The sequence below is a fragment of the Pristiophorus japonicus genome, unplaced genomic scaffold, assembly GCF_044704955.1.
Source record: "Pristiophorus japonicus isolate sPriJap1 unplaced genomic scaffold, sPriJap1.hap1 HAP1_SCAFFOLD_113, whole genome shotgun sequence".
NCBI lineage: Eukaryota > Metazoa > Chordata > Chondrichthyes > Pristiophoridae > Pristiophorus > Pristiophorus japonicus.
The window spans coordinates 246,478-318,566 of record NW_027250788.1 but is presented as its reverse complement, the minus strand read 5'-3'; the positions used below and the strand labels follow the sequence as shown (position 1 = coordinate 318,566).

At 46.8% G+C, this 72,089-nt stretch overlaps 1 non-coding gene across 1 annotated transcript; it reads right to left on the bottom strand.

Moving 5' to 3' along the window:
- Positions 1 to 56,801: 56,801 nt before the first annotated feature.
- On the bottom strand, positions 56,802 to 56,874 carry trnak-cuu (transfer RNA lysine (anticodon CUU)). The gene has a single exon. It is a non-coding gene; the product is annotated as a tRNA-Lys (tRNA).
- Between the last annotated feature and the right edge of the window lie 15,215 nt (positions 56,875 to 72,089).

Below are 72,089 nucleotides of genomic sequence, written 5' to 3'. Positions count from 1 at the left end.
TATTGAACAAATACTTCCGTTCTGTCTTCACGAATGAATGCACAAATAACTTTCCGAATGTACTAGGGGACAATGGATCTGGTGAGGAGGAACTGAAGGATATCCTTATTAGGCAGGACATTGTTTTAGGGAAATTGATGGTTTTGAAGGCCGATAAATACCGGGAGCCTGATAGTCTGCAAACAGAGTACATAAGGAAGTGGCCCTAGAAATAGTGCATGCATTGGTGATCATTTTCCAACAGTCTATCGATTCTGGATCAGTTCCTATGGACTAGAGGGTAGCTAACGTAACACCACTTTTTAAAAAAAGTAGGGAAAGAGAAAACGGGTAATTATATAGAAGTTAGACTGACATCAGTAGTGGGGAAAATGTTGGAATCAATCGGTACGGATGAAATAGCAGCACATTTGGAAAGCAATGACAAGATCGGACCAAGTCACCATGGATTTATGAAGGGGAAATCATGCTGGACGAATCTTCAGGCATTTGTGGGGGATGCAACTAGCAGAGTGGACAAGGGAGAACCAGTGGATGTGGTGTATATGACTTTCAAAAGGCTTTTGACAAGGTCCCGCACGAGAGATTGGTGTGCAAAATCAAAGTGCATGGTATTGGGTGTAGTGTACAGACGTGGATAGAGAACTGGTTGGCAGACAGGAAGCAGAGAGTCGGGATAAACGGGTCCTTTTCGGAATGGCAGGCAGTGACTAGTGCAGTGCCGCAGCGCTCAGTGCTGTGACCCCAACTCTTTATAATACACATTCAAGGTTTAGATGAAGGAATTGAGTGCATTATCTCCAAGTTTGCTGATGACACTAAACTGCGTGGCGGTGTGAGCTATGAGCAGGAAGTTAAAGGGCTGCAGGGTGACTTGGGCAGGTACGAAGAGTGGACAAATGCATGGCAGATGCAGTATAATGTGCAATTGATGGAAAAACACGAAAGGCAGAATATTATCTGAATTTCGGCAGATTAAGAAAAGGAGAGATGCAACGAGAATTTGGTATCATGTTTCAGCAGTCATTGAAAGTTGACATGCAGGTACAGCAGGCAGTGAAGAAGGCAAATTGCATGCTGGCCTTGAGAGCACAGGGATTTGTGGATAGGAACAGGGAGGTCTTTTACAGTTGCACAGGGCCTTGGTGATGCCTCACCTGGAGTATTGTGTTCAGTTTGGTCTCCTAATCTGAGGAAGGACGTTCTTGCTATTGAGGGAGTGCAGCGAAGGTTCACCAGACTGATTCCAGGGATGGCTGGACTGTCATGTGAGGAGAGACTGGATCAACTGCGCCTTGATTCACTGGAGTTTAGAAGGATGAGAGATGATCTCACAGAAACCGATAGGATTCTGAGGGAACTGGAAAGGTTAGATGTGGGAAGAATGTCCCCGATGTTAGGGAAGTCCAGAACCAGGGGACTGTGTCTTAGGACATGAGGTTTGCCATTTAGCACTGAGAAGAGGAGAAACTTCTTCACTCAGAGAGTTCTTAACCTATGGAATTCCCTGCCGCAGAGAGTTGTTGATGCCACTTCATTGGATATATTCAAGAGGTAGTTAGATATGGCGCTTACAGCTAAGGGTATCAAGTGGTCTGGAGAGAAAGCAGGAAAGGTGTACTGAGGGAATGTTCAGCCATGATCTTATTGAATGACGGTGCACTCCCGAATTGCAGATTGGCCTACTCCTGCACCTATTTTCTCTGTTTATATATTTCTATGTTCACCTGCCCCCAATGTGGAAAGGGAGGTACTTACTGGAGCTTTCTGCTGAAACACACACCGAGCAGTTCAGAAGAGAGTCGCCCTGTTCACTTCTACTGTTCGTGCAAGTTTTAATGACATCCAGGTCTGAACTGTACCTGAGCTGTGGATACTATTCTGTATATTTTTCAACTAACGTAAAGAGTGATGGGCTTTTTAAAGTGCTTACTTCCAATACTGTAAACTACCAAGTATGTCGTCAATACAACCGAAATAAGATTAATTCTTCTTGCCGGTCGTTGCAATTAGATTACTCTGTGAAACGGCTGAGCCATCACGATCTGTTCAGTAGTGCTACCTGCGTCCAGCAGATGGGGATGTCCGACAATTTAATTCCAACTGAGAAGCGTGCAACTGTCCCCGAGAAAAGTATGTGTGAGGAGAGCTCAGGGTTAGATTCTGAGCATACTGCTCCCCACAGGGACATCACACACTGCACCCTCCCTGGGGCAGCTCTGGGTCAGACACTGAACATACTGCACCGTACAGGGACATCACACACAGCACCCTCCCCTGGGCAGCTCTGTGTCAGACTCACCACTTACGCATCCCACAGGGACATTTCACACTGCCCCCTCCCTGGGGCAGCTCTGGATCAGACACTGAACATACTGCACCGACAGGGACATCACACACTGCCTCTCGGTGGGTCAGCTCTGGGTCAGACTCACCACTTACTGCATCCCTGAGGGACATTTCACACTGCCTCCTCCCTAGGGCAGCCCAGGGTCTGACACTGAGGATATGCACCCCACAGCGTCGGCACACATTGCCCGCTCCTTGGGGCAGTTCAGTTTCCGGCACTGCACCCCACAAGTACATCACACATTGCCTCTCCCTGCGGCAGCTGAGGAGTAGACACTGCACCCAGAGTGTCATCACACATTAAGCCCTCCCAGGTGCAGCTCAGGGTCAGACTCTCGCTTTATCTCACCCCACAGGGACATCACGCACTGCCCACTCCTGGGGCAGCTCATGGTCAGACACTGAAAAGACTGCACCATAGAGGGACATCATACACCGCCCGCTTCCCGGCCAGCTCACGGTCAGACACTGCACACCACAGTGATATCACACACTGCCCCCTCCCTGGGACAGCCCAGTGTCAGACTCACGGCTTACTGCACCTCACAGGGACATCACACACGGCACGCTCTCTCGGGCAGCTCAAGGCCAGACACTGAAAACACTGCATCCCACAGTGACATCACACACTTTCCCCTCCGTGGGGCATCTCAGATTCAGAAACTGCACCGCAAAGGGACATCTCACACTGCCCCCTCCTTGGGGCAGCTTAGGAACATGACCTGAACAAACTGCACCTCACAAGGAGATCACAACTTGCATCCAGCTGTAAGAATACAGGCTTTGGTGAGTATTTTGAGGGATTAGGCATTGCAAGTATAAAATGAACCAAGGACATTCATTGAAAAGCTTGCTTCTGCAAAGACAAAGACACTGCTTTGGATTTTCTGCTGACGCAAGGCTCTGGATCTGCCACCATTCATTATGGTGTTACGTCACACATTATCACTGTGAAACAAACGCACTGGGAAATAATACCGAGGAGCTCAGATCTGTCTTAGTTTATCGCTCATGTCGCTTCTCTGAAGGTAGAATCACACAGAGCACTTGCAAACTGTTGAAAATAATAAATTATAAATAGTTTTTTCAAATTGTAATGCACTTAGTTAGGACTCATTACTATCAAAATCCTGTATTGCGTCGTCAGCATGGAAACTTAAAAACATAACAGAAAAAGCTTGTATTGAGGTTGAAGATGAGTTCTGCCAAAACCAGTGCGTGGAGACAGAGGCTCCCAGGCTCAAGACTGGGTAGATGTGGATGTATATGAGTGTTAGAGCGAAAAACTTTAATTAGAGGTAAAGTAATTCGGTGTAATTAAAATAAAGTAAGGAAGACTGAGAGTAAGATTTAAATTGCGTTCATGGTAAAATAGCTGTGTTCGGCAGAAACACTGAGGTCAGAGAAATTCGCTTAGGAGATAAGAACACTCACAAGATTTATGTCGACAGCTCTCAGATATAATGTGAGGAGGCCACGATGTTCCAGCCTCAGAAGATAACAGGGAAAATGCTACTATTAAGTAGATGGTAGCCATATGTCTGCCAAGAACATTAGCCTGAGAATAAGCCTGGGAAGACGTTCGCAGAGAATTAACACATAACCTGCAAAGGCTTTTCCTCAGCAACAGTCGTCAGAACTGAATGTACCAATGGAATAAGTAGAATTTACTCTATCCAATAAAATGAATTGCACTGTACCAGCCAATGATATTGCTGTAACCTGTGTTAACCAATGGAACACTTCCCCACGTAGTTCCACCATTTTAGAAAAATACAAACATGGAAACATAGAAAATAGGTGCAGGAGTAGGCCATTCGGCCCTTCTAGCCTGCACCGCCATTCAATGAGTTCATGGCTGAACATGCAACTTCAGTACCCCATTCCTGCTTTCTCACCATACCCCTTGATTCCCCTAGTAGTAAGGACTTCATCTAACTCCTTTTTGAATATATTTAGTGAATTGGCCTCAACAACTTTCTGTGGTAGAGAATTCCACAGGTTCACCACTCTCTGGGTGAAGAAATTCCTCCTCATCTCGGTCCTAAATGGCTTACCTCTTATGCTTCGACTGTGTCCCCTGGTTCTGGAGTACCCAACATTGGGAACATTCTTTCTGCATCTAACCTGTCTAACCCCGTCAGAATTTTAAATGTTTCTATGAGGTCCCCTCTCATTCTTCTGAACTCCAGTGAATACAAGCCCAGTTGATCCAATCTTTCTTCATAGGTCAGTCCCGCCATCCCGGGAATCAGTCTGGTGAACCTTCGCTGCACTCCCTCAATAGCAAGAATGTCCTTTCTCAGGTTAGGAGACCAAAACTGTACACAATACTGCAGGTGTGGCCTCACCAAGGCCCTGTACAACTGTAGCAACAACTCCCTGCCCCTGTACTCAAATCCCCTCGCTATGAAGGTCAACATGCCATTTGGTTTCTTACACGCCTGCTGTACCTGCATGCCAACCTTCAATTACTGACAGGGAGGTCATGCTGCAACTGTACAGGGTATTGGCGAGGCCGCACCAGGAGTACTGCGTGCAGTTCTGGTCACCTTACTTAAGGTAGGATATGCTAGCTTTGGAAGGGGTACAGAGACGATTCACGAGGCTGATCCCAGAGATAAGGGGGTTAACTTATGATGATAGATTGAGTAGACTATGTTTTTACTCGTTGGAGTTCAGAAGGATGAGGGGTGATCTGAGAGAAAAATTGAAAATAATGAAAGGGATAGACAAGATAGAGGCAGAGATGTTGATTCCACTGGTCGGGGAGACTAGAACTAGGGGACACAGCCTCAAAATACCGGGGGGTGGCAATTTAAACGGAGTTGAGAAGGAATTTCTTCTCCCAGAGGGTTGTGAATCTGTGGAATGCTCTGCCCAAGGAAGCAGTTGAGGCTGGCTCATTGAATGTATTCAAATCACAGATAGATAGATTTTAAACAATTCACGGAATTAAGGTTTATGGGGAGCGGACGGGTAAGTGATGCTCAGTCCACGTTCAGATCAGCCATAATCTAGTTGAAAGGCGGAGCAGGCTCGAGGGGCAAGATTGCTTACTCCTGTTACTAATTCTTATGTTCTTATATTCTTATGTAATTGGAATCAATACTGGAATTCCGGTATTTGAAGGGATCTGGGAACAGAACAGGTGTGTGCGGCTGATTGAATAGCTCGATCACAGAGCCTGGAGCAGCATGATGGATCGAATGGCCTCTTCTGTGCTGTATGATTCTGTGGTCCTGTGATAACAGAAGCAATTGAGTCCTTGTCTCGTGTGTGGAATCGATGCTGTGCTCTTTTTGAGCCTGTTTCTAATCGTTACTTGTGCTCTGATAAATGCAATAGCGGAATAGCAAGCATAGTATAAAATAGAGTTTAAAAAACCTGAAATCATGAAATAATTATGAGACCAAAAATAGGGCCATGATGGTAAAATCGTCACCAATAAATCCAATAATAATTTCAGGAGAAGCCTCTGTAACCAGAGGGGTGAGAATGTGGAACAAACCTCCAGAGGCAGTGGTTGAGACGAATAGTACAGAACCATTTAATGGGAAACCAGATCAACAAATCAGGGAGAAAACATTAGAAGATTCTGCTAATAGGGTAAGATGCAGAGTTGTGGGAGTTGTGTGGAGGAATGGTGGTGGTGTGTGTGCTGCATAAACGCCAGCATGGAGCAGTCGGTTCGAATGCCTGCTTTGTGTGCTGTACGATATATATCATTTGCTTAGCCGAGCATGAGGCCCGCTCTGATCACATCCCGCGCCGGGATTCAATCCATGCTTTATAAAGCATTGCTCTGATTCCTATTACATTATTTGTATCTATTTCCTCTAAGTATATCAGGGATAAATGTAACCAAATCACAGATGAAGGTTGCAGCAGAAGAGAAGCTCGGGCAGGAGGGCAGACAGTCAAAGTTATGAAGGTGGAAATCACGATGAGGACAGAGCATGATGCCACCGATGCTTCAATCGCAACACTCAGCGCTGACGAGTGAAGGAAGTGCCTGAGGAACCCGAAACCCAGCCAGAGACAGAAACTACCAGGGTGAACAGAATGAGTTTTGTAATAATACGACTGACCAACAAAAATGCTGCATCTGCGTTAAATGCTCAGCAATTTGAGGCGTGGAGAATGACAACCAGTTCAGGTTAAATTGTTCCACCGGCAGGTACAGCACGGGGTTAGATACACAGTAAATTTATCTCTACACCGTCCCATCAAATACTTCCAGCGCAGGTACAGCACCGGTTACATATGGAGTAAACTTCCATCCACACTGTCCCGATCAAACACTCCCAGGTTAGGTACAGCGGGTTAGATACAAAGGTAAGCTCCTGCACAATATCCAATCGAACAATCCTTGGACAGGTACAGCAAGGGTTCGATGCAGAGTAAAGCTCCCTCGAGACTGTCCCATCAAACATACCCAGGGCAGGTCCATCACCGGTTAGATACAGAGAAACGCTCCCTCTTAACTGTCCCATCAAACGTTCCCAGAGCTGGTGCACACGGGATCGACACAGATAAATCTCTTTCTGCACTGTCCCATTCGGTGTGTGTTGGGCTCAGACCCTCACTGGGTGTGAGATCAGCCGAACTTAGAACCAGCCTGGATTAAGTAACAGACTTTCGCAATGATCACTACCTCCCCTCCCTCAGTGATTCCCTCGCTGGGCTGTTTTGCTCCAGTCTCCCCATGCGATCCATGACGAGATTTCAATTCCTCCTTCTGTCGCCCACTCTCTATAAATTAATCCACTTTCATTCTGGAACGACTCTATTGACCATCTGCAAGGGCATGGTTGATTAGCAAAGATGTTATCTGGCTATTGTGAAGGCCCTGAGCTATCTCAACAAGAGCTATGCTTAACACCACACCATCGCATAAAACACACCAGATGACCACGCGTTGACCTCGGACTCAAGGGAGCAATAAAGAAAATCCAAATATAAACTTGCACAACAATATAACAATATAAGGTAAGTGACACCTGGAAGAACGACCCATTGGGTTTTCGATCATGCTTTGGAAAAACCAATCACGTCACTGTTAAGGCCTGTCCACGAGGTCACTCATGTGGCAAAACCTGTATAATTAACGTGTAATTTGAACAGTTCGGTTGAGATCCTCTCAGGCGGATGGGAAGTGAAATGATTCCCCTGTACGTGCTGAAATAAAAAATCGTTGAACATTATTGAAGGTATCAGTCTGTTGATTCCGAGTTTGTTAATTGAGTAGAAGGGCGATCCTCCCCATCAATTGGCGTAGTTTTCAGGAATCTTAAACGCAAACCCGAAACGATGTGGCAGCTCTTGGGGTGAATAACCTTTATTAAATACCAGCTACAAGTTGGAGCTGTTAAACTGTTTACGGGAAAGCAGGAAATCTACAGAGAGAACAAATAAATGCGACAAGGAGAGGACGGAGACAAAGGAATAAGGACAATTTGGGTTATGAGTAGGCTGCAATGAGCTTATGTGGCATGCAGTACTAACGACCAAGAATCGGTCAGGAGACACGATAGAGGTACAAGAATAGCCCACTAAGGGAATGATAGTCCCTTAGCAAGCTTGGAAATGGCGGGGAATACGACTGGTGACCATCAGGATCTATACGGAAAATGCGAGCAGATAAAAACATAAAACTAATTGAGGGAATGAAGAAATAGGAATGGCAACCAGACTGGAGAGGCAGGCAAAGTGACTGAGATGCAAGCCAAGGAATAAAGGAGCCCGGGATCATACGGTAGTATTAGCCTGCTATCGGGCACAAAATAAAGTGATAGAAACAAAGGATCAGATAATGCAGGAGCTAAAAGCTAAAATAAAATAGATGGAAGAGGCAGAAGTAAGCAGTAGGAATGTTACAATATGGGCAGCAGTAACTGGGCGACCTACACTGCCTGCACCGATACCAATATAACGCCCACTTGAACATTTCAGTGAAGAAATAGAGAATAGTTGGGGACCACAGATGGTGAAGGGCTAACACGGGGAGCTGCTTAATCGGAATCGAGCCTCTCAGCCCAAGTGGCCGAATTAGTCGCCCTAAAGGAAGCCCTCAAAGAGGCAAAAGGTAAAAGGGTAAATATGTATACGGACAACTGATACGCATTTGGAGTGGTCCACAATTACATGGTGGCCTGGAGTCCGCGAGGTCATATGACATCGGGGCGAGGACCAATTCGACACGAGAACATATTTACCGAAGAGGTAGAGACTTCCCTCCAGCCCCAGGGATATGTCATAATAAAGAACAAAGACCATAACTAAATAACTGACTGACATCAAAAAGGCAATTCATAGGCAGATGAGGCAGGTAGGAAATTGCCAGAAGCATGGGGCCTATGGGCTAAAATAAGCACCTGTGCGCTTGGGCCGGAAGAAAAAAATATGTTTAACGTACAGGAGGCAACCCTACTGCTGGGAAATGTTGAATGGAAAAGACAGGAAGTTAAACAAGGAATGGATGGAATCTGGAGAAAAGATTTTAATGTGGTAGCCCCAGGGTGCATCCGACAACACCTACTGAGTATATAGCACGGGTATGCGCACACAGGAAAGACCAGCGTGACGAGTTCAATGTCCCGATGTTGGTGGTGGAAGGGAATGGGAAGAGATAAAGAAAATTACTGTAGGAAGTGCTTAACATGCACAAAGCATTAACTAGGTGGAAAAACAAAGTTGAGAATGAGAGAGCAACCCCGACCAAAGGGAGCATGGTAAAACATGCTGACAGGCTTCATGGGCCCACTGTCAAATCACCAGGGCGAACGTATTGCTTGTTTATAACAGATCAATTCAGAAAATGGGGAGAAGCAATCAAAACAAAAATTGCTCAATGAGACGGTGGCTAGAATATTTGCAGAAGAAATTATACCTCTTTGAGGATTGCCCCTACAGATAGATTCAGGTCAGCTTACAAACATCACGGGTCAAGTAATGAAACAGACATGCTGCCGACTGGGAACCAGGCAGAAATTCCATATCCCCTATCATCCGGCATCATCCGGATTAGTAGAACGAATGAATAGGACCCTGATGAACGCATTGGCCAAAGTGATCAACGATAGAGGAAAGGGATGGGTGGATATACTGCCCCTCATTTTAACGAAGTTCAGGGCGACCGTAATCCGGATCACCAGACGCACGCCTTTCAAATTAATGACAGGAAGAGCAATGAGATGACCTGCGTTTCGAGTGATGGGGAGTGATGATATCGGACATTACTCAGACCCTACCGCGACCGAGCAAGGAGATTAGTGACGCAATTATATTAACAATTACATGATCTGAGGCATACATCAGGGATCAGCAAGTGATCAAGGACTGGGAAACTGATAGCAAGGAACAAAAGGCTCAGAAACACAGATTGGGAGCAAGGTAACGGTAGAAATATACGCCGAAAAGCCAGGATTCTCAGCAAAATGGACAGCCACTCACCAGGTAATAATGGTAAGCGACAGCTGCATGTTTGTGGTGATAAGGGGAACCGGACGGTGGACACATTGAATACAGTTAAAACATTATGCGTAACATGACTCCTGGAAAACATGTTGTGCTTTAAAGAACCTTATTCCTAGTAGGAGGAATATTGGATAACTCCATCTTAGACCACGACCCAGCGATAATTTGTCCAGACGGATATCAATGAAATATTTCGAATACAAACTCAATCTTTCACGAAAAATGCAAAATGGGGCGAATTTAAATGGAATGGACAAGCCTGGTAAAGGGTCCGTCATGGCTGAACCAATCATGGACATGCATGAATAGCTCGGACCAAGACAATCCACACAAGTGTGTGTGGGTAAGATGAAACATCACCAGGGAAGTGGGGGGGACTACGCCCATGCCCATTAGTGAATCACAATTCGGTAATGGTTACTTTTGGGGAATGTTCTTGTGCAAGATAAAGATCCCAACCATCACAAGAGCCCAAAGCAAAACGACCCCAGAACCCCAAGTTTGCCCAGTCATTGACCCCGGGGTTCAAGCAGAGGATTAGAAAGGAAAATAACGAAAGAAAACATCCACAACATGGTACTCCAAAGGATTATTACAGTATTGTTAGACCTAATGAATATAATTATCCCACTGGTGTGCGATAAGTAAACCATATGGTTCGTCAAAAACCTAATACTAAGAGCCCTTGACGGGCCCGAATACAAGACTATGACGTTCAATGTAAAAGAGCAAAGCAAAAATGGGAAATGCATGAGGAGAAAGAGGGGAAGTTTAGAAATGGTGGCAACAGGATAGGCGGCTGGCGTTGTGACGGTTAATGCAATAGATTATCAAACAACAGCAGAGTAGGTCATCACCCTCACACATTCATTAAAAGAACTGCTGGAAAGGGGAGATTGTAACGGGAAAATGCAGACCCAGCTATGGGACGGGGAGGAATGGGAGCTGCAACAGGTTGCCCATACTTTGCGTGACCATGCAAAAACGATCAATTTTAAACCAGGCTGGACGGACCATGATTAAATGAATGGAGGCCGGGATAGTTTGTGCGGGATATGCGGTTTGGATCTCAATACGGTTGAACATAACCTAGAACAATTGCAGAATGTGTGGGTGCCGGATTGGATAACCAATGGTGTATTTGCTGAATGGACATTGGGCAAGAATGACACCCAATCCTATGAGGTCCGGAGCAAACGCCATGCCTGTTCCCTAATAACAGTTATGGAAGCAGAAATCGGAATATAATACGGCTTATATTATCAATAACACAATACGACGTGACTAAGGGAAACAAATAGTACCAAGGAAGATATATTTTAAATAAATAAATAATCAGATCCATGTGCAATGTCACAAATTGCACCAGTACGTAAATAAAAAGCGAAACAATACGAAATGTGCCGATATTAAAAGTTGTTACAAGAATAATCAAGTTGTTTTATGCCAAGAGCACCCAGAACTTAATAACAACGACTCTGGATATGGCCGAACAGATGGATGTGTGTTGAGAGTAACAGCGTTAAAACTGGACTCCGAAACGACTGCAGACTCACACGTCAAGGGAGGATGGTGTTTGAGCACCACGGCGGTCAACATTACGGTGTGGAAGACACCAACTGCCGTATCACGAGCATCAACTTCTGTTTTGCCCCAGAAGAAGAAGCCGATATCCAGGGATATAATATATATCCAGAATTGAAAGGAACGTCCTTCAGTGGGAGGTGGTGGACACTATCGAAGCAAGGTATAAAGGTTTCGAGGAACCACAAGTACGACATGTACTCAGACTTAGTGAAGAACAAACTAAGTTGTAACAGGACATAGAAACATAGAAACATATAAAATAGATGCAGGAGTAGGCCATTCGGCCCTTCTAGCCTGCAGCGCCATTCAATGAGTTCTTGGGGGAAATGCAACTACAGTACCCCATTCCTGCTTTCTCGCCATACCCCTTGATCCCCCGAGAAGTAAGAACTTCATCTAACTCATTTTTGAATATATTTAGTGAATTGACCTCAACAACTTTCTGTGGTAGAGAATTCCACAGGTTCACCACTCTCTGGGTGAAGAAGTTTCTCCTCATCTCGGCCCTAAATTATTCTTGACTTCCCCAACATTGGGAACATTCTTCCTGCATCTAACCTGTCTAAACCCATCCGAATTTTAAACCTTCCTCTGAGATCCCCTCTCATTCTTCTGATCTCCAGTGAATACAAGCCCAGTTGTTCCAGTTCTTCTTGATCAGTCAGTCCTGCCATCCCGGGAATCAGTCTGGTGAACCTCCGCTGCACTCCCTCAATAGCAAGAATGTATTTCCTCAAATTAGGAGACCAAAACTGTACACAATACTCCAGGTGTGGCCTCGCCAAGGCCCTGTAGTAACACCTCCCTGCCCCTGTACTCAAATCCCCTCGCTATGAAGGCCAACATCGGCGGCAGTCAGGAGCAGCGTCGAGGAGGTGCGTGGAGTGGTCTATAAAAGGCACAGCAGGGAGTCAGGGGCCCAGCGTCGGCGGCAGTCGGTAGCAGTGTCGAGGAGGTGCGTGCAGAGACCTATAAAAGGCACAGCAGGGAGTCCGGGGCCGAGCGTCGGCGGCAGTCGGGAGCTGCGTCGAGGAGGTGCGTGGAGAGGCCTATAAAAGGCGTGACTTGTGCAGCGACAGGGAGAAGGCAAAAAGTAGAAAGAAATCAAAAGGTGACGTCACAGTCAAGAGGGTAAGTGATTGGCTGGTGATTGGTGAGTAGTTTTTATTTTTTCTCTTCGATATCAGTGAGTAACTTTTAACATTGTTGTTGCCAATTTAAGTGTATCTAAGGGTTAAGTCATGGCAGGAGAGCTCGGTCGGGTGTTATGCTCCTCCTGCACCATGTGGGAACTTGGGACGACACCAGTGTCCCTGACGACTATATCTGCAGGAAGTGTATCCACCTCAAGCTCCTGATGGTCCGGGTTGCGGAGTTGGAGCTGAGGGTGGATACACTCTGGAGCATCCACGATGCTGTGAATGACGTGAATATCACGTGCAGCGAGTTGGTCGTACCGCAGGGAAAGGGTCCACAGCCAGATAGGGAATGGAAGACCAACAGGAAGAGCAGTGCAAGGAAGGTAGTGTAGTAGTCCCATGTGGTCATCCCCCTGCAAAACATATACACTGCTTTGGGTACTGTTGGGGGGGATGACTCATCACGGGAGGGCAGCAGCAGCCAAGTTCATGGCACCATGGCTGGCTCTGCTGCACAGGAGGGCAGGAAAAAAAGTGGGAGAGCAATAGTGATTGGGGATTCAATGGTGACGGGAATAGATAGGCGTTTCTGCGGCCGCAACCGAGACTCCACGATGGTATGTTGACTCCATGGTGCAAGGGTCAAGGATGTCTCGGAGCGGCTGCAGGACATTCTAAAAAGGGAGGGAGAACAGCCAGTTGTCTCGGTGCACATTGGTACCAAATACATAGGTGAAAAAAGGGATGAGGTCCTACGAAACGAATTTAAGGAGTTAGGAGCTAAATTAAAAAGTACGACCTCAAAAGTAGTAATCTCGGGATTGCTACCAGTGCCACGTGATAGTCAGAGTAGGAATTGCAGGATAGCGCAGATGAATACGTGGCTTGAGCAGTGGTGCAGCAGGGAGGGATTCAAATTCCTGGGGCATTGGAACCGGTTCTGAGGGAGGTGGGACCAGTACAAACCGGACGGTCTGCACCTGGGCAGGACCGGAACCAATGTCCTAGGGGGAGTGTTTGCTAGTGCTGTTGTGGAGGATTTAAACTAATATGGCAGGGGGATGGGAACCAATGCAGGGAGACAGAGGGAAACAAAAAGGAGGCAAAAGCAAAAGACAGAAAGGAGATGAGGAAAAGTGGAGGGCAGAGAAACCCAAGGCAAAAAACAAGAAGGGCTACTCTACAGCAACATACTAAAAGGACAAAGGGTGTTAAAAAAACAAGCCTGAAGGCTTTGTGTCTTAATGCAAGGAGTATCTGCAATAAGGTTGATGAATTAACTGTACAAATAGATGTTAACAAATATGATGTGATTGGGATTACGGAGACGTGGCTCCAGGATGATCACGGCTGGGAAATCAACATCCAGGGGTATTCAACATTCAGGAAAAATAGAATAAAAGGAAAAGGAGGTGGGGTTGCATTGCTGGTTAAGGAGCAAATTAAGGCAATAGTTCGGAAGGACATTAGCTTGGATGATGTGGAATCTATATGGGTAGAGCTGCAGAATACCAAAGGGCAAATAACGTTACGGGAGTTGTGTACAGACCTCCAAACAGTAGTAGAGATGTTGCGGAGGGCATCAAACATGAAATCTTCATGTACCATGACACCCAAGTCTCGTTGCACCTGCCCTTTTCCTAATCTGTCACCATTCAGATAATAGTCTGTCTCTCTGTTTTTACCACCAAAGTGGATAACCTCACTTTTATCTGCATTATATTTCATCTGCCATGCATTTGCCCGCTCACCTAACCTATCCAAGCAACTCTGCAGCCTCATAGCATCCTCCTCGCAGCTCACACTGCCACCCAACTTAGTGTCATCCGCAAATTTGGAGATACTACATTTAATCACCTCGTTTAATCATTAATGTACAGTGTAAACAGCTGGGGCCCCAGCACAGAACCTTGCGGTACCCCATTAGTCACTGCCAGCATTTCTGAAATGTACCCATTTACTCCTACTCTTTGCTTCCTGTGTGACAAGAAGTTCGCAATTCATGTCAGCACACTACCCCAAATCCCGTGTGCTTTAACTTTGCACATTAATCTCTTGTGTGGGACTTTGTCGAAAGCCTTCTGAAAGTCCAAATATACTACATCAACTGGTTCTCCCTTGTCCACTCTACTGGAAACATCCACAAAAAATTCCACAAGAGTTGTCAAGCATGATTTCCCTTTCAAAAATCCATGCTGACTTGGTCCTATCATTTCACCTCTTTCCAGATGCGCTGCTATGACATTCTTCATAATTTATTCCATCATTTTACTCACTACTGAGGTCAGGCTGACCGGTCTATAATTTCCTGTTTTCTCTCTCCCTCCATTTTTAAAAAGTGGGATTACATTGGCTACCCTCCACTCCATCGGAACTGATCCAGAGTCAATGGAATGTTGGAAATTGACTGTCAATGCATCCGCTATTTCCAAGGCCACCTCCATAAGTACTGTGGGATGCAGTCCATCAGGCCCTGGGGATTTATCGGCCTTCAATCCCATCAATTTCTCCAACACAATTTCCCGAATAATAAGGATTTCCCTCAGTTCTTCCTTCTTACTAGACCCTCTGACCCCTTTTATATCCGGAAGGTTGTTTATGTCCTCCTTAATGAATACCGAACCAAAGTACTTGTTCAATTTGTCTGCCATTTCTTTGTTCCCCGTTATGACTTCCCCTGATTCTGACTGTAGGGGACCTACGTTTGTCTTTACTAACCTTTTTCTCTTTACATATCGATAGAAACATTTGCAGTCCGTTTTAATGTTCCCTGCAAACTTCTTCTCGTACTTCATTTTCACTGCCCTAATCAAACCCTTTGTCCTCCTCTGCTGAGTTCTACATTTCTCCCAGTCCCCAAGTTCACTGCTATTTCTGGCCAATTTGTATGCAACTTCCTCGGCTTTAATACTATCCATGATTTCCCTTGATAGCCACGGTTGAGCCACCTTCCCTTTTTTATTTTTACGCCAGACAGGAATGGGCAATAGTTGTAGTTCATCCATGCGGTCTCTAAATGTCTGCCATTGCCCAATCACAGTCAACCCCTTAAGTATCATTCGCCAATCTATCCCAGCCAATTCACGACTCATACCTTCAAAGTTACCCTTCTTTAAGTTCCAGAGCATAGTCTCTGACTTAACTGTTTCATTCTCCATCCTAATGCAGAATTCCACCATATATGGTCACTCTTCCCCATGCGGCGTCCATGAACAGCGGCAGAAATCCGATGAAGAACATCGGCAAACTCCAGAAAGACACGAATCAAATGTTGGCAAACCAACCTTGGTATGCCAGGCTTTGCTTCTTTGGACCAAACGTGCAGGTGCACCGCAGGATAAAAATATTATCCTTTGTCTTGGAGATTGTGCCATCTGTGGTTTTAATGGTATTGTTGAATGAATTATGTTGGAGATGTTAACGACGAACGAGGAAAGCCATAGCTCCGGCCCCCATAAAAGACTTCGAAAAAACAAAAGCAGTATGATCTGAAGAAAAATCTATCAAACAGGTAAATGGTGTGTCAAGGGAAAAGGAAACGAGAAGCCATCCGAACGTTAGAGCTTGGCAACCCAGACGGAACAATTAAGCTGACAATATCACTTCCCCTTTGGATGAAATAATTAGTGGATGGCACATTGGCCTACCTTGGGGTATATAGCGAAGGGCCAAAATGGAGAATTGCAGAGGCAAGTTCGATTATCACAGTTGTTATCTGGCTAATTTGAAGGCCGTCAACTGGCTAAAGAGAAGGTAGGCTTAAAAATGCATGCAAACTTGGAGCCACCAGCTGACCACTCGTTTAATGTATGCTTAAATTCCACGTACGCAAGATGGCCACTCGCTGAACTCGGGCTTAAGGGATCAATATAATATAAGGAGAGTGGCACTTGGAACAATCGAACAAATGGGTATGTGATCAAACATTGGCACAACCAATCATATTACTGTTAAGGTCTGTCCATGAGGATACCCATGTGCTATACCCTGCAAAATTAAGATGTAATTTGGACACCTCGTTGGAGATCTTCTCTCCGGCCGCTGAGTATTGAGATGATCCCCCTTCATGTTTTCGAATTAAAGTCATTGGACTTATCCAAATTGTCCGTCTGTTGAATCAAGGCGTGTTAAGAGAGGAGAATGCCGATTCTCCCCATCAGATGCAAGCGATCAGGTCCAGGGGATTTATCTGCCATTCGTGCCATTATCTTACTGAATATCACCTCCTTAGTGATTGTGATTTTGTTAATTTCCTCAGGCCAAATTCCCTTGATTATCCACTATTGAAATATTGTTAGTATCCTCTACCGTACAGATTGATACAAAATATTTGTTCAGTGTTTTTGCAATCTCCATATTCCCCATTACTAATTCCCCGGCTTGTCCTCTTAAGCACCAACATTTACTTTAGCCATTCTTTTCCTTTTCATATACATATTGAAAACTCTTGCTATCTGATTTTTATATTTCGTGCTAGTTTACTTTCACAGTCTAACTTCCCTTTCTTAATCATTTCAGTCGTTCTTTGCTGCCTTTTCAAAGATTCCCAGTCTTCTGTCCTCCCACTAGTTTTGGCCACTTTGTATGCGCTTGTTTTTAACAGGATACCATCCTTTATTTCTTTCGTTAGCCATGGATCGCTATCCTTTCTCTTACACCTTTTCCTCCTCACTGGGATATATTTTTCTTGGAGTTGTGAAATATCTCCTTAAATATAGACCACTGTTCATCAATCGTCCTAGAATTTAACGATATTCCCAGTCCACTTTGCTCAATTTTGTCCTCATACCTTCATAGTCTATTTTATTTAATCTTAGTAAGCTGTCTTGAGATCCAAATTTCTCACCCTCTATCTGAATTTGAATTTCAATCATGTTATGATCACTCATTCCAAGGGGATCCTTTACTAGGCGATTGTTTATTGATCCAGATCTAAGATAACCTGCCCCCTGGTTGGTTCCGTTCTATACTGCTCAAGGAACCCTTCCCATATGGACTCTATGAACTCCTCCTCAAGGCAACCTGATCAATTTCATTTGTCCAAAGAATATGGAGATTAAAATCACCCATGATTATTGTTGTTCCCATTTTACAAGCCTCCACTATTTCCTGCTTTGTGTTCCGACCAACAGAGTTGCTACTATTGGGGGGCCTATAGACTATGCCCACCTGTGACTTTTTCCCCTTATTGTTCCTTATCTCCAGCCAAACTCTTTCAACATCCTGATCGTTTGAGCCAATATCGTTTCTTACTATTGCAGTGATTCCGTCCTTCATCAATAGAGCTACCCCACCTCCGTTTCCTTTCTGGCTGTCCTTCAGGATTGTCAAGTACCCCTGAATATTTAATTCCCAGTCCTGGTCGCCTTGCAACCACTTCTCTGTAATAGCTATCAGATCATACCCATTTGCATCTATTTTTGCTATCAACTCATCTATTTTATTACAAATGCTTTACAAATGTTGTATTCTGCCCAGCAACAAACCCAGGACGCTAAGGTTTTGAAAATACCCAGACTTACAGCGATGCCGGGAGATCCACAGGAGACAATTCCAGCAAGAGTATCGGGAACTTCCTCATATCTCCCACAATTGTGTCCTGGTCACACCGGGTCTGAGCAACGCTCCCAACAATAAGGTCCTGATCATCCCGGGTCTGAGCGAGGCTCCTCACAATCAGGTCATGATCATCCCGAGTCTGAGCAACCCTCCCCACAATATGTTTGTACAACATCGTTATAGCTAAAACTGTCATTTCTGAATGTCAATAAATAATTTATAACAATTATAGAGTCAGGCATTTCTCTTCCATGGCAGGTACAGCACGCGGTTATATACAGACTAAAATTCCCTCTACACGATCCCATCAAACACGCCCAGGGCAGGTTAAGTGGGTGAGATACAGAGTAAAGCTCCCTCTGCACTGTCCCACCAAACATTCCCAGGGCAGGTACAGGGGGTTAGATACAGAGTAAAGCTCCCTCTGCACTGTCCCACCAAACCCTCGGGGCAGGTACAGCACGGGGTTAGATACAGAGTAAAGCTCCAAGGGTAGGCAGGCAGAAAGGAAAAAGTGGTGGGATAACGTTGCTGGTTAAAGAGGAAATGAACACAATAGCAAGAAAGAACATTAGCCTGGATGATGTGGAATCTGTGTGGGTAGACCAGCAGATTAACAAATGGGCAGAACACGCAAGTGGGAGTTGTGCACAGACCATCAAACAGTAGTAATAACGTTGGGGATGGTATCAAACAAGAAATAAGGGATGCATGTAATAAAGGTACAGCAGTTATCATGGGCGACTAAATCTGCTTACAGATTGGGTTAATTTGGTAGCAATGCGGTGGAGGAGGATTTCCTGGAGTGTATTAGGGATGGTTTTCGAGACCAATATGTCGAGGAACCAACCGGAGAGCTGGCCATCCTCGACTGGGTGTTGTGTAATGAGAGAGGACTAATTAGCAATTTTGTTGTGCGAAGTCCCCTGGGTAACAATGACAATAATATGGTAGAATTTTTTATGAAGGTGGAGAGTGACAGTTAATTCAGAGGCAAGGGTCCTGAACTTAAGGAAAGGTCACTCCGAAGGTTTGAGATGTGAATTGGCGAGGATAGACTGGTAAATGCTACTGAAAGCATTGACAGTGGATAGGCAATGGAACACATTTATAGATTACATGGATGAACTTCAACAAGTGAACATCCCGTTCTGGAGCAAAAATAAAACGGGTTAGGTAGCACAACCGTGCCTAACAAGGGAAATTATGGATAGTGTTAAATCCATGGAAGAGGCATCTAAATTGCCGAGAAAAAGCAGCAAACCTGAGGACTGGGTGAAATTTAGAATTTGGGAGAAGACAAAGGGTCTAATTAGGATAGTGAAAATAAGGTATGAGCGGAAGCTTCCAGGGAACATTAAAGCTCTCTGCCACCTCTCTCTCTCCCTGCCCCCGTTCACTCTCCATGCCCCTCGATTTTTCTCCCTGCCCTGCTTTCTCTCCCTGCCCCGCTCTCTCGCCCTGCTCCGCTCTCTCTCCCTGCCCCACTTTTTCTCCCTTCCCCCGCTTCCCTGCCCGGCTCTCTCTCCCTGCACCACTCTCTCCCCTGCCCCGCTGTCTATCCCTGTCCCGCTGTCTATTCCTGCTCCGCTCGCTATCCCTGCCGCGCTCTCAATCCCTGCCGCGCTCTCTATCCCTGCCTCGCTCTCTATCCCTGCTCCATCTCTCTCTCCTTGCCCCGCTCTCTCTCTCCCTGCCCTCCCTCTCTCGTCACATGCTATGCTCTCTCTCACTGCCCCACTGCTATGTCTCTCTGCCCCCCGTTCTCTCTCTCTGCCCCACTCTCTCTCTCCTTGCCTCCCTCTCTCTCTCCCTGACCCACCGCTCGCTCTCTCTGCAAACCCCCCACTCTCCCTCACTGCCCCCCACTTTCTCTCCCTGCCACGCGCTATCTCCCTGCACCCCACGCTCGATCTCCCTCCCCGCCTGTCCCTCTCCCTGCCATGCTCTCTCTGTCCCTGCCCGCCGCTCTCTCTCGCTGCCGTCCGCTCTCACTTCCTGACGCATTTCTCTCTCTCCCTGCGCCCCTTCTCTCTCTCCCTGTCCCGCTCTCTCTCCCTGACCCGCTCTCTCTCTCCCTGCTCCGCTCTCTCTCTCCCTGCCCCCTCTCTCCCTCTTCCTGCCCCACTCTCACTCTCTCCCTCTACCTGACCTGCTCTCCCTCTCTCCCTGCCCGGCTCTCTCTTACTGCCCCGCGCACTCTCGCCCTGTCCCGCTCTTTTCTCTCTCCCTGCCCCGCTCTCTCTCTCCCTGCCCGCTCTCTCTTTCCCTGCCCCCACCTCTCTATCTCCCTGCCCCGCTCTCTCTCACTATCATTCCCGCTCTCTCTCTCTCTCTCCCTGCCCCACTCTCTCTCCCTGCCCTGCGCTCTCTCTCTCGCTACCCAACTCTCTATTCCTGCTCCGCTCTCTCCCTCCCTGCTCCACTCTCTCTCCCTGCCCTGCACGTTCTCTCCCTGCCCCACTCTCTCTCTCTCGCTGCCCAACTCTCTATTCCTGCTCCGCGCTCTCCCTCCCTGCCCCACTCTCTCTCCCTGCCCTGCTCGTTCTCTCCCTGCCCCACTCTCTCTTCTCGCTGCCCTGCTCTCTATCCCTTCGCCGCTCTTTCTATCACTGCCCCGCTCTCTCTCTCCCTGCCCTGCTATCTCTCTCCTTGCCCCGCTCGCTCTCTCCCTGCCAAGCTCTCTCTCTCCATGCCCACCCCGGTCGCTTCCTGTCTGCTCCACACCCTAGTGCGATATTTAAACAAGACATAACCCGTGTGATACCTTGGGAATGTTTATTGGATAGTGTAGAGGGAACTATGCTCTGTAGCGAGACCATGCTCCAGTTGTGATCAGATCAGGCTTGGTCGTATTAAATGTGGAGCAGGCTCGAAGAGCCGTGTGGCCTGCTCCTGCTCCTATTTCTTATGTTCTTATGTCTTTATGCTGTTAAATGTACCGTTTACGGCAATGTTTCCACCCATGCCTCCCGCTTGATGGTGCACCAGCGAGTTCACACTGAGTGGAGCAGTGCAATGAAGGTAGTGCAGGGGTCCCATGCGTCCAGCCCCCTGCAAAACAATTACACTGCTTTGGGTACTTTTGAGGGGGATGACTCATCAGGTGGTAGAAGCAGCATCCAAGGTCAAGGCACAGTGGGTGTCTCTGCTGCACAGCAGGGCAGGAAAATCAGTTGGAAAGCTCCAGTGAGAGGAGATGCGATTGCAAGGGAAATAGATCGGCGTTTCTGGAGCCGCAACCGAGACGCCAGGATGTTATGTTACCTCCCTGGTGCAACAGTGAAGAATGTCTCGGAGCGGGTGCAGGACATTCTGAAAAGGGAGGGTGAACAGCCAATTGTCATGATGTTGTAGGTTCCGACGATCTAAAAAAAAAAGGGATGAGATCCTACGAGACGAATTTCGCGAGGTAGGATCTAAATTAAAAGGTTGGATCTCAAAGGTAGTAATCTCAAGATTGGTAACAGTGCCACGTACTAGTCAGAGGAGGAATCGCAGGAAAGCTCAGATGAATACGTGGCTTGAGGAGTGGTGCAAGAGGTCAGGATTCAAATTCCTAGAACATGGGAACCGGTTCTGGGGGAGGTGGGAAAAGTACAAACAGGACGGTCTGCACCTGGGCAGGACCGGATCCAATTTCTAGGGGGAGCGTTTGTTAGTGATGTTGGGGAGGACTTAAACTAACATCACGGGGGATGGGAACCTATGCAGGGAGACAGAGGAAAGTAAAATGGAGGCAGAAGCAAAAGATAGAAAGGGGAATAGTAAAGGTGGAGGGCAGATAAACCCAAGGCAAAAAAACAAATGGATGGATATGATGTATTTTGCATCACAGAGACATGGCTCCAGGTTTACCAAGGCTGGGAACGCAACAGCCAGAGGTATTCAACATTTAGAAGGATAGGAGAGAAGAAAAGGAGGCGGGGTGGCGTTGCTGATTAAAGTGGAAATTAATGCTATAGTAAGGAGGGACATTAGCCTGGATGATGTGGAATAGGTATGGGTGGAGCTGTGGAATTCCAAAGGGCAGAACACGTTAGTGGGACTTGTGTACAGACCACCAAACAGGAATCGTGATGTTGGGGACAGCATCAAACAAGAAATAAGCGGTGTGTGTAATAAAGGTACATCAGTTATCATGGACGACTTTAATCTACATATTGATTGGGCGAACCACACTGGCAGCAAAGTGGTGGGGGATAATAACCTGGAGTGTATTAGTGATGGTTTCTAGACCAATAAGTCTGGGAACCAACTAGAGAGCTGGCCATCATAATGTGATGTGCAATGAGAGGGGACTATTTAGCATTCTTTTTGTGCGAGGCCCCTTGGGGAAGAGTAATTTCATTATTAAGATGGAGTGTGACACAATTAATTCGGAAACTGGGATGCTGAACTTAAGGAAAGGTAACTTCGACGGTGTGAGGCGTGAATTTCTAGAACAGACTTGCAAAGGATACTTAAAGGGTTAATGGTGGTTAAACAGTGGCAAACATTTAAAGATCACATGGATGAACTTCAGCAATTATTCATCTCTGTCTAGAGTAAAAATAAAACGGGGAAGGTGGCTCAACCATGGCTAACAAGGGAAATTAAGGAGAGTGTTAAAGCCAAGGAAGAGGCATATAAATTGGCCAGAAAAAGCAACAAACCTGAGGGCTGGGAGAAGGTTGGAATTCAACAGAGGAGGACTAATGATTTAATTGAGAGGGGGAACATAGATTAGGAGAGGAAGCTTGCAGGTACATAAAAACTGATTGCAAAAGCTTCTAAAGAAACGTGAAGAGAAAAAGATTAGTGAAGGCAAATGTAGATCGCTTGTAATCGGATTCAGGTGAATTTATAATGGGGAACAAAGAAATGGCAGATGAATTGAACAAATACTTCGGTTCTGTCTTCATGAAGGAATGCAACAATAACCTTCCGAATGTACTAGCGGACAATGGGTCTAGTGAGGAGGAACTGAAGGATATCCTTATTAGGTAGGACATTATTTTCTGGAAATTGATGGGATTGAAGGCCGATAAATACCGGGAGCCTGACAGTCTGCAAACAGAGTACTTAAGAAAGTGGCCCTCGAAATAGTGGATGCATTGGTGATCATTTTCCAACAGTCTATCGATTCTCGATCAGTTCCTATGGATTGGAGGGTAGCTAACGTAGCACCACTTTTTAAAAAAGAAGGGAGAGAGAAAACTGATAATTATGGACTAGTTAGACTGACATCAGTCGTGGGGAAAATGTTGGAATCAATCGTAAAGGACGAAGAGCAGTGCATTTGGAAAGCAGCGATAAGATCGGATCAAGTCAGCATGGATTTATGAAAGGGAAATCATGCTTGTCGAATTGTCTGGCATTTTTTTGGGATGCAACTAGCAGAGTGGACAAGGGAGAACCAGTGGATGTGGTTATTTGACTTTCGAAAGGCTTTTGACAAGGTCCTGCACGAGAGATTGGTCTGCAATATCAAAGCACATGTTATTGGCGGCAGTGTACTGACGTGGATAGAGAACTGTTTGGCAGACAGGAAGCAGAGAGTCGTGATAAATGTTCCTTTTCAGAATGGCAGGCAGTGAATAGTGGAGTGCAGCAGTGCACAGTGCTATGACCCCAGCTCTTTATAACATACATTAACGATTTAGATGAAGGAATTAATTGTAATATCTCCAAGTTTGCTGATGACACTAAACTGGGTGGCGGGGTGAGCTGTGAGGAGGACGTTAACAGGCTGCAGGGTGACTTGGGCAGGTAAGGTGAGTGGACAAATGCATGGCAGATGCAGTATAATGTGCAATTGGTGGCAAAAATACGAAACGCAGAATATTATCTGAATGGCACATTAAGAAAAGGGAAGATGGAACGAGACCTTGGTATCATGGTTCATCAGTCATTGAAAGTTGACATGCAGGTACAGCAGGCAGTGAAGAAGGAAAATTGCAGTGTGGCCTTTATAGCACGAACATTTGTGGATAGGAACAGGGAGGTATTACTGCTGTTGTACAGGGCCTTAGTGAGGCCTCACCTGGTGTATTGTGTTCAGTTTGTTCCCCTAATCTGAGGAAGGACGTTCTTGCTATTGAGGGAGTGCAGCGAAGGTTCACCAGACTGATTCCCGGGATGGCAGGACTGTCATGTGAGGAGAGACTGGATCAACTGCGCCTTGATTCACTGGAGTTTAGAAGGATGAGAGTGGATCTCACAGAAACGTATAGGATTCTGAGGCAACTGGAGAGGTTAGATGTGGGAAGAATGTTCCCGATGTTAGGGAAGTCCAGAACCAGGAACTTTGTCTTAGGACATGAGGTTTTCCATTTAGGACTGAGATGAGCAGAAACTTCTTCACTCAGAGAGTTCTTAAACGATGGAATTCCTTGCCGCAGAGAGTTGTTGATGCCACTTCATTGGATATATTCAAGAGGGAGTTAGATATGGCCCTTACGGTTAAGGGGATCAAGGGGTATGGGGAGAAAGCAGGAAAGGTGTATTGAGCGAATGTTCAAGCCATGATCTTATTGAATGACGGTGCACTCCCGAAGTGCAGATTGGCCTACTCCTGCACCTATTTTCACTGTTTCTCTCTTTCTATGTTCACCTGCTCCCAGTGTGGGAAGGGAGGTACTTATTAGAGTTATCTGCTGAAACGCACACCGTGCAGTTCACAAAAGCTTCCCCCTGTTCACTTCTGATGTTCGTGCTAGTTTTAATCACATCAATGTCTGAACTGTACCTGAGCTGTGGCTAATATTCTGGATATATTTTTCAAATAAAGGAAAGAGTGATGGGCTTTTTAAAGGCTTACTTCCAATACTGTAAATTAACAAGTATGTCGTCAATACAACCGAAGATAAGATTAATTATTCTGGCCGGACGTTGCAATTGGATTACTCTGTGAATGATCTGAGCCATCACGATCTGTTCAATAGTGCCACCTGCGTCCAGCGGATGGGGATGTCCCACAATTTAATTCCAACTGAGAGGGGCGGAAATGTCCCCGAGAAAAGTATGTGTGAGGAGAGCTCAGGATCAGATTCTGAGCATACAGCTCCCCACAGGGACATCACACACTGCACCCTCACTGCGGCAGCTCTGGGTCAGACACTGTACATACTGCATCCTACAGGGACATCACACACTGCCCCTCCGTGGGGCTGCTCAGCGTCAGACTCACCACTTACTGCATCCCACAGTGCCATTTCACACTGCCCCCTCCCTGGGGCAGCTCAGGGTCAGACACTGAGCATTCTGCACCCCACAAGGTCATCACACTTTGCCCGCTCCTTGGGGCAGCTCAGGGTCAGACACTGCACCCCAAAAGGACATCAAACACCGCCCCTCCCTGGGGCATCTCAGGTCAGAAACTGCACCCCACAGTTCAAAACACACTTCCCCCTCCCTGGGGCAGCTCAGGGTAAGACTCACGCCTTACTTCACCCCACAGGACATCACGCACTGCCTGCACCCCGGGGCAGCTCAGGGTCAGATACTGAACATACTGCACCGCAGAATGACATCATGCACTGCCCGCTCCCGAGAGCAGCTCAGGGTCTGAGACTGCAGCACACAAGGACATCACACACTGCCCCGTCCCTGGGGCAGCCCAGGGTCAGTCTCACGCCTTACTGCACCCCACAGGGACATCACACACGGCGCCCTCTCTGTGGCAGCTCAGGGCCAGACACTGAACTCACTGCACACCACAGGGACATCACACACTGCACCCTCCTTGGGGCAGCTAAGAATCAGAAACTGCACCCCACAGGGACATCACACATTGGCCGCTCCCTGGGGCAGCTCAGGGACATGACCTCAACAAAATGCACCTCACAGGGTGATCACAACCTGCATGCACCTGTAAGAATACCGGCTTCGTAGAATATTTTGAGGGATGAGGTGTTGCAAGTGTAAAATGAACCAAAGACGTTCATTGAAAAGCTTGCTTCTGCAAAGACAAAGACACTGCTTTGGATTTTCTGCTGACGTAAAGTTCTGGCTCTGCCACCAGTTACTATGGTGTTACATCACACATTATCAATCGGAAACAAACATATTATCACTGGGAAATAGCATCGAGGAGCTCAGATCTGTCTTAGTTTATCGCTTCTCTCGCTTCTCTGAACGTAGAATCACAAAGAACATTTTCAAACTGTTGGAAATAATAAATGATAAATCGTTTTTACAAATCAAACTGTAATGCACTTAGTTAGTACTCATTACTATCAAAATCCTGTGTTGCGTCGTCAGCATGGAAGCTGAAAAAAATAACAGAAAATGCTTGTACTGAGGTTGAAGATAAGATCTGCCAAAACCAATGCCTGGAGACAGAGGGTCACAGGCTCCAGACTGGGAAGATGTGGATCCATAGGAGTGTAAGAGCGAAATACCTGAATTAGGGGTAAAGTAATTTGGTGTAATTTAAATAAAGTAAAAAATTCTGAGAGCAAGATTTAAAGTGCGTTCATGGTGGAATAGCTGTAGTTGGCAGAAACACGACAGTCAGCAAAATGCTCTAAGGAGATAAGTGGACCCATAAGATTTATGTAGACACCTCACAAATATAATGAGAGGAGGCCACGATGTTCCAGCCACAGGAGATAACAGGGACAATGCCTCTTTTAAGCAGAGGGTAGTCATATGCCTGCCAAGAACATTAGCCTGACAATTAGCCTGGGTAGAACTTCGCAGAAAAGTAACACAAAACCTGCAGAGGCTTTTCCCCAGCAACAGTCGCCAGAACTGAATGTTCCAATGGAATCATTAGAATTTACTGTATCCAATAAAATTAATATAACTGTACCACCAAATGAAATTGCTGTAACCTGCATTAACCAATGGAACACTTCCTCGCGTAGTTCCACCATTTCGACTGTATTTGAACTGTATAAGAATGTAACTACGTAGCTTGTCCCATGAGATCGGCGTTGAGAGCAGTCATTAACGGTACTAATGAGGCTGGATCTCCGTTGTTTAATCTGGTTTTAATAAACAACACTTTTCTCTATAAATGACCTTTCATGTGAGTGTTATATTTTTAATAATCCACAACAGGAGATACACGCTGGGACAGATTTTTCGGTGGCTCCGTTCCTGGGGTGTATCTTCGTGAATTTGGATTATTCTCATCGTGTTCGTGTCAGGAAAGGCACCGATCCAGAGAGGGGCTGACGGTATACCAGTAGCAGGAATGATGAATAATCCTTCCTCCTTGCCAAATCACCATCACGAGTAATATCATTCTCATTTATAATTCGAAAATTCTGCTCAACTCCGCTATTAATTCTCGCTTATTCTTAAATAAAATCTGAACTATTCGCACTGTGGTGTCAGCTTCAGTCTTTTGAGCGGACAGTCCAAAGAGAGTTCCAATTTAATCTTACGCAGGCACATCACACACTGCCCCCTCGTCGGGGCAGCTCACAGTCACTCACTGCACAAAGTGCCACCCCCTGACCCAAGCCCCCATCCCCCACATGGACAGCACACACTGCTTCCTCCTTGGGGCAGCTCACGGAAAGACACTGAACAAACTGCAACCCACAGGAACATCACACATTATCCCCTCCCTGGGGCAGCTCACGATCAGACACTGAACACACTGCACCCCACAGGAACATCACACATTACCCCCTCCCTGGGGGAGCTCAGTTTCAGACACTTAACACACTTCACCCCACAGGGACATCACACATTACCCCCTCCCTGGGGCAGCTCAGGGTCAGACACTGAACACACTGCACCCGACAGCAACATCACACATTATCCCCTCCCTGGGGCAGCTCAGGGTCAGACACTGAACACACTGCTCTCCACAGGGACATTCGACACAGTCGGCTCAGGTGCATTCGCTGCATAAAATGCCAACCCCCCCACAGAGACATCACACACTGCCCCCTCATTGGCGCAGCTGAGGTTCAGACACTGCACCAAACAGGGACATCACACACTGCCCCCTCCCTTGGGCAGCTCACAGTCACTCACTGCTCAAAGTGCTCCCCACGCCCCCGACCACACATTGACGTCACACACTGCCTGCTCCCTGGGGCAGCTCAGGATCAGACACTGCACCCCACAGGAACATCACGCAACGCCATTTCCCTAGGGCAGCTGAGGATCAGACACTGCACACCACAGGGACATCACACACTGCCCCCTCCCTGGGGCAGCTCAGGTCAGACACTGCAACCCACAGGGACATCACACACTGCCCCATCCCTGTGGCAGCTAAGGGTCAGACTCAGAACGTACTGCACCCTACAGGGACATCACACACTGCTCCCTCCCTGGGGCAGCTCAGGGTGAGACACTGCACCCCACAGGGACATCACACACTGCCCCATCCCTGTGGCAGCTAAGGGTCAGAATCAGAACGTACTACACCCCACAGGGACATCACACACTGCTCCCTCCCTGGGGCACCTCAGGATGAGACACTGCACCCCACAGGGACATCACACTCTGCCCCCTCCCTGTGGCAGCTAAGGGTCAGACTCAGAACGTACTGCACCCTACAGGAACATCATACACTGCCGCCTCCCTGGAGCAGCTCAGGTTCAGACACTGCATCCACAGGGACATCAAACACTGCCCCCTCCCTGGGGCAGCTCAGGGTCAGACTCTGGTCATACTGCACACCACAGGGACATCACACACTGCCCCCTCCCTGGGGCAGCTCAGGGTCAGACTCTGAACATACTGCACCCCACAGGGGTATCACATACCGCCCGCTCCCTGGGGCAGTTCAGCTAAGATACTGAACATACTGAACCCCACAGGGACATCACACACTGCCCAATCCATGGGGCTGCTCAGGGACATGACCTGAAGAAACTGTACCTCACATGGAGATCACAAATTGCATCCACCTGTAAGAACACTGGCTTTGGAGGGTATTTTTCAGGATGAGGCATTGCAAGTGTAACATGAACCAAATACTTTATTTGAAAAACTTGCTTCTGCAATGACTAACAAAATGGCTTTGGAGTTTCTGCTGACGCAAGGATCTAGCTCTGTCACCAGTGACGATGGTGTTTGAATCACACATTATCACTGGGAAACACACGTATTATTACTTGGAAATAACATCGGTGAGCTCAGAACCTTCTTAGTTTGTTGCGCATCTAGCTTCTTTCAAGGTAGATTCACACAGAAAATTTGCAAACTGTTGAAAATAATAAATAATGTAGTTTCACCTTCAGTACATTGAGCAGACAATCCAAAGAGACTTCCAATTTAAACTTACACAGGGACATCACACACGGCCCCCTCCCCGGGGCAGCTCAGTTTCACTCACTGAACAATATGCCCTGCCCCCCACCCCCCACGGGGACACCACACACAGTTCCCACCCCGGGGCAGATCACGGTCACTCACCGCACATAATTCCCCCCCCCCCGCCCACACAGGGACATCACACACTGCCCCCTCCCTGGGGCAGCTCACGGTCACTCACTGCCCCTACTGGGAAATCACAGGATGTCAATCCCTGGGGAAGCTCACTGTTATGAACTGCACATACATCAACCCACATTGACTTAAAAACATCCCCCTCCCGAAGGTAGCTCGGCGTCATAAAGTGAAAAGGCTGCACCCTTGCGGTGATGTGCACACTGCCCCCACCCTGGGGAAGTCAGTGTTGGAGGAATTGCAGCTAGAAGTGAATCTACTCCACACCTTCTTTCCATGAATCCAGAATCTGACCCGTACCGAATCCAGCCATTCCAGGCTGCAGTCTGTGAAGCCACAGACACCACGGGAATCACACAAACACGACAGAAAATTACAGTCGCTCCCACCGCAGACCCCACAGGTTAGGGCAATCGACCTGGGACAGTGGGAACATTGTCTCTCCAAAGGATTTTTTGCTCCATCCTCTCCCAGAACCCAAAGCATTGGCTAACAGACCTGGGCGATTGGGTCACGAAACGGAAGAAGACATCTCTCCCCCATTCCAGACCCCACAGGTGAACAGCTCTGTCATTTCTCCACAGCAGCTATACTCCCTTGAAGATGCTGACTCTGGCTCGGGTGAGAATTAATCGCTGATCATCTTCGATTGATACCACAAGTCATACAATTGAAACCTCTCATCGGCCACTGTCCAAGTCTCAACCAGAACCTCTCTCACGGTCTCCTGTCCGACGCCCCCCCGCCCCCTCACCAGTCCCTGTGCAGACTAAACCACACCTTCACTCATCATACCCTGTCCCAGTCTGAACCAGACTGACACAGACTCTGCTTCACCAGTCCTGTCGCAGATTGATTCAGATACTCTCACCAGTCTCTGTTTCAGGGTGAACAAGACGGAACCAGATCCGCTCACCAGTCCCTGTCCAATGCTGAAGCACAATCGTCCCCACTAGCTCCTGTCCCATTCCGTAGCAGACTGAATCAGACACTGCCTCACGAGCGCCTGTCCCAGACTGAATCAGACTGAACCAGATGCTCTCACCATCCACTGTCCGTCTCCAACAGAGTGAAATCGACCCGATCACCAGGCACTGTCACAGTATACACCAGACGGAAGTGGACCTCCATCACCATCCTCTGTCCCAGTATGAAAAAGACTGACCCAAACCATGCCTTACCATCTCCTGTCACAGTGTGAACCACGCTGAGCCAAACCCTCAATCACCAGCCTCTGTCCCATCCTGAACCAGTCTGAATCAGACTCATCCTCACCGTCCACTGACCCAGTCAGAACTAGACTGACCCAGACCTCCTTCACAATTCACTGTCCTATTCAGAACCAGACTGACCCAGACCTCCTTCACAATTCACTGTCCCAGTCTCAATCAGACTGACCCAGACCGGTCCCCGCCAGCCCCTGTACCAGACAGAAATAGACTGAACCAAACCTACTGCACCAGCCACCGACTCGGTCTAAACCAGGCTGAAGCAGAATCTCCCGAATCAGTCCCTCTCCCAGTTTGAACAAGAAACTTCCTAATCAGTTGATGTCCCAGACTGAACCAGAAACTCCCCAATCGGTCCCTGTCCTAGTCTCAGCCAGAAACGTCCTAATCAGTTCCTCTCCAAATCTGAACCAGAAACTCAATAATTAGTCTCTATCCCAGAGTGAACCAGACCCTCGCTCATCAGATCCTGTCACAGTCTGAACCAGAAAGATCTCAATCAGTCCCTGTCACAGAATGAAACAGAAATTCCCGAATCATTCCCTATCCCAGACTGATCCAGAAACTCCCGATTCAGTCCCTATCCCAGACTGAACCAGAAACTGCCGAATCAGTCTCTATCCCAGACTGAACCAGATATTCCCTATTCAGTTCCACTCGTTGTCTGAACCAAAAACTCCATAATCAGTCCCTGTCCCAGACTGAATCAGGAACTCCCGAATCAGTTCCTGTCACAGGCTGAACCAGAAACTCCCTGATCAGTCCCTGTCCCACGGTAAACCAGAAACTCCATAATCAATCCCTTTCCCAAACTGAACCAGAAACCGCCTTATCAGTCCCTTTCCGAAAGTGAACCAGACTCTGCCTCATCAGATCCTGCCCTAGTCTGAACCAGAAGCTGCCTAATCAGTCCTGTCCTGGACTGAAACAGAAACTCCCTAACCAGTCCCTGTCCCAGTATGAATCAGAAACTCACTAATCAGTTCCTGTCCCCGGCTGAACCAGAAACGCCCTAATCTGTACCTATCTCCGAACGAACCAGAAACTCCGTAATCACTCCCAGTCCATGTCTGAACCAGAAACTCCCTAATCATTCCCCGTCTTAGTCTAAAACAAACCCTCCCTAATCTGTTCCTCTCCCAGACTGAATACAAAACTCCCTAATCAGACCCTGCCGCAGACTGAACGAGAAACTCCCTAATCTGTACTTGTCGCAGTCTGAACCAAAAACTCCCTCATCAGTCCCTGTCCCAGACTGAACCCGAAAGTCCCTAATCAGTCCCTGTCTCAGTCTCAACCAGAAACTCCCGAATCAGTCACTGTCCCAAACTGACCCAGACACTCCGTAATCAATCCCTGTCCCAGTCTGAACTAGAAACTCCCTCATCAGTCGCTGGCCCAGACTGAACCCGAAAGTCCCTAATCAGTCCCTGCCCCAGACTGAAACAGGAACTGCCTTTTCAGTACAACTCCCAGTCTGAATCAAACGCTCATTAATAAGACCCTGTCCCAGTCGGAACAAGAAACTACCTCAGTCGTCGCTGTCTCAATCTGAACCAGACCCTTCCAAATCAGACACTTTACCAGGCTGAACCAGAAACGCCCTAATCAGTCCCTGTCCCAGACTGAACCAGACCATCCCTAATCAGTATCTGTCCCAGTCCGAACCAGACCCTCCCTAAACAGTCCCTGTCCCAGACTTATCCATCAACTCCATAATAAGCACCGCTCCCAGTCTGAACCCGAAGCTCACCAATCAGTCCCTATCCCTGTCTGGACCAGAGCCTCCCTATTTTTCCCTGTCCCAGTCTGAACCCGAAACTCCCTTATCGTTCCCTTTCTCAGAATGAACCTGACCCTTCCTAATCAGTGCCTGTCCCAGTCTCAAACAGAATCTCCCTTATTCGTCCTTTTCCCAGACTAAAGCAGACCCTTATCTAATCAGTCCTTGTCTCAGTCTGAACCAGAAACTCGCTAATCTGTCCCTGTTCAAGTCGGAATCAGAATTACCCTAATCACGCCTGTCCCAGTATGAACCATAAACTCCCTAATCAGGCCCTGTCCCAGTCTGAATCAGAAACTCGCTAATCATTCTCCTGCCCCAGTATGAACCAGACCATCTCTAATCAGCCCCCGTCACAGTCTGAAGCAGACCCTCCCTAATCAGCCGCTGTCCCAGTCTGAACCAGACCCAGCGGTCGCACATTTAAGTTGTATAAGGCTAGCACTCGGGTAGATGTAAGGAGCTGGTGAATTACCGGGTAATGAATGGACATCTGGAACAAGGTGTCATTTCATGTGGTGAATGCAATTTCGCTAAGTTCCTTCAACCGAAAGCTGCATATCCGGGAATTCACGGTTAGAGTGATCTTCTGGACATCGTTTCTATAACAGAGATTGGACGCAGAGGAATTTCATAGATTTTTCCCCCCAAATTGGAATGTTTCTTTCTGCTTGTTTGCCTGTCCCATGAGATCACACTAGTTTGGTTTGGTAGGCGTGTATATATTGTAGTACACAAGGTGTCGGAATTGTGTTATGCAAGCACGGTGGAAAAGAGTGTCTTTACCTGTCTGCAATTATTCAAATATCTCTATAATTCATGCCGCTTTCTGTATTTGGACATTTAATAGTATTCTGTCGCAGTACTGACAGAGAACTCATTGGCCCAGTGCTTTCGAATGAGACGTCAGATCATGGCCCAGGAAATGATGGACATACAAGGTCCCATGGGAGAAAGTTAGAGATTTCTCCCCTCTGCCGATGCAGAATAACCGGTTATTTCTCACATATACTTCGTTGAAGAGATAGATAAATATATAATCGTATCAATAGGCCACCTCGTAGTGAACACGTGACACCCTCAGTGATACGGGTACCAGTTCCCCAATCGGAACATACACCAACAAAATGATTTGCTTTACTTCTTCTTCAACCACTATATACAAACTGAACATTTAATTCAGTCTCACTGAGAGTATCAACGATGTATATAAGAGCAGACCGGTTATGCTTCAACTGCATAAAACACTGGTTCAGCCACAGTTAGAGCGCAATTCCTGCACATCTACTACAGGAAAGATGTGATTGCACAAGAGAGGGTACAGAGGATATTTAAGAGGACGTTGCCTGGACTGGAGAATGTTGGCTATGAGGCAAGGTTGGATAGGCTGCGGTTGGTTGCTTTCGAACAGAGAAGGGAGACATTGTTGAGGTGTATAAAATTATGAAGGGACTAGATAGAGTGGATATTTCCCTTAGCAGTGTGGCCAACAACCAGGGTCACAGACTTAAAGTAATTGGTAGACGGTTTAGAGGGGATTTGAAGTGAAATGTATTCATGCCAAGAGTGGTGGGGGTCTGGAACGCACTGCCTGAAAGGAAGGTAGAGGTAGAATTGCTCACCACATGTAAAAAGAGCATTGGATGTGCACTTAAACTGCTGTAACCCACAGGGATACGGACCCAGAGATGGAAGGTTGGGTTAGACTGGATAGCTCTTGGTCGGCCTGTGGATACAGGATAGGTCAAAAATGGCCTCCATCCGTGCTGTGAATTTCTATGATTCTATGATCGTGCTGACCGAGAGCCTGGAGATTATAGTTAGATATATTTGTGTAAAAATTATATAATTCAAGAAGTTTTAATTTGAAGGACAGTGTTTTCCATGGAGAAAAAGTAATCCTTCCTCTTCAACAATATTACCAGGTGGATACAGTGGGTTGGTACCTAATGATAAACTACCACGTATTTGAATGAGAGACGGTCGGGGAGTGCACTGATGTTTTCAGGGTTGTTGGGGAAGGGGAAATGAGGAGTTGTAGCAGATTGCGTCAAGAGCAGCGTCAACCCCTGTTCACCATCCTACAGGGCGCGGAGGAATGAAAAGGATATCACTGCTTTATTCTCAACGCTATTTGCATCCCGTGAAATATAAACAGACGAGTTACCTCCTCCTGTTCCCAGGTATCTTTAACCTGTTTCTTGCCAGTTAGTCATTTCGATTCACATAACCGAGAACGGTCGCATAGTGGTTATGTTACTGGACTAATAATCCAATAACGACCTGGAGATATAAAAGCCCACGATGGCAGCCGGGGCATTTCAGTACAGTTACTTAATTAAATCTGCAATAAAAAGCTATTGGCAGTAATTGTGACCAGAAAGCTACCGTAATAGTGAAAACAACATTTCCGGATTGTCTTAAAAGCCCATCTATTAAACTCCTTCATTACAGGGAAATCTACCGTACTTACCCAGTCTGGCATATATTTGTGACTCCAGACCAAGAGCGCGGATCCAGATTTAGTTTAGGTCCAACTGATCTTGAAACTGTCTACCGAGCCATTCAGTTGTACCGAGAACAACGGATGCAGAAGGCGGTTCACCACCACCTTCTCAAGGACAGTTAGGGATGGGCAATAAATCCCGGCCTTGCCAGCGACGGCCACATCCCATAAACGAATAAATAAAAGGAACCCTGTACCAATGGAACTTTATTGTACTCTTCCAGCAACACTATACGCTGCTACCAACAATGGTATGGTTAACAAAGAAAATATTTCCTAGGCTTCAAAAACAATAGCTCCTCAATACCATTGACCTTTTCTGCAAGATCTACATAGAATAACCAAAGAAAGCAGGCTGATTTCTCCAAACAGGGAGGGCATGGAGGGTAATTCCGACTGTAAGCACTCGACATCGAGATCTGGCACCAAAGTGTCAGCTTTGACTCAATGGGAGCACTCACTTCAGTGGCGGAATGTCAGAGGTTCCAGCCCCACACCACAGACTTCAGCATATGCTCGAGGCTGGCACTCCAGTGCACTACTGAGTGAGTGGGCCAACGTCCATAGTGCTGTCTTTTGTGTGAGATATGAAACCAAGGCCCCATCTACTTGCTCAGATTCCATGACATTATGTACACAAACAGTAAGCCTTTCTTTAGTCGCTTTTGCCACATGCCTGATATCAATGATTTTATTACCAACAACGTTCACATTATTCCCCAAGCCAAAACCCGATGCATTAATCTATCCCTTATAACAAGTCAGTAAAAGTAAGGATGGTAACCCATAACAGTTAATACGAAACCAAGTCATATATTACTTAACTAATTACATTTAAAAGCAATCACAGAATGACACAGCACAGAATGAGGCCATTCGAACCATCATGATTGTGTAGGCTCTATGAAAGTGCTACCCATTAGTCCCACTACAGTGCTCTTTTCCCATTACCCTGTGAATGTTTCCCTTTAAACGATATATCCAATTACATTTTGAAAGTTACCGTTGAAGCGGCCTCAAAAACCTTTTCGAGCAGTGCATTCCAGATCATGATAACGTGGTGCATAAAAAACTCTCCTCATCAGCCCAGTGGCTATTTATTTTGGAGAGAACTTAAATACGAATGAGAGGTGATCTTATCGAAACGTATAAGATTCCGAGGGGCTCGACAAAGTGGATGCAAATGGGATGTTTCCACTGATGGGGGAGTCTAGAATTAGGAAGCATAATCTTAGAATAAGGGGCCGATAATTTAACACTGAGATGAGAAGGCATTTCTTCTCTCAGAGGGATGTAATTCTGTAGAATTCGCTGCGTCAGAGAGCTGAGGAAGCTGGGTCATTGAATAACTTTAAGATAGAGAGAAACAGTTTCTAAACCGATAAGGGAATACGGGGACATTGGTAGTGGACAGGAATGTTGACCTGAGTCCATGATCGGATCAGCCATGATGATATTAAATGGCGGAGCAGTCACGAGGGGCCATATGGTGCACTCCTGCTCCTATTTCTGATGTTCCTATGTTCTTATGTAAATATGTGTCCGATGGTACAGCCCCTCTTCCCAGTGGAAGCAGTCTACCCTATCTGTCCTGTAAATAAATCCAATAATGTTGATCACCTCTGTTAAATCTCGTCGTATTCCACTTTGCTCGAAGAAGAAGTATCGCAGCCTCTCTATTCTCTCCATGTAACGGGATTCCCTCATCCCTGGGATCTTTGTGTTAAATCCCTCAGCATCATCTTCAAGGCAGATATATTCTTATAACGTGGAGCCAGGAATTGGACACATTACTCTAGATTAGACCTCATCTCTAATTTACAAAGATTTCGAATAACTTCCTTGTGTTTATACTCTTTATAATATAAGAATTAGGAACAGGAGTAAGCCATCTTGCCCCTCGAGCCTGCTCCGCCTTTCAAATAGATTATGGCTGATCTGGTCGTGGACTCAGCTCCACTTACCCGCCCGCTTTCCGTAACCCTCAATTCCCTTATTGGTTAAAAATCTATCCATCTGTGATTTGAATACACTCAATGAGCTAGCCTCAACGACTTCCTTGGGCAGAGAATTCCACAGATTCACAACCCTCTGGGAGAAGAAATACCTTCTCAACTCGGTTTTAAATTGGATCCCCCGTATTTTGAGGCTGTGCCCCCGGGTTCTAGTCTCCCCGACCAGTGGAACAACCGCTCTGCCTCTATCTTGTAATTATCCTTTGGCATACCATGATGTGGATTTTTTCTTTCGTTATTTTCCTTTCTAATCCTCTGCTTGAACTCCGGGGTCAATGACAGGGCATCCTTGTGTTTCTGGGGTCGTTTTGCTTAGGGCTCTTGTGATGTTTGGGATCTCTATCTTACACAAGAACATTCCCCAAAAGTAACCATTACCGCATTGTGATTCACGAATGGGCTTGGGTGTAGTCCCCTCCAGTTACCAGGTGATGTTTTATCTTACCCACACACACTTGTGTGGATTTCCTTGGTTCGAGATATTCGTGCATGTCCATGATTGGTTTAGCCATGACGGACCCTTTTTCAGGTTTGTCCGTTCCACTTCAATTCGCCCCCTTTTGCATTTTCCGTGAAAGATTGAGTTTGTATTGTAAATATTTTATTGATAGCCCTCTGGACAACTTATCACTGGGTCGTGGTATACGAAGGAGTTACTCAGTATTCCTCCGACTAGGACTCAGGTCCTGTAAAACACAACATGTTTTCCGGCATCACCAGTCGATTAGGGTTTCATGTTATGCATAATGTTTTAACTGTATCCAATGTGTCCACCGTCCGGTTCCCCTTATCGCTACAAACATGCAGCTGTCGCTTGCCATTATTACATGGTGAGTGCCTGTCCATTTTTCTGAGAATACTGGCTTTTTGACGTATATTTCTACCGTTACCTTGCTCCCAATCTGGTTTCCGAGCCTTTCGTTCCTTGGTGCCAGCTTCCCAGTCCTTGGTCACTTGCTGATCCCTGGTGTATGCCTCAGATCTTGTAATTGTTAACATAATTGCGTCACTAATCTCCCTACTCGGTCCCGGTAGGATCTGACTAAGGTCCGATATCATCACTCCCCATCACAAGAAACGCAGGTGATCTCATTGCTCTTCCTGTCATTAGTTCGAAAGACGTGCGGCGAGTGGTCCGGTTTCGGCTCGCCCTGAACTTCGTTAAAATGAGGGTCACTATATCTACTCATCTTTTTCCTCTTTCGTTGATCAATTTGGCCAGTGCCTTCTTCAGTGTCCTATTCATTCGTTCTACTTATCCGGATGATTCCGGAAGATAGGGGATATGGAATTTTTGCCCGGTTCCCATTAGGCAGCATGTTTGTTTCATTACTTGACCAGTAAAGTTTGTAACCTGATCTGAGTCTATCAGTAAAGGCAATCCTCAACTAGGTATAATTTCTTCTGCTAATATTCTAGCCACCGTCTCATGGAGCAATTTTTGTCGTGATTGCTTCTCCCCATTTTCTGAATTGATCTATTATAACCAAGCACTACATTGTCCCCAGGTGATTTGACAGTGGGCCCATGAATCCTGTCAGCATGTTTTACCATGCTCCCTTTGGTCGGGGTTGCTCTCTCATTCTCAACTTTGTTTTTCCACCAAGGTAATGCTTTGCGCATGTTAAGCACTTCCTACAGTAATTTTCTTTATCTCTTCCCATTCCTTTCCACCACCAACATCGGGACATTGAACTCGTCATGCATATCTTACCTGTATGTGCATACCCGTGCTATATACTCAGTACGTGTTGTCGGATGCACCCTGGGCTATCACATTACAATCTTTTCTCCAGATTCCATCCATTCCTTGTTTAGCTTTCTGCCTTTTCCATTCAACATTTCCCTGCTGTAGGTTTGCCTCCTGTACGTTATACATATTTATTTCTTCCGGCCCAAGCGCACAGGTGCTTATTTTAGCCCATAGGCCCCCTGCTCCTGGCAATTTCCAAACTGCCTCATCTGCCTATGCATTGCCTTGCTGATGCCGGTCTGTTATTTTCTTATGGGCTTTGATTTTTATTATTGCATATTCCTGGGGCTGGAGGGAAGTCTCTACCTGTTCGGTAAATATGTTCTCGTGTCGAATTGTTCCTCGCCCCGATGTCATGTCACCTCGCGGACTCCAGGCTATCATGTAATTGTGGATCACCCCAAATGCGTATCGGTTGTCTGCACATATATTTACCCTTTTACCTTTTGCCTCTTTGAGGGCTTCCGTTAGGGAGACTAATTCAGCCACTTGGGCTGAGAGGCTCGATTCCGATTAAGCTACTCCCCGTGTTTGCCCTTCACCATCTGTGGTCCCCTACGATTCTCTATGTCTTCACTCAAATGTTCCATTGGTGGTTATATTGTTATCGGTGCAGGCAGTGCAGGTTGCGCTGTCGGTCGCCCAGTAACTGCTGCACATATTGTAACATTCCTACTGCTTACGTCTGCCTCTTCCATCTATTTTATTTTAGCTTTTAGCTCCTGTATTATCTGATCCTTTCTTTCCATCACTTTATTTTGTACCCGATAGCAGGCTAATACTACCGTGTGAGCCCGGTCTCCTTTATTCCTTGGCTTGCACCTCAATCACTTTGCCTGCCTCTCCGTTGTGTCGTCTGGTTGCCATTCCTATTTCTTCATTCCGTCAATTAATGTTATGTTTTTACCTGCTAGCATTTTCCGTATAGATCCTGAGAGTCAGCAGTCGTATTCCCCGCCATTTCTAAGATTGCCAAGAGACTACCATTCCCTCAGTGGGCTACTCTTGAACCTCCATCGTGTCTTTGACCGATTCTTGGTTGTTAGTACCGCACGCTGGTTAAACTCATTTTAGCCTACTCACACCCCAAAGTTTCCTTATTCCTTGATCTCCGACCTCACCTTGTCGCGTTTATTTGTTCTCTCTGCAGATCTCCTGCTTTCCCGTAAACAGTTTAACAGCTCCAACTTGGAGGTGGTATTTAATAAAAGATATTCACACCAACAGCTGCCACATCGTTTCGGGTTTGCATTTCAGAATCCTGCATACTACGCCAATTGATGGGGATGATCGCCTTTCTACTCAATTAACAAACCCGGAATCAACAGACTGATACCTTCAATAATGTTCAACGATTTTTTATTTCAGCACGGACAGTGGGAGCATTTCACTTCCCATCCGCCTGAGAGGATCTCAAACGAAATGTACAAATTAGACGTTAATTATACAGGTTTTGGCACATGAGTGACCTCGTGGACAGACCTTAACAGTGACGTGATTGGTTTTTCCAAAGCATGATCGAAAACCCAATTGGTTGCTTCTTCAAGGTGTCACTTGCCTTATATTGTTGTTCAAGTTTATCTTTGGATTTTCTTTATTGTTCCTTTGAGTCCGAGGTGAACGCGTGGTCATCTGGTATGTTTTACGCGGAGGTGTGGTTTTAAGCATAGCTCTTGTTGAGATAGCTCAGGGCCTTCACAATAGCCAGATAACATCTTTGCAAATCAACCACGCCCTTGCAGATGGTCAATAGAGTCGTTCCAGGATGAAAGTTGATTAATTTATATAGAGTTGGCGACAGAAGGAGGAATTGAAATCTCGTCATGGATCGCATGGGAAGACTGTAGCAAAGCAGCCCAGCGAGGGGAATCATTGAGGGAGGGGAGGCAGTGATCATTGCGAAAGTCTGTTACTGAATCCAGGCTGGTTCTGAGTTCGGCTCTTCTCACACCCAGTGAGGGTCTGAGCCCAACACACACCGAATGGGACATTGTTGAGAGGGATTTATCTGTGTCTAACCCGTGTGCACCAGCTCTGGGAAAGTTTTATGGGACAGTTAAGAGGGAGCGTTTCTCTGTATCAAACCGGTGATGGACCTGCCCTGAGTATGTTTGATGGGACAGTCTAGAGGGAGCTTTACTCTGCATCTAACCCGTGCTGTACCTGTCCTAGGATTGTTCGATTGGATATTGTGCAGGAGCTTCCTTTTGTATCTAACCCGCTGTACCTGACCTGGGAGTGTTTGATCGGGACAGTGTAGAGGGAAGTTTACTCTATTTTTAACCGGTGCTGTACCTGCGCTGGCAGTATTTGATGGGCAGCATAGAGGGCGCTTTAATCTGTATCTAACCTGTGCTTTACCTGCCCTGGGCGTGTTTGATGGGCCAGTGTAGAGAGAAATTTATTGTGTGTCTTACTCGTGCTGTACCTGCACTGGGAGTGTTTGATGGGACGGTGTAGAGAGAAATTTACTGTGTAACTAACCCTGTGATGTCCCTGCCGATGGTACAAATTAAACTGAACTGGTTGTCATTCTCCATGCCTCAAATTGCTGAGCATTTAACACAGATGCAGCATTTTTGTTGGTCAGTCGAATTATTACTAAGCTCATTCTGTTCAGCCTGGCAGTTTCTGTCTCTGGCTGGGGTTCATGTTCCTCAGGCACTTCCTTCACTCGTCAGCGCTGAGTATTGCGATTGAAGCAGCGGTGGCATCATTTTCTGTCTCCATCGTGATTTTCACCTTCTTAACTTTGACTGTCTGTCCTCCTGCCCGAGCTGCTCTTCTGCTGCAACCTTCATCTGTGATTTGGTTACATTTATCCTTGAGATACTTCGAGGAAATAGATACAAATAATGTAATAGATATCAGAGCAATGATTTATAATGCGTGGATTGAATCCCGGCGCGGGATGTGAGTAGAGCGGGGCTCATTCTCCGCTAAGCAAATGATATATCACGTACAGCACACAAAGCAGACATCGGACCGACTGCTCCATGCTGGCGTTTATGCACCACACACACCACCACCCTTCCCCCACACAATCCCCACAACTCTGCATCTTACCCTATTAGCAGAATCGTCTAATGTTTTCTGCCTGATTTGTTGATCTTGCTTCCCATTAAACGGTTCTGTACTATTCGCCTCAACCACTGCCTCTGGAGGTTGGTTCCCCATTCTCACTTCTCTGGTTACAGAGGCTTCTCCTGAAATTATTATTGGATTTATTGGTGACGATTTTATCATCATGGCCCCATTTTTGGTATGATAATTATTTCATGATTTCAGTTTTTTTAAACTCTATTTCACACTGTGCTTGCTTTTCCGCTATAGCATTTATCACAGCACAATTAACGATTAGAAACAGGCTCAAAAAGAGCACAGCATCGATTCTACACACGAGACAAGGACTCAATGGCTTCTGTTATCACAGGACCACAGAATCATACAGCACAGAAGAGACCATTCGATTCATGATGCTGCTCCAGGCTCTGTGATCGAGCTATTCAATCAGCCCCACACCCTTGTTCCGTTCCCAGATCCCTTCAAATACCGGAATTCCAGTATTGATTCCAATTACATAAGAACATAAGAACATAAGAATTAGTAACAGGAGTAAGCCATCTTGTCCCTCGAGCCTGCTCCGCCTTTCAACAAGATTATGGCTGATCGGACCGTGGACTGAGCATCACTTACGCGTCCGCTCCCCATAAACCTTAATTCCCTGAATTGTTAAAAATCTATCTTTCTGTGATTTGAATACATTCAATGAGCTAGCATCAACTGCTTCCTTGGGCAGAGCATTCCACAGGTTCACAACCCTCTGGGAGAAGAAATCCCTTCTCAACTCCGTTTAAATTGCACCCCCCGGTATTTTGAGGCTGTGTCCCCCAGTTCTAGTCTCCCAGACCAGTGGAAACAGCATCTCTGCCTCTATCTTGTCTATCCCTTTCATTATTTTCAATTTTTCTGTAAGATCACCCCTCATCCTTCTGAACTCCAACGAGTAAAAACATCGTCTACTCAATCTATAATCTTAAGGTAACCCCCTCATCTCCGGGATCAGCCTAGTGAATCGTCTCTGTACCCCTTCCAAAGCTAGTATATCCTACCTTAAGTAAGGTGACCAGAACTTCACGCAGTACTCCTGGTGCGGCCTCGCCAATACCCTCTACAGTTGCAGCTTGACCTCCCTGCTTTTGTATTCCATCCCTCTCGGAATGAAGGCCAAAATTCCATTCGCCTTCCTGATGACCTGCTGCACCTGCAAACTAACTTTTTGAGAAACATGCACAAGGACCCCCAGGTCCCTCTGCACCGCAGCATGTTGTAACTTCTCCCCATTCAAATAATATTCTCTTTTACTGTTTTCTTTTCCAAGGTGGATGATCTCACATTTTCGACATTGTATTCCATCTGCCAAAATTTAGCCCATTCGCTTAATCTTTCCAAATCATATGAAATCGACACCCAGGGGTGCACTTGCAGGAGACACTGCATATCTGTTCCAGACAGGTATATAAAGGCAGGTCTCAGGCAAGAGTGGCACTTGAGAGCTGTGAAATAAATGTGCAGGTCCATAATGACCTTGACATCAGCATGTGCCTCTGTATGTCTGTACTGCAAGGTTCAGGATTTTACAGGCAGACGAAAAGTTTCGGACACACACTCAAAGACTCCCTGATAAAATGCAACATCCCCACCGGCACCTGGGAGTCCTTCTTCCTCGGGTTGAGTTGCCTGTGCTGCGTGATCCATGCCGGATCGATCATCCTCAGCCACGTGGTATGTCACAGCACGTTTGCACATTCACTGGAGGTACCCCATCGTTGTGCAGCCTTTGCACACGTAGTGCTTGAATCGACATGGATGGGCCCGATGATTACCCCCGCAGCACCAACACGGGGCGAATAGATTCACATTCACCCCCGATGGCGCACTTTGAGTCATCCCAGGTCTTGTAGCCACAGACGTATTGGCCCTGCCATATGCAGTTCGGCCTGCTAGCCACATCATTTTATGCACAGTACTTGCCGGTGAGCTTCGATGTTGAGAAGGTATCTATTTGGTGTTATCGTCCGTGGCCATGCCTGCCTGGGCGATCGCGATGGCCCTGCTCAGGTCTCGGGCTTCAGCAGCCAGCAGCTTTCGAAGAATGACCTCGTGGCTGATGCCCAGCATGTAAAAGTCCCACAGCATTTGCCCCAACGCAGCAAGGTCCTGCGAGGTGTCTCAGGTCGGCGACATAATCCGCCACGTCCTGGTCCCCGGAACGATGGTGCGTGTCAAAACGATATCTGGCCATGAGGATACTCTCCATCAGCTTGAGGTCGTCCCAAACCAGTGTGCACAACTCTGAATATTGCTTCTCCGTTGGTTTTGTCGGTGTGAGCAGATTCTTGATGAGGCTGTTTATTTTAGGCCCACTGACGGTGAGGAGAACCGCCCTGTCCTTGGCCACGTTTGTGTCTCCTTCCAGCTCGTTGGCCACAAAGTACTAGTCGAGCTATTCGACGAAGGCTTCCCAATCATCACCCTCAATGGATCTCTCTAATATTCCAACAGCAGCCATGGTTGCGTTAAGGTTCATATTCTATTACTCGTCGCCAATTGTTGTGAAAAGAAGAACTCCCCGAGGCTGAGTACTGTGAGCTAAACTTAGTTTGACCTTAGTTTTCTTTATTACAACTCCAGAGTACCTGAACAACATGGCAGCCAACCTTTTATACTGGCCCTGCACGTGTGGGCAGGTGACAATTAGGACTCCAACAGTTGCGCCCTCTGCCGGCAAGTATTACAGAGTTACATACATCACATAATTGTTATGGTTAAGAAGTTATAATTCCAATGAATGCCTGAATCGTGCGAAAGGAGCCTGTTTGTAGGACAAGGCTACATATCAGGAAGGAGTGTAGTTAGATGACAAGGGAAGTGATACTCTGATTATAAGTTTGGAGAATAAAAAGAGTAAATGCTGGAATCACTGAGCAGGCCAGGCAGCATCTGTGGAGCGAGAAACAGAGTTAACGTTTCAGGTTAATGACCTTCCATCAGAAGTTGGGCAGTTGTGTTAGGTAATACTATTAAAAGTTTCAATTGTCACGTAGCAAGTGTAAGGAAAAGATATAAAATGTGGAATTTGGAACAGATAGTTTAGAATCCGATTAATGTTTGATCAATTTGTACACCGAGCTAGTAACTGTAACGTGTTTGAGTTCTTCAGCTAACATTCGCAAGGTTTGGGTGTAAGTACTGTTAAGTGTATGTTTAATTATTGTCTGCTTAATAACTCTGACATTTAATGTTGCGGACCCTAATACTGCACTGCGCGTGTTCCAGCTCTGTTTGGAGCACCGATCCCTTCAATCCGTCGCTTACAGGGACAGTTGGATTCACCGTTTCTTAGTTTGGTGAAATTTCAAAGATTGAAAGCAGCGCACATCAACCTGGTCACCTACTCACTAACCGCTGCACGCTGCTCCCGTGAGATGGAAGCCCAGTTACTGTTTCAATCTTGAACGCAGGTGCAAGCAGAACTCATTCAGAGAAAGTCCAAGTCCCTGAGGCACGTGATTATTTGCACTGAACTCCTTCGCAAAGAGTTGCGGTTCGTGTGGGGTGATTTGGCCACATCTTTCCCCACACGACAACACTTCAAACATAACTCAACAGCGGTAAAGTGATTGAGTTCCTGAAAGGGGTTGTAGAAATTCAAGTCCTTCTTTGCAAAAGTTCGATTCAAATTCAAAATTCTTGGGTAAACTGAGGGCTCGTCTGGGATTTGAAGCCTGGACCTCTCGCAAATTTGAAGCAACAACCCCGAAGCAAGAATCATACACTTAGACCAAAGGGCCAACTGCTTGAGAAATGTGGAGATATGGTGTAACCATTATTGAAGCATTTTTAATGTGTTGCTATTCTTCATCCGAGGAGCACATGTGACGGAATCAGTGACTTTGCTTTTTCGACCTGTCTTCTGAAGCACCGCACGGTCCCACTCCGACAGTCAGTGAGCTGCTGGGACGTTCGTGTATCCAGGCTGTGTGTGGTCACCCCGTGCGCAGCAGAGGGGTTTCTGCATTGGTTCTGGGTGGGGACAGTATCTTTACCCTTCTCTCTTGTCTATATCCCTGTGCTTTGGTTACTCTATTTATTCCCCTTTCTCAGTTTCTAGTGTTTAAAATGGAAAAAAGATGAAATGGGTGTCACTGTGGAATAATTTCTCTCACTCAAAGTTAGACACACTACCGTTGCACCATGAGGTCTAGGGAGGTAGCCATTGATATTCAGGTTCATATATAAGTATATCGACATGTATCGTAACTGTTCCCTGGTCGTCGAGGGGTTAGGATCTGGCGCACTAACCTGGTTTCAATCCTCGATCAATTCATCGCATAAAAAATAATTGAAGTCTGTGAGACGATTAATAATTGCTTTAATCACCATGAATACCAATACTGTCATTTATCTCACACTACTGTACATAACTGTACCTTACCATGCCATACATGACTGTAACCAGAAATGACCTGTAACCACAAGCTTACCTTACCACCAGTGGTGCATTTGCAGGAGGCACTGGATACCTTTCTCAGACAGGTATATAAGGACAGGTCTCAGGCAAGTGTGGCATTCGAGAGCTGTGTAATAAAGGTGCAGGTACTGAGTGACCTTGACTTCAGTATGTGCCTCATGTGAGTCTGTATTACAGGATCAGGACTTTACAGTGGCGACGAGTTACGGGATTACAGAATCCACAGAATGGCGACCAACGGCTCAGGTGAAAAATACAATGCTGGAGATAATTGGGAGGACTTTATAGAAAGGCTACAGCAGAGCTTTGTAACCAAAGACTGGTTCGGCGACAATAAGGCAGACAAGAGAAGAGCCCATCTCTTGACCAGCTGTGGCTCGAAAACATACGCTTTAATGAAGGACCTGCTGGCACCCGAGAAACCAGCAAGCAAGTCGTTTGAAGAATTGAGCACACTGGTAAGAGACCACCTGAAGCCAGCAAGCAGCCTACACATGTAAGCTACCTCGGACCCGTGTCAAAGGTCCTCTTATACCGAGCACAGGCTCAGGAAAACCCCGGGGGAGAGGATATCCCGGTCACTGGGCCTTCCAGTAACACTGAACAAGTGCCCGGTCTGAAACTTTCCAGGCTGTTGATGGCGGGGGATTCGGCGATGGTAATGCCGTTGATAGCCGGGCCTGCTTAAGTTGCATCTTCCTGTCGCTGATTGTTGCCAGGCGCCTGTTGACTCCGCCCCGTGGGTTTACCTCCAACTTCACACCACGAAACAGGTTCTTCTGAATTCCAAGGTGTGTACGGAGATCAACCATCAAAAGCTCTGTCATTAACGACAGGGGGTCCGGCAATTGTCTGATCGCAATGCGCTTTCAGTCCTTGTCCTTAAAATTGCGGACGTGTAAATTGGGGAGTTCAATGACTTTGAAAGGAACATTGTTGTTTGGTGCAGTTCCGTTCAGAGAAATGTTTGTGAAAGAAAATTTTTGCAGAGAGAGGGATTGAGCGCCTGTTGGCAGAAACATTTTTGAAATGAAAACTTGTGGACAATAAAATGGAACAAGAGCAGTCCGGGGTACATTGTCACATGATGGAAGCTATCTCGAACCCGGAACAAAGCTCCCCGTACACCGAGCACAGGCTCAGGAAAACCCCGGGCAGAGGATATCCCGGTCACTGTGCCTTCCAACAACACAGAACAAGTGCCCGGTCTGAAACTTTCCAGAGTAAGAACTTGTAACTAGAGCATCCAACAGTCCCTTGGGATCCCTTGGAACTTCAGGGGATGCGCTCCCTGGTGGTGGAACATGGGAGTGCATGCTTTACAGAGACACAACATCACTCCCCCGCCAAAGTCAATGTGAAAACTATTTACAAGGTGAGGCGGTCGGGAGCCTTTCTTTCCCTGGAGAACTGCCTCGGTGCAAATGTCTTTTCCAGTGTGTTGGCTGTGCCCTCGCTGGACAGGCGTGTTGTTGGCCCTGCAGGGCTGCTGGGTGAGCCTGGCCTTGCTGGGTTGTTGCGCGTGATGGGTTCGATTTCCTGGTCCGACGTCGTGTCGTTGATCCTTTGTGTGTGTGTTGTGGGTTCGAAAAAGGTGGTGTCTGCTGTGGGTTGTTCAGGGCAGTCTGTGCTTTCTGCAAATTTGTCCAATGTCTAGTTTGACGACAAACACCCTACTCCCTTCTTTAGCTATCACCTTGCCCGCGATCCACTTGGGACCATGTCCACAGTTTAGCACATACACGGTCATTCAGATCAATTTCCCGTGACACAGTGGCGCGACCATCATTTACATTTTGTTGCTGACGCCTGCCCTCCACCTGATTATGCAGGTTGGGGTGCACCAGCGAGAGTCTGCTTTTAAGTGTCTTTTTCATGAGTAGCTCAGCCGGGGGCACCCCTGTGAGCGGATGGGGTCTCGTGCTATAGCTGAGCAGTACTCGGGACAGGCGGGTTTGGAGTGAGCCTTCTGTGACGCGTTTAAGGCTCTGTTTGATGGTTGTACTGCCCGCTCTGCTTGCCCATTGGAGGCTGGTTTAAATGGGGTCGAGGTGACATGTTTGATCCCATTGCGCGTCATGAATTCTTTAAATTTGGTACTGGTGAAACATGGCCCGTTGTCACTGACCAGTATGTCAGGCAGGCCGGGTGTGGCAAACATGGCCTCAGGCTTTCCATGGTGGTGGTGGCGGTGCTTCCCGACATTATTTCACATTCAATCCATTTTGAAAAAGCATCCACCACCACCAGGAACATTTTACCAAGAAATGGGCCCGCACAGTTGACATGGATCCTCGAACATGTTCTGGAGGGCCAGGACCACAAACTGAGTGCTGCCTCTCTGGGCGCGTTGATCAACTGAGCACACACGCTGCATTGTCGTACACAGGACTCGAAGTCAGAGTCCATACCGGGCCACCACACGTGGGATCTGGCTATCGCTTTCATCATTACTAAACTCGAGTGTGTGCTGTGGAGATCCGAGATGAACGTCTCCCTGCCCTTTTTTGGTCGCACTATGCGGTTACCCCACAACAGGCAGTCTGCCTGACTGGACAGCTCGTCCTTTCGCCGCTGGAACGGCTTGATTGACTCTTGCATTTCAACGGGGATTCTGGCCCACCTCCCATGCAGTACATAGTTTTTTTACTAGGGACAGCAGAGGATCTTGGCTGGTCCAAGTCCTAATGTGGTGGGCCGTGACAGGTGATTATTCATTTTCAAACGCTTCCATGACCATCAACAAGTCAGCGGGCTGCGCCACCATCAACAAGTTTGCAGGCTGCGCCATTTCCACCCCCGTGGTGGGCAATGGTAGCCGACTGAGAGCATCAGTGCCTGGCCTGTGGCGGATCGTATAGTTATAAGCTGAGAACGTGAGTGCCCACCTTTGTATGCGGACTGAGGCATTAGTATTTAACCCCTTGTTTTCAGCGAACAGGGATGTGAGGGGCATGTGATCGGTCTCCAGCTCAAATTTGAGGCCAAACAGATACTGATGCATTTCTTTACCCCGAACACACATGCTAATGCCTCTTTCTCAATCATGCTGTAGGCCCTCTCGGCAATTGACAAGTTTCTGGAAGCATAGGCGACAGGTTGCAACTTCCCCACAATGTTAGCTTGTTGTAATACACACCCGACTCCGTACTACAACGCATCACATGCTAGCACAAGTCTTTTATACGGGTTATACAATAGAAGCAGATTGTTGGAGCATAAAAGGTTTCTGGCTTTCTCAAAAGCAATTACTTGTTTTTTTTTTCCCATACCCAGTTCGCACCTTTGTGCAATAACACATGTAGGGGCTCTAAAAGGTGCTTAACCCGGGTAGGAAGTTACCAAAATGTTTGAGGAGTCCCAGGAACGACCGCAGCTCCGTGAAGTTCTGTGGCCTGGGCGCATTCCTGATAGCCTCTGTCCTGGCGTCTGTGGGCCGAATTCCATCCGCCGTGATCTTTCTCCCCAAAAATTCCAATTCTGTTGCCATGAAGACGCATTTCGACTTCTTCAGCCGCAGCCCTACACGATCCAGTCACTGGAGGACATTCTCCTGGTTTTGTATGTGTTCGGCGGTGTCCCGACCCATAACCAATATGTCGTCCTGAAAGACCACCGAGTGCGGTACCGACTTGAGTAGGCTCTCCATGTTTCTCTGGAAGATCGCTGCAGCCGACCGAATTCCAAACGGGCATCTGTTGTCGATGAATAGTCCCTTGTGCGTGTTGATGCAGGTGAGGCCCGTCGAAGACTCCTCCAGCTTCTGCGTCATGTAGGCCGAAATCAGGTCAAGCTTGGTGAACGCCTTGCCTCCTGCCAGCGCGCCAAATAGGTCGTCTGTCTTAGGTAGCGGGAATTGGTCCTGTAGCGAGAAACGATTAACAGTTACTTTATAATCGCCGCAAACCCTGACCGTGCCATCATTTTTGAGTACTGGAACAATCAGGCTGGCCCACTCGCTGAATTCCACTGGCGAGATGATGCCCTCGTGTTGCAGCCTGTCCAGCTCGATTTCCACTCTCTCCTCATCATGTGAGGGACCGCTCGCGCCTTGTGGTGAATGGGTCGTGCCTCTGGGACCAAGTGGTTCCGCACCTTCGCCCCGGAAAAGTTTCCAATGCCTGGCTCAGAAAGGGAAGGAAATTTGTTCAGAACCTGGGTACATAAGGCCTCATCGACATGTGATAGCGCTCGGATGGTATCCCAGTTCGAGCGGATTTTGCCCAGCCAGCTCCATCCAAGCAGTGTGGGGCCATCGCCCGGGACAATCCAGAGTGGCAGTTTGTGCACCGTGCCCTCGTAGGTGACCTTGACCATGGCGCTGCACAGGACAGTGATAAGCTCTTTGGTGTACAATGTCAGTTTCATGTGGATGGGGCTTCGGGCTGGTCTGAATGTCTTGTTGCACCACAGTCTGTCAAACATCTTTTTACTCACGATGGATTGGCTGGCGCCAGTGTCCAGTTCCATGGTTGTGGGTAAGCGATTCAATTTTTCATTTAGCATTATAGGTGGATATTTCGTCGAAAATGTGTGCACCCTGTGTACTTCGGCATCTGCCTCCTCTCTCTGAGGCTCTAAATTGCTTTGATCCACCATGGACCGATATTCCTCTGCCACATGGTGGTTAGCAGGTTTTGCAGAGCTTGCAGCTCATTCGCAAGCCCGTTGGAGATTCCCCATTGTTCCACAGCTATTGCAAACATACCCTTTGAAGCGGCATTAATAGGCTCAATGGAAGCCTCCACAACGCCAACAAGGTGTGTATTGCCTTGCATTCATCCTTTGTTGGGGACTCTGAGTCATCTGGGTCACCTGAGGCCTGCTGGCAGTTGCAGACTCGTGGTTTCTGCCCTGTACATGTCTGCTCACAGACACAGTTCCAGTTAATTTATGAACATTGCTAGCACTTGTGTGCTGAGAGGTTTGTTTGGTGTTATCACTGGTGGATATAAATACCTGTGTTATCGCAATGGCCTTACTCAGGGTCGGTGTCTCTACAGCCAAATGTTTTTGTAGAATGGTCTCATGGCCAATGCCCAGTAGAAAAAAGTATCTGAGCATTTGCTCCAGGTAGCCATCAAACTCACATTATCCTGCAATTCGCCTTAGCTCGGCGACGTAGCTCGCCACTTCCTGATCTTCAGATCGCTGGCACGTGTAGAACCGATACTGTGCCATAGCACGCTCTCCCTCAGGTTAAGATGCTCCCGATCTAGTGTACACAGCTCCTCATACGACTTATCTGTTGGTTTCACTGGAGTAGAAGATTCTTATTGAGGCCGTGAGGAGGACCGCTCTCCTTTTTGCAGCATTTCCTTTTCCGTCCAGCTCATTGGCAACAAAGTACTGGTCGAGATGTTCGACATAGGCTTCCCAGTCCTCAGTCTCTGAGAACTTCTCCAGGAGGCCTACAGTTTGCTGCAAGTTTCTGTTGGATTCGTATACTCGTCGCTAGTTATAGTGTTCCTAACACAGATGAAGCTGCATATAGGGAGGTTAAATTAACAGTGATAACAGTCTTTCATAAGACACTCCAGAGTGAGAAAGTGGCCTTAGGGGTCGGCTTAAATAAAGTGCTCCCAAGGGGTGCTGGGATCCCTTGGGACTACAGCGGATGAACTCCCTGGTGGCGGAACATGGGAGTGCATGCTTTACAGATACACAACACATACATTGCCTCATCTTTGACTTCTGCCAACATCCCTTGTATTTAACCTTCGCCGCACCTCCGCCATGATCTCTCACCATTCCTCCACCACGACCTCTCACTGTTCCTCCACCACGATCTCTCACCGTTCCTCCACCACGATCTCTCGTCACTCCTCCACCACGACCTCTCACCGTTCCACCATCAAGATCTCTCATCACTCCTCCACCACGACCTCTCACCGCTCCTCCACCACGACCTCTCACCGCTCCTCCACCACGACCTCTCACCATTCCACCACCACGACCTCTCACCGCTCCTCCACCACGACCTATCACCGCTCCTCCACCACGACCTCTCACCGTTCCTCCACCACGATCTCTCACCGTTTCTCCACCACGATCTCTCGCCGTTCCTCCACCACGACCTCTCACCGTTCCTCCACCACGATCTCTCACCGCTCCTCCACCACGATCTCTCACCATTCCTCCACACTGACCTTCCCGCTCCTCCGCTCTACCTGGGTCCCGCCGATGTTCCTGCCAACGCACCAAACGGCGACCTGGATTTTGATGAAGTGCAGCCCAGCAGGTCTCCAGCCGTCCTGGTTAACCCTTGCCACTGCACCAAGACCTCGCTCTGTCAAGCCCGTGTGGTGGCTGGTGTGCAACGGTCACACCATGTTAAAACAATCCACCCACAGGCATCTTCCACCCTTTGATTGGAGTTCAGGACTGGAACATCGGGTCCTTCATTGAAACACCTGTGAACCCATGTGGAAATAAGCCTCCCTCGTTCGAGGACCCGCCTCTGATGATGATGATGATGTGTGGGACCTTACCAAATGCCTGCTGGAAACCATCAGATTAAATCTAGTAAGACCCGTCACTTGATTCAGTTTTCACTGATCTTGCCTTAGGAAGGCTATATTGTCTTTGGAGGGAGCATTGTGTCAGTTTCCCAGACGGATACCAGGATTCCATGGTTTAAATTGAGATATGAGATTACACCCACTGGAAATTAGAAAGTCGAGCATTGATTTGATCAAAATTTCCAAGATAATAAGTGAACAGATAGAGTAGATAGAGAGAAATGATCCCGCTGGTTGCGGAGTCCCAGACTAGGGGCCATAGTCTAAATATTAGAGCCAGATGTTTCAGGAGTGAAATTCGGAAACATTCCTACCCACACAGGGTGGGAGAGGTTTGGAACTCCCTTCTGCAAAGGGCAGTTGGTGCGGGGTCAGTTGTTCATTTTACATCGCATTTTGACCAAAGGTATAAAGGAATATGGGCCAAAGGCGGGTATATGGAGTTTTCTCACAGATCAGCCATGATCTCATTGAATGGCGGAACCGCCTCGAGGGGCTGAATGGTCTCCTCCTGTTCCTGTGTAACAGGCTTGAGGGCCTGAATGGGCCTCCTCCTGTTCCTGTGTAACAGGCTCGAGCGGCTGAATGGCCTCCTCCTGTTCCTGTGTAACAGGGTCGAGGGGCTGAATGGGCTTCCTCGAGTTCCTGTGTATCAGGCTCGAGGGGGTGAATGGGCCTCCACCTGTCCCTGTGCAACAGGATCGAGGGGCTGAATGGGCCTACTCCTGTTCCTGTGTAACAGGCACAATGGGCTGCATGGGCCTCCTCCTGCTCCTGTGCAACAGGCTCGAGGGGCTGAATGGACTTCCTCATGTTCCTGTATATCAGGCACGAGGGGCTGAATGGGCCTCCACCTGTCCCTGTGCTACAGGATTGTTGGGCTGAATCGGCCTACACCTGTTCCTGTGTAACAGGCTCAATGGGCTGCATGGGCCTCCGCCTGTTGGTGTGCAACAGGCTCGAGGGGCTGAATGGGCCTCCTCCTGTTCCTGTGTAACAGGCTCAAGGGGCTGAATGGGCCTCCTCCTGTTCCTGTGTAACAGGCTCAAGGGGCTGAATCGGCCTCCTCCTGTACCTGTGTGTAAGGTCTGGGAAACAAAGGGAGGTGATATGAGAAAACATAAACGAAATGGTATTGTGTTAAAAGTGAAGCAGAAGGATTGAGTGATTTACACACAGAAATCATAGAAGCTGGGTAGTTAAGTTGCTAAGTTGTTTAATAAGAATACAGTGGCCTTGGCTTTATTAGTAGTGAAATAAAGGACACCAGCGAGGAAGTTATACCATACCTTTTCAATCCAGGTTTAGGCCTCAGTTGTAGAACTGTTTACAGTTCTGAACACCACAATTTAGGAAGGATATCAAGGCATTGGAGAGAACGTAAGAAATATATAAGAAACATTTTCTATTGTTGTTGAAGACACAAACACAGGCATTCATCGAGAATCAACCTGCAGGTGACCAGACACAGATTAAAGATCCAGAGAGACCGACAGAATCTGGAAACACCGGCAAATAGACAACAGATATTGACAAGGACTGAAAGCACTTTGCGATCAGAAAATTGACGGCCCAGCTGTGGTTAATGACACGGCTTTTGATGATTGATCTCCGTACAAGCCTTGAAATTTCGGAGAACCGGTTTCGTGGCTTGAAGCTCGAGATAAACCCACGGGGCGATGCCAACAGGCGCCTGGCAGCAATGAGCGACAGGAAGATGCAACTTAAGCAGGCCCGGCTAGCTCGTTCGGTAAAGTATAAGACTCTTAATCTGCGTGTCGTGGGTTCGAGCCCCATATTGGGTGAATTATTTTCCTTAAACTTTTATGGTGCTTTCACAGGAAAACATCATTAATGAACCCATAATCTTTTTTTGCACAATGAAAGAAATGCGAACTGAGGGAGAGTTGATAATTTGATCATTTGTTCTGTGCTCTGTATAAGAACACAAGAACCAGGAGCAGGAGTCGGCCATTTGGCCCTTCGAGCCTGCATTCTTTCGCACTGAAACAAATTATAACCGTGTTTTTAAATTAGCAGTGCGAGATATTTAGAGGGCACATTTCAATGCTTCACATAACCATTCCTTTCGTTACAGCCACCCACGATCGATTCCCGGTTTGAGAAGTAACTTTGATATCATTGTTTGTAATTGAAGTGGGGTCATTTTATGAAGTTCGATGGATGTCCCAAAGCACTTCAAAGTGGTGTCCAAACAAATGCGTTTGTAATTAAAAACACTAAATGTCAGGAGTGGGATATGAACACACACCTCCAGAGGAGATTGTGACCTGAACGCAGCACCTTCGACCGCTTGGCCATCCTGACAGTTGAAAGCTCCAGTTACAAGTTATTACTCTAAAAGTTTCAGACCGGGCACTTGTTCAGTGTTGCTGGAAGGCCCAGTGACCGGGATACCCTCTCCCCTCGGGTTTTTCTGAGCCGGTGCTCGGTGCACGGGGAGCTTTGGTCCGGGTCCGAGTTAGCTTGCATCATGTGACAATGCAGCCCGGACTGCTCTTGTTCCATTTTATCGCACATTAGTTTTTGGTTCAAAAATACTGTCACAAGTGGGACAGAAACCCACATCTCCAGATGAGACAGGGAGATGCAAATAGCACCGCAGACCGCTCGGCCATCCTGACTATCCAGTGCTGTGTGTGGCCACCTGCAGGTTGATTTTGAACTTTTGTGTCCTGTCACATGAAATAAATGAGGGCAGCAGGCGTATCTCAGCCTGACACCGGGGAAACAGTGAGACAGACATTGCATTGTGTTCAGGTTTAATCACAGCAATTTCCGCAGTCAGGAGCTGAAAAGGACGAAGAGCTGAAAAAACACAAGAAAAAAGCAAAGAAATGTCAGCAATTGTGGTAAACTCTTAAATGTGTTTCCTGCTCGTTTAGTGATGCGGCACTCACAGAGGGAGCACGGAATCAGAAAGTAACTCTTTCATTCAAAATCTTTAAAATAATGACATGCAACTAATTAAATTGTGTGTCGGGGGATGGGGATGGGTGAAGATTATTTGTTTTATTACCCATTCATTAACCGACAACGTTGTTTTGTAGAATTGTTGCTGAGGGACAGTGGAAACTTCAATAACTGAACTTTAATTATTTAAGGATTTTGAATCACTGATGAAGTTTTCTCCCCTATCTGACTTTACACACTCTGTATTTAGGAGACTGGTTTAAAATGTTCAGTGCTCATGCGACAAGGAACCTGGGACGACTTTTGTTCAATTTATTTCACAGCAAAAATAGTCTGTAAGATAATGTTTCCATCCGGGTTCGAATCGGGGACCTTTCGCGTGTGAGGCAAACGTGATAATCACTACACTATAGTTAAAATAATCTTAGGTATATAACCAGAGCTTTAACCTACACAGCTGGCCGATATTTCAGGAGCTGATTTTACGAGAATAGAATGACGGTGCTATATTTAGGAAGGCTGTGAGTGTGGCAGGAATTGATCTCGTGTTTCCCAGACTTTACACATCGGAACTGGAGCTGGCCATTTAGCAGCTAGTGGTTAGGATCTGGAATGCACGGCTTGAAAGGGCGGTGGAGGCAGACTCAATCTTATCTTTCAGACAGGAGTTGGATCAGGGTCTGAAGGAAAAACAATTGCAGGGCTACGGGGAAAGAGCGGGGGAGTGGGACTCGCCGAGAGTCGACACGTGCTCGATTGGCCGAATGGCCATCCGTGCTGTAACCATTCCATGATTCGATAAGTTAGTGGCACATTTCATAGTGTGGGTGGGAGCACAACATTGCAAAGGCACATGGATTGAGTCGGCAAAACTAGAGGCATCTGTATCAGGAGATTCGCGGGGCGTGGAAATTTTGGAGTTTGATGACTTTGAAAGGAACATTTTTGTTTTGTGCCGTTTCGGTCAGAGGTGTTCTATGAAAGCAACATTTAATGAAAAGAATTGCAATCGCCCAACTTGGGGCTCGAACCCACGACCCTAAGATTAAGAATCTCATGCTCTACAGACTGAGCTAGCCAGGCTTCTGTCCAGCGAAGGTTTTTATCACTCATTGCAGCCAGGCGGCTGTTGGCTCCGCCCCAGATGTTGAAACTTGCTGTTGAAGAAATGCCAGGGTCTTCTTGAATGGTGGACCAGGCTCGAGGGGCCGAATAGCCAAATCCGGACCCTAATCCTTACGTGTTTATGCAGAGCTCCTTCAGGGTAAACGAGCCAAAGGAGGACAGCGGAAACGTTACAAGGACACCCTCAGTGCCTCCCTGGTAAAGTGCGACATCACTACTGACCCCTGGGAGACGGTGGCCACAGACCGCCCGAGGTGGAGAAAGTCCATCCGGGAGGGCGTTGAGCTCTTTGAGTCTCGATGCAAGGAGCATGAAGAGACCAAGCGCAGGCAGCGGAAGGAGCACGCGGCAAACCAGTCCCAACGACCCCTTCCCTCGACGTATATCTGTCCCACCTGCAACAGGGTCTGTAGCTTTCGTATCGGACTGTTCAGCCATCAAAGGACTCACTTTGGGAGTGGAAGCAAGTACCTGCTCGATCCCGAGGGACTGCCTCTGATGGTGTCTATGTTTTGCGTGTGAATGCGAACGTGTTAACTGCTACACTGCGGAAACATCTCCACTTTCAGCACCAGATTACCAGAATTAAACCGAATGGGATTGGGAGAAAAGTTCCTCATATGCTCAGGGCAAAATATATCATATGACAATCGAATTTCACGAATTAATTAATTATGTTTAAATCAATGCTTCTTTTTTTCTACGCAGGAGATGCATGAAGACTTATAAAATAGATGAACTATTTATTTATAAGGTTTTAAATTTCCCTGACTGGGAATTGAACCCGGGTCACGGCCGTGAGAGCGCCAATTCCTAACCACTACACCATCATGAAACCTGGCTTGAAAAGAGACGCAGTGGTTGTGTCGAGATTCACATCGAGCAGCTCCGTAACACAGGACTCTGTGATTTGCGGGCTGTTCCCAGGGGCACACACCGAGACAGACATCACCTGCTGCTGGAGGGCCATCAACTCAGTCAAAGATGCTCTTTGGTCTTGCCGAAACTTGCTAATCTTCCAGAGCAAGGAAATGTCCACGTCTGCTGTTGCAGACTGGCGCAATCCAATATCCAGGATGACGTGCTGAGGGACGCACTTAAAATTGGTGTCGTTGCCGCAAAGGCAGGGTGGGGAAGGGCCACAGTTAAAAGCCCTTCTGACACGGTAAACCCCGGGGCAGGAATCAGTATAAAACTCCCCTCGGGCCGTACTTGCAACTTCTTTATTGTGTACATGGAGCACCATGATCTGGAAACACCAATGTAGTGCCATGTACAATGTAAGGTCTGTTTCGTGATGCACGAGAAAAAAAGTGTAAATGTACCGTCACCCATTCCATGTACTGTACAGTGACACGTGTGATGTAATTTGTTGAATGTACTACAAGGTATCCCGTATTGTACCGAATTGTACTGGAACTGGAAAACAAGGGAATATATCGAACGGAACTGCGGTCAGCACACAAATGTAGTGTATGGTATTACTGACGCAGCGAAATGTACTGAACTGCTTTTGAATGTACTGCACACATTTTTATATGATTAAAGTATTTTTTTTAAATAAAAAAAAATCTCTGCCTGACACCGGGGAAACAGAGAGACAGACCTTGGAGCAAGTGTCTGGTTATTGCCGAACAGCAAAGGAAATATTAATTCTGGCAGAACAATATTAAAAAAACAGTGACCCCGATATGATTTGAACACGCAACCTCCTAATCTGGAGTCAGACACACTACCGTTGCACCATGCTACCTACACAGTGAGCTGGAGATGTTCGTCTATATGAAGGTTCTGTAATACAAGGGGCTTTAAAATCTCCGCCCTTTCCCACCAGGTATCACAAGCAGCGCTTACCTGACAGGCACCGTATGGTTTCTTCTTAAACTTTTCTCTTGCTATCACGGGAAACCATCATTACTTGACCCCTCACCTTCTTTTGCACAATCAAACAAATGCTAACTCAGGAACAGTCCATACTTCAATCATTTGTCCTGTGCTTTGCATCTTAACTCGAAAACCATATCCCATTTTACTCACTGTATTATAGCTTTCTGGTTCAAAATCTTCATTGCAGATGACACCACGAATCTGGGGCAACTTTTATCAAATTTAACAGCACCGGTTATTCCTACCGTGCACACAACATACAATCAGTAGTGAAGATAAAATCCCAACATGCGTATTTTCAGATTCAACGCAGTAGCATTTCAAATAAAGTGAAAAAATGGAGTATGAGAAGAAGCTTGCAGGGTACATTAAGACGGATTGCAAAAGTTTCTATCGGTATGTAAAGAGAAAAAGGTTAGTAAAGACAAACGTAGGTCCGCTGCAGTCAGAATCAGGGGAAGTCACAATGGGGAACAAAGAAATGGCGGAACAATTGAACAAGTACTTTGGTTCGGTATTCACGAAGGAGGACACGAACAACCTTCCGGTTATAAAAGGGGTCGGGGGGTCTAGTAAGGAGGAGGAACTGCGGGAAATCCTTATTAGCCAGGAAATTGTGTTGGGGAAATTGATGGGATTGTAGGCCGATAAATCCCCAGGGCCTGATGGACTGCATCCCAGAGTACTTAAGGAGGTGGCCTTGGAAATAGCGGATGCATTAACAGTGATTTTCCAACATTCCATTGACTCTGGATCAGTTCCTATGGAGTGGAGGGTAGCCAATGTAACCCCACTTTTTAAAAAAGGAGGGAGAGAGAAAACAGGGAATTATAGACCTGTCAGCCTGACATCGGTAGTGGGTAAAATGATGGAATCAATTATTAAGGATGTCATAGCAGTGCATTTGGAAAGAGGTGACATGATAGGTCCAAGTCAGCATGGATTTGTGAAAGGGAAATCATACTTGACAAATCTTCTGGAATTTTTTGAGGATGTTTCCAGTAGAGTGGATAAGGGAGAACCAGTTGATGAGGTATATTTGGACTTTCAGAAGGCGTTCGACAAGGTCCCACACAAGAGATTGATGTGCAAAGTTAGAGCACATGGGATTGGGGGTAGTGTACTAACATGGATTGAGAACTGGTTGTCAGACAGGAAGCAAAGAGTAGGAGTAAATGGGTACTTTTCAGAATGGCAGGCAGTGACCAGTGGGGTACCGCAAGGTTCTGTGCTGGGGCCCCAGCTGTTTACACTGTACATTAATGATTTAGATGATGGGATTAAACGTAGTATCTCCAAATTTGCGGATGACACTAAGTTGGGTGGCAGTGTGAGCTGCGCGGAGGATGCTGTGAGGCTGCAGAGCGACTTGGATATGTTAGGTGAGTGGGCAAATGCATGGCAGATGAAGTATAATGTGGATAAATGTGAGGTTATCCACTTTGGTGGTAAAAACAGAGAGACGGATTATTATCTGAATGGTGACATATTAGGAAAAGGGGAGGTGCAAAGAGACCTGGGTGTCATGGTACATCAGTCATTGTATGTTGGCATGCAGGTGCAGCAGGCGGTTAAGAAAGCAAATGGCATGTTGGCCTTCATAGCAAGGGGATTTGAGTACAGAGGCAGGGAGGTGTTGCTACAGTTGAACAGGGCATTGGTGAGGCCACACCTGGAGTATTGTGTACAGTTTTGTTCTCCTAACCTGAGGAAGGACATTCTTGCTATTGAGGGAGTGCAGCGAAGGTTCACCAGACTGATTCCCGGGATGGCGGGACTGACCTATTAAGAAAGACTGGATCAACTGGACTTGTATTCATTGGATTTCAGAAGAATGAGAGGGGACCTCATAGAAACATTTAAAATTCTGACGGGGTTAGACAGGTTAGATGCAGGAAGAATGTTCCCAATGTTGGGGAAGTCCAAAACCAGAGGTCACAGTCTATGGATAAGGGGTAAGTCATTTAGGACCGAGATGCAGAGGAACTTCTTCACCCAGAGAGTGGTGAACCTGTGGAATTCTCTACCACAGAAAGTTGTTGAGGCCAATTCACTAAATATATTCAAAAAGGAGTTAAATGAGGTCCTTACTACTAGGGGGATCAAGGGGTATGGCGAGAAAGCAGGAATGGGGTACTGAAGTTGAATGTTCAGCCATGAACTCATTGAATGGCGGTGCAGGCTAGAATGGCCGAATGGCCTACTCCTGCACCTATTTTCTATGTTTCTATGTTTTCTATGTTTACACTGAAAGGATTGGCAAGTGTTGCTTGTATTTGTGACTTTAATTAAACTTTGTGGCGTCTAACTCCCGTTCATGCCATTGCTGAATAAGAAAGGAGGGTTTGACGTTGACCAGACTGCACTGCCACTGATATTTGTCAGCTCATCATTTATATTCAGTGGTTTCTCGCCATTTGATGGGCTGCAGTGTAGCGGATATCACATTTGCATCACATTGAGTACTGTTGAGGGGGATGACTCATCAGGGGAGGGCAGCAGCAGCCAAGTTCATGGCAGCGTGGCTGGCTCTGCTGCACAGGAGGGCACCAAAAAGAGTGGGACAGCGATAGAGATAGGGGATTCGATTGTAAGGGAAATAGATAGGCGTTTCTGCGGCCGCAACCGAGACTCCAGGATGGTATGTTGCCTCCCTGGTGCAAGGGTCAAGGATGTCTCGGAGCGGGTGCAGGACATTCTGAAAAGGGAGGGTGAACAGCCAGTTGTAGTGTTGCACCTTGGTACCAAAGATTTTGGTAAAAAAAGGGATGAGGTCCTACGAGACGAATTTAAGGAGCTAGGTGCTAAATTAAAAAGTCGGACCTCAAAAGTAGTAATCTCGGGATTGCTATCAATGCCACGTGCGAGTCAGAGTAGGAGTCGCAGGATAGCTCAGATGAATACGTAGCTTGAGCAGTCGTGCAGCAGGGAGGGTTTCAAATTCCTCGGGCATTGGAACCGGTTCTGGGGGAGGTGGGACCAGTACAAACCAGATAGTCCGCACCTGGGCAGGTCCGGAACCAATGTCCTAGGGGGAGTTTTTGCTAGTGCTGTTGGGGAGGAGTTAAACTAATATGGCAGGGCGATGGAAACCAATGCAGGGAGACAGAGGGAAACAAAACGGAGACAGAAACAAAAGACAGAAAGGAGAGGAGTAAAAGTGGAAGGCAGAGAAACCCAAACAAAAAACAAAAAGGGCCACTGTACAGCAAAATTCTAAATGGGCAAAGTGTAATAAAAAGGCAAACTTGAAAGCTCGGTGCCTCAATGCGAGGACTATTCAGAACGCAGGAGAGGGCTCTGAGCTAGTTTGAGTGGGTGAGAGCGCAGATAAACAGGACCCCAAGAAAGAATGCAAAAGGCAGGAGGCAACAGAGCAGAGTAGCACTGGCGTAAGTGTAAATCACAAGGTGATAGGAAGGGACAATATGTATGAATATAAAGGGGCTGCCGGAGGGGTCAAAACTAAAAATCATGGTTTAAAAACTCGTATTAAACACTCTACCTAAACGCACGCAGTATTCAAAATAAAGTAAATGAGTTGACGTCACAAATCATGACAAATGGGTATGATTTGGTGGCCATTACAGAAACGTGGTTGCAGGGTGGCGAAGACTGGGGATTAAACATACAGGGGTAGCTGACAATTTGGAAAGATAGTCAAGAAGGGAAAGGAGGTGGGGTAGCTCTGTAAATAAAGGATGATATCAGGGCAGTTGTGAGAGATGATATTGGCTCTAATGAACAAAAGGTTGAATCATTGTGGGTGGAGATTAGAGATAGTAAGGGGAAAAAGTCACTGGTGGGCGTAGTTTATAGGCCCCCAAATAATAACTTGACGGTGGGGTGGGCAATAATCAAGGGAATAATGGAGGCATGTGAAAAAGGCACGGCAGTAATCATGGGGGATTTTAACCTTCATATCGATTGGTCAAATCAAATCGCACGTGGTAGCCTGGAGGAGGAATTCATAGAATGCATCCGGGATTGTTTCTTAGAAAAATATGTTACAGAACCTACAAGGGAGCAAGCTATCTTCGATCTGGTCCTGTGTAATGAGACAGGAATAATAAACGATCTCCGAGTAAAAGATCCTCTCGAATGAGTGATCACAGTATGGTTGAATTTGTAATATTGAGGGTGGAAAGTAGTGTCTCAAACGAGCATACTATGCTTGAACAAAGGGGACTACAGTGGGATGAGGGCAGAGTTGGCTAAAATAGACTGGGAACACAGACTAAACGGTGGCACAATTGAGGAACAGCTGATGGACTTTAAAGGAGCTCTTTCATAGTGCGCAACAAAAATATATTCCAGTGACAAAGAAGGGCAGTAAGAGAAGGGATAACCCGCCGTGGATAACCAAGGAAATAAAGGAGAGTATCAAATATAAACCAATGCGTATCAGGTGGCCAAGGTTAGTGGCAAAGTAGAAGATTCGGAAAATTTTAAACGACTGCAAACAATGACTAATAAAGCAATAAAGAAAGGAAAGATAGATTACGAAATTAAAATTGCGCAAAACATAAAAACAGATAGTAAAAGCTTTTACCGATATATAAAACGGCAAAGAGTGACTAAAGTAAATGTTGTTCCCTCAGAAGATGAGAAGGGGGATTTAATAATGGGAAATGTGGAAATGGCTGAGACCTTAAACAATTATTATGCTTCCGTCTTCACAGTGGAAGACACAAAAACCATGCCAGAAATTGCTGGTCACAGTAATGTGGGAAGGGATGACCCTGAGACAATCATTATCACTAGCGGGGTAGTGCTGGACAGGCTAATGGGACTCAAGGTAGACAAGTCCCCTGGTCCTGATGAAATGCATCCCAGGGTATTAAAAGAGATGGCGGAAGTTATAGCAGATGCATTCGTTATAATCTACCAAAAGTCTCTGGACTCTGGGGAGGTATCAGCGGATTGGAAAGCAGCGAATGTAACGCCTCTGTATAAAAAAAGGGGGCATACAAAAGGCACGTAACTATAGGCCGGTTAGTTTAACATCTGTAGTGGGGAAAATGCTTGAAACTATCATTAAGGAAGAAATAGCGGGACATCTAGATAGCAATAGTGCAATCAAGCAGACACAGCATGGATTCATGAAGGGGAACTCATGTTGAACTAATTTACTGGAATTCTTTGAGGATATAACGCGCAAGGTGGATAGAGGTGTACCGATGGATGTGGTATATTTAGATTTCCAAAAGGCATTCGATAAGGTACCACACAAAAGGTTACTTCAGAAGATAGAGGTACGCGGAGTCAGAGGATATGTATTAGCATGGATAGAGAATTGGCTGGCGAACAGAAAGCAGAGAGTCGGGATAAATAGGTCCTTTTCAGGTTGTAATTCGGTGGTTAGTGGTGTGCCACAAAGATCGGTGCTGGGACCACAACTGTTTGCAATATACATAGATGACCTGGAAGAGGGGACAGAGTGTAGTGTAACAAAATTTGCAGATGTCACAAAGATTCGTGGGGAAGCGGGTTGTGTAGAGGACACAGAGCGGCGGCAAAGAGATTTGGATATGTTAATGAAATGGGCTAAGATTTGCCAGATGGAATACAATGTCGGAAAATGTGAGGTCATCCACCTTGGGGAAAAAAAACAGTAAAAAGGAATATAATTTGAATGGGGAGAAATTACAACATGCTGCGGTGCAGAGGGACCTGGGGGTCCTTGTGCATGAATCCCAAAAAGTTAGTTTGTAGGTGCAGCAGGTAATCAGGAAGGTGAATGGAATGTTGGCCTTCATTGCAAGAAGGTTGGAGTACAAAAGCAGGGAGGTCCTCTGCAACTGCATAGGGTATTGGTGAGGCCGCACCTGGAGCACTGCGTACCGTTTTGGTCACCTTATTAAGGAAGAATATACTGGCTTTGGAGGGGTTACAGAGACGATTCACTCGGCTGATTCTGCAGATGAGGGGGTTACCTTATGATGATAGATTGAGTAGACTGGGCCTTTACTCGGTGGAGTTCAGAAGGATGAGGGGTGATCTTATAGAAACATTTAAAATAATGAAAGGGATAGACAAGATAGAGGCAGAGAGGTTGTTTCCACTGGTAGAGGTGACTAGAACTAGGGGGCACAGCCTCAAAATGCGGGGGAGCCAATTTAAAACCGTGTTGAGAAGGAATTCTTCTCCCAGAGGGCTGAGAATCTGTGGAATTCACTCCCAAATAATCAGTTGAGGCGAGCTCATTGAATGTGTTCAAGTCACAGATAGATAGATTTTTAAACACTAAGGGAATTAAGGGATACGGGGATCGGGCGGGTAAGTGGAGCTCAGTCCACGGCCAGATCAGCCTTGATCTTGTTGAATGGCGGAGCAGGCTCGAGGGGCTAGATGGCCTACTCCTGTTCCTAATTCTTATGTTTTTATGTTTCTTATGGAGGAGGCGTCTAATGCAACCAAACACATTTTTGAAAGGACCTGCATAGTCCACATGAATGCGTGACCATGGCTTGGTGGTCCAGGGCCAGGGGCTAAGGGAGGCTTCCCTAGGCGCATTGCCCAGCTGGGCACACGTGTTGCACCTGCGAACACAAAGTTCCAGGTCTGTGTCTATCCCTGGCCACCAAACGTGTGACCTGGCAATTGCCTTCCTCATGACAATGCCCGGGTGCTCATTGTGGAGTTCTCTGATGAACACCTCTCTGCCCATCTGGTTTCTACGCGATTTCCCATAAGTAGGCAATCGGCCTGAATCGGGAGTTCATCCCTGCGCCTGTGAAATAGTTTAATTTACTCAGGGCATGCCCTGTACGTGGCTGCCCAGTCCCCATTCAGGACACATTTCTTGACTAGAGACAATAGCGGGTCTTTATTTGTCCAGACATTAATGTGACGGGCTGTCACGGGTGAGCCTTCGCTTCCAAAAGCTTCAACAGCCATGACCATCTCAGCACCATGCTCGGTAGCCCCCTCAGTGGTGGCTATTGGGAGCTTGCTGAGTTCTTCGGTGCAGTTTTCGATGCCCGGTCTGTGCCGAATTGTGATGTCATAGGCGGCAAACGTGAGTGCCCACCTCTGTATGCCGTCCGATGCGTTTGAATTTATGGCCTTGTTGTCAGCCAAAAGGGAGGTTAGGTGTTTGTGATCTGTCTCCAGCTCACATTTCCTGCCAAACAGGTACTGGTGCATTTTCTTTACCGCATATACACATGCGAGCGCCTCCTTTTCTACCATCCCGTAGCCCCTTTCTGCCTGGGACTGACTTCTGGAGGCCGAAGCTACCGGCTGCAACTGACCCTTGGCATTGACATGCTCCAACACACACCCGAGACCATAGGACGACGCATCGCACGTTAACACAAGTTTCTTACATGGGTCATATAGCGTTAACAGATTGTTGGAACATAACAAATTGCGTGCTCTATTAAAAGCCCTTTCCTGGCTGTCCCCCCAGACATATTCTTGATCTTTGCGTCGGAACACGTGTAGCGGCTCTAGCAGCGTGCTCAATTTGGGAAGAAAGTTACCAAAATAGTTCAGGAGCCCCAGGAACGAACGCAGCTCCGTCGTGTTACAGGGTCTGGGTGCTCTCTGGATCGCTTCCGTTTTGGAGGCAGTAGGGCTGATCACGTCTGCTGCTACCCTCATCCCCAGGAATTCTACCACTGGAGACAGGAAGACGCAATTAGCCTTTTTCAGTCGCAGCCCTACCCGGTCTAATCTGCGTAGCACCTCCTCCGGCTTGTGGAGGTGTTCTTCTGCATCGTAACCCGTGATGAGCATGTCGTCATGAAAAACCACCGTCCCTGGAATCGACTTGAGGCTTTCCATATTTCGTTGGAAGATCGCGGCAACCGAGCTAATCCCGAACGGACATCTGTTTTACTCAAACAACCCCTTGTGCGTCGTGATGGTGATCAGCTTCTTCGACTCACTCGCCAGCTCCTGGGTCATGGAAGCTGAGGTCAGGTCTAATTTTGAAAAAAGATTGCCACCAGATAGCGACGCAAAGAGGTCCTCCGCTCTCCATCACGGGTACTGGTCTTGGAGTTACACCCGATTGATGATGGCCTTTTAATTACCACATATCCTGGCCGACACATCCGCCTTGAGCACCGGCACAATCGGGCTCGCTCAGTCACTGAATTCGACTGGCGAGAAGATGCCTTCCCTCAGCAGGCGGTCTAATTCGCCTTCTATCTTTTCTCGCATCACGTACGGCACCGCCCTGACCTTGTGGTGTACTGGCGTCCGGGTTTATGTGAATCACAACCTTGGCCACCATTAAATTGCCAATGCCGGGTTGAAATAATGAGTCAAATTTGTCCAGGATGTGTGAGCATGATAGTCACTCCACCCAGGGAATTGCATTGACACCGCCCCATTTCCTGTTCATGACAGCATGCCAACTTTGTGGGTCACGACTACCGTGGCGCTGCCTAGCACCGGAATGATCTCCTTTGTGTATGTTCGTAGCTGTGCGTCAATCGTCGATAATTTTGGCCTCCGGTCCTTGGACGCCCACAACTTTTCGAACTGTTTGATACCCATCAGGGACTGGCTGGCACCCGTGTCGAGCTCCACTGATACTGGGATGCCAGTGAGGAGCACTTCAGCATTATCGGTGGCTTCCTGGTCTATGAACTGTATACGTGCTCCACATGAACTCACAGAACTTCAGCTTCAAGCGATTTCCCCCAGTGTTCATTTCTGCAATTTCTGCAGGTATTTTGCTCATCTCTGCAAACTCCGGCTGAGTGCGTGCCTCCACGCCTCCAACATGAGCTGCTGTTGGAAACAAACGGTCTCTTGCCAGTCGATCGTCACTGACTGCCCCGTCATTGTCCTTGAGTGCACCATTAACAGGTGTTGATGGCCCCTTTACTGGCCTCATTGTCCCTTGCAATGGCGTGAATCGCCGTTCAGCTTGCCATTGTCTCTGTCGAACTCCCCCTCTGCGTTCGGCTACATATTGGGGCATGCTCGATTGCACTTGTCTGCTTGGAGAACTGTGTGATGCTTTAACAATGTTGAATCTCTGTCCCAACCATTGCTTTACACAGTAGCTCTCGTCTGTTCTGCTAGTGGCCATGCTCGTGTGGTTTAAATCCCAGTTTCTCGTCGCCATTGATACGTCCTTACTATACAGTGTAAATGCACACGAGGCCCATGCTTCAGAGAAGGTCAGTCTGTGACCTGTCCTTTATTTCTTAGCACTCAAGTGACGGAAGTGGGTGGAGCTTGCCCTTTTATATCTGAAGGTCCAGGTAAGGAGTGTCTCCCACAAGTTCACCAGCTCGTGGTCATTGTTCTCACAGTGTACAAATTAGGTCAGATTATACATGGGTTCCAATGCTGGTTGAATACATGGCAGTCCCGGCCTCACTCACTCTGGAGCTGGGGACAAGCGATTGGTCGATGGGTTGTATGTGGCTTCGATCTGCTTTTGTGAACGAGCCGGAGCTGCAGGATCCTTTAATGATCTCTCACAACACTACTGAAAGCAGCCGGAACGTGCAGCTTTGAGAGGGGCTTTCTGCACCGTCAGGGCTGGAAACCGGAGGGAGTGAGAGACACTGTGTAGAGTTTGAGTGTGTACAGAACTGTACAGAGAAATCAGCCAATGTCACAGGGCTGTGATCCACTGCATTTTGTTAATAGTATAATATTCGGCAGTCCCTCGTATCGAGGATGACTTGTTTCCACACCGAAAAGGGATGAGTTCACAGGTGTTTCGATGAGGGACCTGACATTCTTGGTCCCGAACTACATCCTGAAGGGTGGAAGATGCCTGTGGGTGGATTGTTTTAACGTGGAGTGACCGTTGCACACCAGCCACCACACGGGCTTGACAGAGCTTGGTCTTGGTCCAGAGGCAAGGATTAACCAAGACCACCATAGACCAAGCTCTGCTGCATGGACCTAGTGTGCACACATGCGCCGACTATCCATAGATCGCAGTGTGGGCTGGTCCGTGTTGCCCCTGGGCTCTCGCCTCTCCTGAGCCCTGATCACGAAGCTCCTGGGACCCGATCAAAAATGGAGCAGTCAGAAACAGGACATCAATTAGTCTCTCTTATCTTGGAAACATCAAATATCAACACTGTTATTTGAAATATCAAAATATTAAACTCCAGCCGAATTGAAGGGTTATTAACATCAGCAGAAACAAACAGCACTTTGTTAATATTGAACTATTAATGTCAATTATTAATTTTTTTCTAATATTTAATTGAACAATGTTCATAATGTTCCCACCCGGTTTCGTACTGGAAACCTTTCGCATGTTAAGCAAACGTGATAACCACTACACTACAGAAACACTGCGATTGACGCAGTTCTAGGAACATAACCAGAGCTTTAACCTGCACAGCTGGCCGATACTTCAGGAGCTGGAATGACGAGAACAGAATAACGGTGCGATATTTCGGAAGGCTGTGAGTGTGGCAGGAATTGATCTCGTGTTTCCCAGACTTTACACATAGGAACAGGAGCTGGCCATTTAGCAGCGAGTGGTTAGGATCAGGAATGCACGGCTTGAAAGGGCGGTGGAGACAGACTCAATCTTATCTTTCAGACGGGAGTTGGATAAGTATCCGAAGGAAAAACAATTGCAGAGCTTCGGGGGAAGGGCGGGGGAGTGGGACTCGCTGAGAGTCGGCACGGGCTCGATGGGCCGAATGGCCTTCAGTGATGTAACCATTCCATGATTCGATATGTTAGTGGCACATTTCATAGTGTGGGTGGGAGCACAACATTGCAAAGGGCCATAGATTGAGTCGGCAAAACTAGAGGCATCTGATTCTGGAGATTCGCGGGGCGTGGAAAAATCGGGATTATAATGACTTTGAAAGGAACATTTTTGTTTCGGTCAGAGAAATGTTTGTGAAAGGAATTTATTGCAGAAAGGGATGCAGCTATTAACCTCCTGCCTTTACACTTCTTTCTGGGTGTCAGGTCACATTTCGTTTCAATGTTATTCTTCCAGAATTGCTATAAGATCATAAGAACATAAGAATTAGGAACAGGAGTGGGCCATCTAGCCCCTCGAGCCTGCTCCAACTTCCCCAACAAAACTCCAATGTATAAAGGCCCAGTTGATCCAGTCTCTCCTCATATGTCAGTCCAGCCATTCCGGGAATCAGTCTGGTGAACCTTCGCAGCACTCCCTTAATAGCAAGAACGTCCTTCCTCAGATTAGGAGACCGAAATTGAAAACAATATTCCAGGTGAGGCCTCACAAAGGCTGTGTACAACTGCATTAAGTCCTCCCTGCTTCCATACTCAAATCCCCTAGCTATGAAGGCAAACATACCGTTTACCTTTTTCCTGCTTGCTCTACCTGTATGCCAACTTTCAGTGACTGATGAACCATGACACCCAGGTCTCGTTGCACCTCCCCTTTTCCTCATCTGCCACCATTCAGATAATATTCTGTCTTCACGTTTTTGCCCTCAAAGTGGATAACCTCACATTTATCCACATTTTACTGCATCTGCCATGAATTTGCCCACTCACCTAAACTGTCAAAGCACCCTGCAGTCTCTTAGCGTTCCCCTCACAGCTCTACAGCCACCCAGTTTAGTGTCATCTGTAAACATGGAGATATTACACTCAAATTCTTCTTCCAAATCATTGATGTACATTGTAAAGAGCTGGGGTCCCAGCACTGAGACCTGCGGCACTCCACGAGTCACTGTCTGCCATTTTGAAAAGGACCCTTTTTTCCCGTCTCTCTGCTTCCTGTCTGCCAAGCATTTCTTTATCCACGTCAGTATATTACCCCCAATACCATGTGCTTTGATTTTGCACACCAATCTCTTTTGTGGACCCTTGCCAAAAGCCTTTTGAAAGTCCAAATACAGCACATCCACTGGTTCTCCCTTGTCCACTCTACTAGTTACATCCTCAACAATTCCAGAAGATTTGTCAAGCTTAAATCCATCCCTTTCATAAATCCATGCTGACTTGGACCGATCCTGTCACTGCTTTCCAAATGTGCTGCTGTTTCATCCTTAATAATTGATTCCAACATTTTCTTCATGACTGATGACAGGCTAACAAGTCTATAATTACTCGCTTTCTCTTTCCCTTCTTAAAAAGTGGTTTTACATTATCTACCCTCCAGTCCATAGGAACTGATCCCGAGTCAATAGACTGTTGGAAAATGATCACCAATACATCCACCATTTCTTGGGCTGCTTCGTTAAGTACTCTTGGATGCAGACTATCAGGCCCCAGGGATTTATCATCCTTCAATCCCATCAATTTCCCACCTCATAAGCATATCCTTCAGTTCCTCCTTCTCACTAGACCCTCAGTCCCCTAGTACTTTTGGAAGGTTATTCGTATCTTCCTTCGTGAAGACGGAACTGAAGTATTTGTTCAGTTGGTCTGCCATTTCTTTGTTCCCCATTATATATTCACCTGAATCCGACTGCAAGGGAGCTACAGTTGTCTTCACTAATCTTTTTCTCTTCACATATTTGCAGAAGTTTTGCAGTCAGTTTTAATGTTCCAAGCAAGCTTCCTCTCATAATCCATTTTCACCCCCCTAATGAAACCCTTAGTCCTCCTCTGTTGAATTCTATATTTCTCCCAGTCCTCAGGTTTGTTTCTTTTTCTGGCCAATTTATTTGTCTCTTCCTTGGTTTTAACACTATCCTTAATTTGCCTTGTTAGCCACGGTTCAGCAACGTTCTCCGTTCTATTTTTACTCCAGACAGGGATGTGCATTTGCTGAAGTCACCCGTGTGATCTTTAAATGTTTGCCATTGCCTATCCACTGTCAACCCTTTACGTATCCGTGGCCAGTCTATTCCAGCCAATTCACACCTCATACCGTCAAAATTACCTTTCCTTAAGTTCAGGACCCAAGTTTCTGAATTAACTGTGACACTCTCCATCTTAATGAAGAATTCTACCATATTATGTTACTCGTCCCCAAGGGGACTCGCACAACAAGATTGCTAATTAGTCACTTCTCATTACACATCACCCAGTCAAGGATGGCCAGCTCTCTTCTTGGTTGAGAAAACCATCCATAATATACTCCATGAAATCCTCCTCCACCACATTTCAACCATGTGGTTAGCGCAATCACTATGTCGATTAAAGTCACCAATGACAACTGCTGTTCCACCACTGCACACATCCCTTCTTTCTTGTTTGATGCTCTCCCCAACCTTACCACAACTAACCAGTGAGACAGAAATTGCAAGTGTCTGGTTATTGTGAAACAGCAATTGCTAAAAGAACAGTGATCCCGACATGATTTGAGCACGCAACCATTTTATCTACAGTCAGACGCACTACCGTTGCACCAC